Source organism: Nicotiana tomentosiformis, chromosome 8, assembly GCF_000390325.3.
Source record: "Nicotiana tomentosiformis chromosome 8, ASM39032v3, whole genome shotgun sequence".
Lineage (NCBI taxonomy): Eukaryota > Viridiplantae > Streptophyta > Magnoliopsida > Solanales > Solanaceae > Nicotiana > Nicotiana tomentosiformis.
This window is the reverse complement of record NC_090819.1, coordinates 51054761-51126849: the sequence shown is the minus strand read 5'-3', so window position 1 is coordinate 51126849 and position 72089 is coordinate 51054761. Positions and strand designations below refer to the sequence as shown.

Genomic DNA, 72089 nt, shown 5'->3' with positions numbered 1-72089 from the left:
AAATGCAAGCCTCGCATTTGCGAAAGCTTGTGTCACGCCCCGAACCTAGGAGCGAGACAAGCACCCCGTGCCTCACCTAACCTGGCGTACCAAATTGCGACTAAGGGACTCTGAACACATAATGTCATACTTTGGCCATGGGGCCACCTTGCAAGACAATTTGCGAAGCAAAATATAAAACTGAATGGAAACTAGCACTAACTAAATATCAATATAAAGCTAGGCCGACAAGGCCGTCATAGCTACTACAGCTGACAAACCACCAATTTATACAAACCCAACATACTGCACTAACCAACAGGATATGCCTACAAGCCTCTACTGATAGATGTACTGTGATCGGAACAGGGCCCCGACCTACCCATAACATATATACAGATATACATAAGATGTACACAAAACTCTAGTCCTGGCAACTCCGAAAGACGTGGAGCTTACCGATCAGGCGGAACTCGGAAAACACCTACTGAGGAGGTCTACCCGTCTGTCTGTCTGAACCTGCACGCATGAAATGCAGCGCCCCCAAAAAGGGACGTCAGTACGAAATAATGTACCGAGTATGTAAGGCAATAAAATAACTGAAATCTGAAACTGAACTGATAATATGATAACTGAAATTAACTGGGAGTCAAAGATGATCTGGAGATATACTTACCTGCTGATACTGACTCAACTCCTTCAATATAGTAAGTAAAATAATTGTACGGCCTTATAAGGCTCGGTATATATATAACTGCTCTGCCATAGTAGGCTCGCTCATAGGCGCTCGGCCATACTAGGCTATGTATCTCGGCCATGCTGGGCTCGCTCATAGGCGCTCGGCCACAGTAGGCTCGGTATATAACTTTCCATCTGATCAGAGGTTGCCCAATAGGGGCCTGCCCATCGATTATAGCTCGATGGTAATGAAAATACTATAATACTGTATATATAGGCTTGCTGCTCTCTTGACTGAAAGAAGACAATACTAAAATTGAATATAGAGTCTCGATAAGGAATAATATTGTAACTTATGAGACTAGAATAGTGTGAATAAATTCATGAATATGAACTTCTCTTTTTGTCTCATTACTAACACATGTAGCTACGAGATCATGCCAAAATGAAGGAAGGCTTAGCCTTAACATACCTTATCACAATCTTTTCAATCACCAAGTTGAACTCACCTCTTCGCACCTTAATCTACAAGAATGATAATAATACTATCGTTAAGTTACGAAAGGTACAACTATCGCACAACGAACGACAAACCTATTTTGTATTAAAACGGGCAGCATCTCCCCTATAATATGCCCTTCCTCCAACTTCAAGATAACACCAACAATACAAGGACAGAACAATAACAACATATATACATCATTTTCCAGCCCTATATACACCATCAAATACTACAAAACAGCCCAACACACCCCAATCTCTTCGTACACAAAACGACCACCGTAGTAGTGTCAAACGACCCGAAAATGTTATGACGAACGACCAGCCAACCACCCTACATTTATATGGTGTTTATAAACCCCCTTCCTCCTCCAAAACTCCACAAAATAGTAATAAAACACGCAGCCCAACAGCAACACAAAACAGTCCACAAAACAGTCCGCTACAAGTGAATAACTCGAACTCACGGCTTCCGATCACCATCCCGTGAGTTCTTACAAGTATAGAACGACTTACCATGAATTTACAGAAGAAAAAATGGATGAAAGAGAGCAGTAAACTCACCTTATTTGTTGGATAACTCAGCTCCTATCTTGGTTCTTCAAACTCTAAGTTTTACCTCCAATTGGAACTTGAAAGGGAGAGAAAATCAATTAGGGTTTGTGGGAAATTTTTGGGAGGATTCTTTGCAGAGCTTATGTCTGGTTATTATGCTCTATTTTAAGTCTAATATATGAAGAAAATAGGCCCTTAAAAGGCCTCTTTGGACGACCCGAAATGGCCCATTTTTGGGCTTTCATTTAAGCAAGTAGGTGACACACCTACTTGTCACCTAGCAGCTTGTGCAGTATCGCAAAAATGCACATATCTCTCTACTCCGATGTCGTATTGACAAATGGTTTAATGCGTTGGAAAATAGACTCATAGATCTTTAATTTGATGGGTGGAACACCCCATAACTCTAAGTATATTGGGAGAAAATTGCATTTACATTTGACCCAAAGTTTCAGTAAAACTTATGAATGTAACTTGTGATGACTTTCATCGACTTTTGTTCCACAACTCTCTTGACTTCAAAACATAACACACGGATGTCATACGACTAATATAAATCATAACATAATCTCCTTATCATGTTAAGCACCCTAGTCTCACCCCAAAGGTATATGTTATAACATTCCCAACTTGTCGACTTTCGACGAAACATTATTTTCTTCAATTGCTTTAGCTTCTGAACTATCCAACCCTCTTTGTACTTGTTGTTCATGATCTTCAATATTTGTAACCTCAGAGGTAACATGATTAACTTACTTTATATACTTTTAAATATTATCTCATTTTTTTGTCCTACATTAGTTTACTTACGACGCATTTTTACATACGAAAATATAGGGTGTAACATCACTCCCCCCTTGGGAACATTCGTCCTCGAATGTTTACTCTTGGAGACTTTGGAAACTTTTTCCAGAGTATCCTTCGTACACTAGGTTAAAACCAACCTGCACGTAGCCAGAAACATACTATGCATGCCACACATGGCCAATCTTTATAAATAGCAGCAATTTGCCTCACCGACCGTAAATCATAAATATTGAAAGTGAAAAATAAAAGCTTACCTGATGACCTGCTAGCCTACATAGAGCTATGTTGTAGCGTCCCATCTCGAACCATATCTTCATTTTGAAATAGGTGGGGGTATTTAGACTTCATTTCTTCCTCCGATTCCCACGTCATCTCTTCTACATTCTTGCTCCTCCATAAAACCTTTACGGAAGCTACCTCCTTATTTCGTAGATTGCGGATTTGTCGGTCTAGGATGGCAACTGGAATTTCCTCGTATGACAAGTCCTCTGTAATCTGTACATCATCCATGGGCACCACTCGGGTAGGATCGCCAATGCACTTCCGTAGCATAGATACGTGAAAAACCGGATGGACAGACTCCAATTCTGAGGGCAACTCTAACTCATAAGCTAGTTGGCCCACTCTCCGAATGATCCTATAAGGCCCAATATACCGTGGGCTAAGCTTTCCTTTCTTGCCAAACCTCATCACGCCCTTCATAGGTGATACCTTTAAGAATACCCAGTCATTAATCCTGAACTCTAAGTCTCGTCGCCGCACGTCAAAATATGACTTCTGACGACTCTGAGCTGTCAACAGTCGCTCCCGGATAACCTTTACTTTCTCTACGGCCTGCTGAACCAGGTCTGGCCCATGTAACCCAGATTCTCCAACATCAAACCACCCTATAGGAGATCTGCACTTACGCCCATACAAAGCCTCGTACGGAGCCATCTGGATACTGGAGTGGTAACTGTTATTATATGCAAACTCGATAAGAGGTAGATGTTCATCCCAACTTCTTTTAAAATCCAACACACATACTCGTAACATATCCTTGAGCGTCTGAATTGTGCGCTCGGCTTGTCCATCAGTCTGTGGATGAAAAGCTGTGCTGAGATTCACCTGAGTCCCTAGACCTCTCTGAAATGACCTCCAAAAATGTGCTGTAAACTGAGCCCCACGGTCAGATATAATAGAAACTGGTACTCCGTGTAGCCGCACTATCTCCTTAATATATAACTTTGCATAATCTTCTGCTGTATATGTAGATCTGACCGGTAGGAAGTGAGCTGATTTCGTGAGCCTATCGACTATCACCCATATGGAATCGAACTTACGATTAGAACGAGGTAAACCCATGATAAAGTCCATGTTTATCGCCTCCCATTTCCATGTCGGGATCTCTATAGTCTGCATTAGCCCTCCGGGCTTCTGGTGTTCTACCTTCACTTGCTGGCAACTAGTACATTGGGCGACAAACTCAGCAATGTTCTTCTTCATATCATTCCACCAGTACATATCCTTAATGTCATGATACATCTTCGTCGATCCAGGGTGGATGGAATACCATGAATAATGTGCCTCTGACATAATCCTGTCTCGTAGCCCTGCTACATCTGGAACACACAAACGACCCTTGTATCTGAGAACCCCATCTCCCTTGAGCTCTAACAATGGCTTCTTCTGCTGCGGAACTTGCTCTCTCAACTCGACCAACTCTGGGTCCTCGTACTGCCTTTCCTTGACTTCAGCTATGAGGGATGATTTTGCAGTGTTTTGGATTACAACTCCACCATCCTCAGAATCTACTAACCGAACCCCCAACGAAGCCAATTGATGAATCTCTCTAGCTAATTGTCTTTTCTCGGGCTCTACATGTGCTAAGCTACCCATAGATCGGCGACTTAAGGCATCTGCTACAACATTAGCTTTCCCTGGATGGTAGAGAATGTTAACATCGTAATCTTTCAATAACTCAAGCCATCGCCTCTGTCGCAAATTCAACTCTTTCTGCTTGAAAATATATTGTAGGCTTTTATGATCAGTAAATATATCAACATGAACACCATATAAATAATGCCGCCATATCTTAAGTGCATGGACAACCGCAGCTAACTCGAGGTCGTGGGTCGGATAATTCCTCTCGTGCTTCCTCAACTGCCTTGAAGCATATGCAATTACCTTCCCATGTTGCATCAGGACACATCCTAACCCGACACCTGATGCATCACAATACACGGCATAACCCTCTAGACCCTCTGGAAGTGTTAGAACTGGAGCTGAGGTCAACTTGTTCTTAAGCTCTTGGAAACTCCGCTCACAAGCCTCTGTCCATTGAAACTTAGTTTCTTTCTGTGTCAACTTCGTCAATGGTGCCGAAAGGGAAGAAAAACCCTCTACGAACCTCCGATAGTATCCTGCTAAGCCTAGAAAGCTACGAACCTCTGTCGGAGTGGTAGGTCTAGGCCAAGATTTCATGGCCTCAATCTTCTGAGTGTCCACCTTTATCCCTTCATCTGATACAATATGCCCCAAGAATGCTACAGACTTCAACCAGAACTCACATTTAGAAAACTTAGCATACAACTTACGATCATGGAGGGTTTGGAGTACCGCTCGCAGGTGGTCCGCATGCTCATCCTCTGAATGGGAATAAACCAGAATATCATCAATAAATACTATCACGAACAGATCTAAAAATGGCCGGAATAGGCTATTCATCAAGTCCATAAATACAGCGGGTGCATTAGTCAACCCGAAGGACATGACAAGGAACTCGAAGTGGCCATATCGGGTCCTGAAGGCTGTCTTCGGAATATCTTTTTCCCGAACTCTGACCTGGTGGTACCCCGACCTCAAATCAATCTTGGAAAAGCATCTAGCTCCCTGCAACTGATCAAACAAGTCATCGATCCTTGGAAGTGGATACTTATTCTTAATAGTTACCTTGTTCAACTGCCTATAATCGATACACATCCTCAGCGAGCCGTCTTTCTTCCGCACAAATAGTACCGGTGCACCCCAAGGTGAGGTACTGGGCCTAATGTAACCTTTCTCCAGCAAATCTTTTAACTGCTCCTTCAACTCCTTCAATTCGGCAGGTGCCATTCTATATGGAGGGACGGATATTGGTTGAGTTCCTGGAAGCAAATCGATGCTAAAATCAATCTCTCGCTCTGGAGGAATACCTGGAAGCTCATCTGGAAACACATCTGCATACTCTTTGACTATGGGAATAGACTGAAGTGTAGGTATCTCAGCATCTGCATCTCTAACTCGCACAATATGATAAATGCATCCTTTTGCGATCATTTTCCTCGCCTTCAGATAGGAAATAAACCTACCTCTGGGTGTTGGTGTATTACCTACCCATTCAAGGACTGGCTCACCCGGAAAATGAAATTTGGCTACCTTTGCTCGGCAATCAACTGTGGCATAGCAAGCTGCCAACCAGTCCATGCCCATGATAGCATCAAAGTCCATCATCTCTAGCTCAACTAGGTCAGCTGAGGTCTGACGACTACAAATTGTCACCGTACAACCTCGGTAAACCCGTCTAGCAATAATCGATTCTCCGACCGGTGTAGATACCACAAAAGGATCACTTAGTATTTCAGGCACTATACCAAACTTCCTCGCGACAAATGGGGTAATATACGATAAAGTAGATCCTGGGTCTATCAAAGCATAAGCATCGTGAGAGCAAATGGTTAATATACCTGTCACAACGTCTGGTGAAGACTCCTGGTCCTGTCGACCCGCTAAAGCATAGATACGGTTCTGATTACCACTTGAACTGGAACCTCTACCTCTGCCTCGACCTCTACCAGCCGAAGACTGAGACTCACGCCTTGAAGGATGCACGGACATAGACGATCCTGTTGCTGAACTCGCTGGTTGTGCCATTCCCCCAGAATCTCTATTTGGGCAATCTCGCATCATATGCCCCGGACGCCCACATGTATAACAAGCATCAGAACCTGCTCGGCATTGACCCAAGTGTCCTCTACCACAGATGTCACACCGTGGAGGAAATGACCATGTCTGCGCAGAACCTCATTGTCGCTGCAAACCCGACGCCCGTGAGCTCTCACCTGGTCCTGACTGAGTATAGCGGTCATACCCGTAACCCTGTAACTGAGGTGGCGGAGGCCTAGGTGGCCGTCCGAAGTACTGGGTCCTATAACTACCCTGAGATTGCTCCTGAGACCTGGGAAATCTCATCCTCTTACGTTGCCCTTGCTCAGCCCTCTCTGTACCCTGCTGCCGACGCCTACCCCTTTCTATATTCTGGGCGAATGCCTGAATCCGGGAGATATCCATACTATCCTGCAATGCAGCGGTGGCACATGCCTCGGTTAACTCTGGGGCTAACCCTGCTATAAACCTGTGAATCCTGTCCCGCATAGTAGAAACTATGGATGGTGCATATCTGGCCAATGAGTCAAAACGGAGACTATACTCTCGAACACTCATATTACCCTGCTTGAGGGCTAGAAACTGATCGACTCGAGCCTGTCGGATCTCCCGCGGTAAGTACTGGTCAAGGAAAGCATCTGAAAAATTCTCCCAAATAGCTGGAGGTGTATCACGTCCCCTGGACCTCTCCCATCCCTCATACCAAAGGATGGCTATATCTCGGAGTCGAAAAGCTGCTAGCTCAACTGCCTCTTTCTCCGTGGCATGCATAACACGAAAGATCCTGTGAAGCTGATCTATGAAATCCTGCGGGTCCTCCCTCTGATCTGTCCCCGTGAACTCTGGGGGACTCAAAGCAATAAACTCTCGGACCCTTGAACTCCCAGACCCCTCAGAAGTTCCTGCACTAGCTGATGCCCTAGCATGTTGCTGGGTAGCTACCAACTGTGTCAACAAATGCACCGCACTCCTTAAGTCCTGATCTGATGGAAGTGGAGGGGGAACTGGATGTGCGGTTTCCCTAGGAATCTCTGTAGTTGGTGGAGGAGCCGGTAATGGCTGAGTAGGGGTCTCGCCTTGAGCCTCAGACTGGGCCCCATCTACTGGGGGTACCCTGCTGGTCCCCTCACCTGCTGCTGTATCTCTCCTCTGGCTAGCCATAGTCTTCCTAGTCACCGTCATCTGTGCATGCAAACACCAACACATAAGTTTAATTCAAATTTCCTATAACTCAGTTCTATAGCACGATTTAGATTTCAAAGAAGGGTAACTAACTCCTAAATGCCCTGTAGTGCCCTGCTTATATAATGTGGTGCACAACACATCTATAAACAAGACTCTACTAGACACAGCTTGTAGACTCCCTAGGATAGAACTGCTCTGATACCAAGTTTGTCACGCCCCGAACCTAGGAGCGAGACAAGCACCCCGTGCCTCACCTAACCTGGCGTACCAAATTGCGACTAAGGGACTCTGAACACATAATGTCATACTTTGGCCATGGGGCCACCTTGCAAGACAATTTGCGAAGCAAAATATAAAACTGAATGGAAACTAGCACTAACTAAATATCAATATAAAGCTAGGCCGACAAGGCCGTCATAGCTACTACAGCTGACAAACCACCAATTTATACAAACCCAACATACTGCACTAACCAATAGGATATGCCTACAAGCCTCTACTGATAGATGTACTGTGATCGGAACAGGGCCCCGACCTACCCATAACATATATACAGATATACATAAGATGTACACAAAACTCTAGTCCTGGCAACTCCGAAAGACGTGGAGCTTACCGATCAGGCGGAACTCGGAAAACACCTACTGAGGAGGTCTACCCGTCTGTCTGTCTGAACCTGCACGCATGAAATGCAGCGCCCCCAAAAAAGGGACGTCAGTACGAAATAATGTACCGAGTATGTAAGGCAATAAAATAACTGAAATCTGAAACTGAACTGATAATATGATAACTGAAATTAACTGGGAGTCAAAGATGATCTGGAGATATACTTACCTGCTGATACTGACTCAACTCCTTCAATATAGTAAGTAAAATAATTGTACGGCCTTATAAGGCTCGGTATATATATAACTGCTCTGCCATAGTAGGCTCGCTCATAGGCGCTCGGCCATACTAGGCTATGTATCTCGGCCATGCTGGGCTCGCTCATAGGCGCTCGGCCACAGTAGGCTCGGTATATAACTTTCCATCTGATCAGAGGTTGCCCAATAGGGGCCTGCCCATCGATTATAGCTCGATGGTAATGAAAATACTGTAATACTGTATATATAGGCTTGCTGCTCTCTTGACTGAAAGAAGACAATACTAAAATTGAATATAGAGTCTCGATAAGGAATAATATTGTAACTTATGAGACTAGAATAGTGTGAATAAATTCATGAATATGAACTTCTCTTTTTGTCTCATTACTAACACATGTAGCTACGAGATCATGCCAAAATGAAGGAAGGCTTAGCCTTAACATACCTTATCACAATATTTTCAATCACCAAGTTGAACTCACCTCTTCGCACCTTAATCTACAAGAATGATAATAATACTATCGTTAAGTTACGAAAGGTACAACTATCGCACAACGAACGACAAACCTATTTTGTATTAAAACGGGCAGCATCTCCCCTATAATATGCCCTTCCTCCAACTTCAAGATAACACCAACAATACAAGGACAGAACAATAACAACATATATACATCATTTTCCAGCCCTATATACACCATCAAATACTACAAAACAGCCCAACACACCCCAATCTCTTCGTACACAAAACGACCACCGTAGTAGTGTCAAACGACCCGAAAATGTTATGACGAACGACCAGCCAACCACCCTACATTTATATGGTGTTTATAAACCCCCTTCCTCCTCCAAAACTCCACAAAATAGTAATAAAACACGCAGCCCAACAGCAACACAAAACAGTCCACAAAACAGTCCGCTACAAGTGAATAACTCGAACTCACGGCTTCCGATCACCATCCCGTGAGTTCTTACAAGTATAGAACGACTTACCATGAATTTACAGAAGAAAAAATGGATGAAAGAGAGCAGTAAACTCACCTTATTTGTTGGATAAATCAGCTCCTATCTTGGTTCTTCAAACTCTAAGTTTTACCTCCAATTGGAACTTGAAAGAGAGAGAAAATCAATTAGGGTTTGTGGGAAATTTTTGGGAGGATTCTTTGCAGAGCTTATGTCTGGTTATTATGCTCTATTTTAAGTCTAATATATGAAGAAAATAGGCCCTTAAAAGGCCTCTTTGGACGACCCGAAATGGCCCATGTTTGGGCTTTCATTTAAGCAAGTAGGTGACACACCTACTTGTCACCTAGCAGCTTGCGCAGTATCGCAAAAATGCACATATCTCTCTACTCCGATGTCGTATTGACAAATGGTTTAATGCGTTGGAAAATAGACTCATAGATCTTTAATTTGATGGGTGGAACACCCCATAACTCTAAGTATATTGGGAGAAAATTGCAGTTACATTTGACCCAAAGTTTCAGTAAAACTTATGAATGTAACTTGTGATGACTTTCATCGACTTTTGTTCCACAACTCTCTTGACTTCAAAACATAACACACGGATGTCATACGACTAATATAAATCATAACATAATCTCCTTATCATGTTAAGCACCCTAGTCTCACCCCAAAGGTATATGTTATAACATTCCCAACTTGTCGACTTTCGACGAAACATTATTTTCTTCAATTGCTTTAGCTTCTGAACTATCCAACCCTCTTTGTACTTGTTGTTCATGATCTTCAATATTTGTAACCTCAGAGGTAACATGATTAACTTACTTTATATACTTTTAAATATTATCTCATTTTTTTGTCCTACATTAGTTTGCTTACGACGCATTTTTACATACGAAAATATAGGGTGTAACAGCTTGTTCGAATTTGCGATGTTGGGTAGGGAATGGCTGTAAAGCCCCCATAAAAATTCACCTTGAACCCGGGGTTTTGTGGCACCAACATGGCATTTATACGGTCAACTATACAATAGCAGAACCTCTTCGCGGACCGCAAATCGGCCGCAAAATGTAACAGAACCTGAGCCAAATTCTGAAGGACATTTTGCGGTCAATTATGCGGCCGCATAATCATCATGCAACCGCATAACCGTTCTCCCGGCCGCAAACCAGACCAGGCCTGCCCAGTTTTGGGACCATTTTTGCGGTCCCCTTTGTGGACCGCATATTCGTTTTGTTGTCCAGTCTGCAACCGTAGACCCGATTTGGTAGGCTTAAGTTTGGGAAAATTTCACCCGATCCAATTTTTATAAAACAACTTTGCGGGTCATTTGGGCTGGTTTCAACGGCTATTTTAGAGAGAGAGGAGTATCTTAGAGAGAGAGAGAGAAGGAAGCCCCAACCCTTTTTGTTCGCAATATTCTTGCTTATGCCTTGAAATTCAACAAATTAAGCTCACAAGGTCTTCATCTAAGAGGAAAGGTTCCATACCCTAGGCTCCAATTTCGAGTTTGGGCAGAAGTTGAGTAATGAGGAGTGTGATTCTTGTGTATGGGAGTTGTTATTGATGCATGCATGTACTAATAAGGATGGTGGGGAGGTCATTGAGCTAATATGGGTAAACTCTTGGTGTTGAATTGGTTGTGGGGTGAAGAAAATCTTGTAGAAGAATCTTGTAGTTAAGATTGAACGCATAGTATTTGATGAAATACTTAAATAGGCTCAACCCATGAGCCTCTTCCTAATTATGGTTCGATTTTTGTCCTCTCTCTGATAGAATGAAGTTGCTAGGATTTCTGTAACATTGTAGTAATTTAAGAAAAGCTCAAGCGAGGTATGTTGGCTAAACTACTCTTGTAGAATTGAATTCCATGATGTCCTCGTAAGTTGAAATTATGATTGGCTTACGTTCTTATTCCTCGTGTTCCGAGTCCTTCCTAATAAATTTGATTATTCTAAATAAGAGTTATGTTGATAAAGGTATGTTCCCAAAATGTGTTCCAAATGTTCCAATCATATCATGATCTCCTCCGAGAATGTAACCAAGTATGACCAATGTATAAAAGGTGTTGTGACTTAAAATCATGTGTCAGTTGCAAGTTATTATGCCTGATTGTTGAGGAAAAACTCAATGTGCTTAAGACCCTTGTTGCTCATATATGTATTTAATATCTCGATATTAAATGCCCTTACTGTTGATAATCCATGATGATGCTTTAAAATGAGAGGAATGTGCATGAAATATGAGTTACGGTCGATGTGCCAAGACTGAAATTACACTTGTTGCCACTAGTATCAATGAAATAAAAAGACGTATGTTAGATATCCTTTGTATAGTAAATGTTTTGAGATTATCTTTTAGTCACCGAGGAAGGGTAGGTTGAAATGGCCTAACCCCGAAACTACACGTGCCGGTGTAGGAGTGGTTGAGGGGTAAAATCCCCATGTTGATGTGATGAGATTGTTTCCCCTTAAATAGTGTGAGATTTATGTGTTGAGATATTTCCCCTTAATTGGGATGAGATGATTACTAGCGGAAAGTGATGTCGACCCACACGGCATTGCGGTTAGACAGGTTAGCCGATCGGGCTGAGATCAGATGCCATGTCGCGCACATGGTGGTGTTATGATTGGATGTCTTTGGGTGAGACTGCTTAGCCAATCGGGCATTGATAGGACTCCGTGCTAATAACACGGTGGTATATCGGTACAAACGATCTCCCAACTTAAAAATATTGAAATTTACCTGAAGTTTACCTTTCTCTTAACTTGACACGGTAATATTGTTTGAGGCTCTCATTGATTACATGTTTCTTTCTCATTGTACTGTTACTCGTTCTATTGAGAGGGTGTTTAGTCTTACATACTAGTACTATTCCATATGTACTAATGTCCCTTTTGTAGGGGGACCTGCATCTTTAATGGATGCAGGTGGTTCCACAGCATGCGGCATCGATCAGTGAGAGCAGTACACCCTCTTCTCACTTACTTCGTGAGCCCCACTTCATCTCAGGTTCTTGTACCTTTTCTTCCTTATGTACAATGTTTTGAGGTATAGCCGAAGCCTTCTTTCTAGCATCTTCATATCATTCTTGTGTATTATTAGAGGGTCCGTAGACATAGTGTGGGTTGTACATTGGTGTGGGGAAAGTCAAACTAGAATTGTTATAATTGTATCACATGTTCCACTTCAAGTTATGAATGAAGTAGCTAATGGTAATGAAATTGGTGTCATCCATGAAATTCTCTCATTGTATAATGAATGGTACATATCTTTACTTTATTCTTGGGTAAGGTCGGGTAGAAGGCATCAAGTAGGCTTCCTTGACTGGGATATGTCGGTTGAGCGCCGGTCGCGCTCCTCAATGTCGGGGCGTGACAATGGCATCTTTGCTTTTGTGAAGCTTAGTTCGCAGATGTGAGGGGTCCATCCTTTGCATTTGAGAAAGGAGAGCTTCGCTTTTGCGAAGCTGAATTCTCATTTGCGGATATCCACGTTCACAGTTGCGATCATTGTATTGCATTTTGTGATATATGAAGCTCATAAACTAGTTCCCAATTACGATCAGGTGTTCGTATTTGCGGACATCGCAATTGCAAACAAGAGTTCGTAATTGCGATACCTACAGTTGAGTAAAAGATTGAGATTTCGGGACTTAGTTCATTTGACACCATTTTTGAGACCTATACATCATGAAAGAAATTTTTGGGGAGCAAATCTTCCCAACCGCATAGGTTAGAAACTTTAACTTTTTTTTGTTCAATTCCCATTAAGTTTTCATAAATTTCCACTCTCAAATCTAAAATTTCATAAAGTATAAGTAGGGGTTTTGGGTAAAAATTAGGAATTTTATAAAACTGAGATTTGGACCTCAATATGGGGTTGGATCTCGAAACAAATCATATATTTGGACTCGGGGGTGAGCGTGTAATCAATATTTGGACTTAATTTCGGATTTCAACCATGTGGGTCGGGGTTCAATATTTGTTTACTTTTCTAATTATGTTAAAGATCGAACCTTTTTTTATACTATGGTAGTTTATAAAGCTTGTTTTGACTTATTGACTAGATTCTGGTAGTTTGGAGGCTTGTTCCAAAGGAAAGGCCGTATTGGATTGTTGATCATGTTCCGAAAAGAGGTAAGTGTCTTAGTTAACCTTGATTTGAGGGAATTAGGGTATAATTGAGTCTATTTGTTGTGTGATCTATGTGTTGGGACGGCGTATATGCAAGGTGATGAGTGTATATGCGTTGGCCATGGGGTAAGCATGCGGGTAAAAGTAGCTTTATTTGTACCATATTTCTTTGTGTATAAATGTCTTCCATGCTTTATATAGATTGTGAAACTCTTTGATTTCTTGTATCAATGTAATTATTTACGATGAACTTATTGAGAGATTGGGCATTGAGATTATTGTATCATTTGATTTGGTTATTAGCAGATGTCACGACCCAAATTTCCCACCATAGGATGTCGGGATGGCACCTAGTCTCTAAGCATAGGTAAGCCTAAAATTAATTGATAGCTTAAAAGAGATTACAAAACTGAGATAATAAAATAAACTGATAAAGCTCATAATAACTAAGAAATGGAACATCAACAAAATGATCCCCAAAACTGGTGGAACTGAGTCATGAGGTCTAAAGAATGTTCTAAAATCTCTAATAAACAGTAATGAGAAGATAAAAGAAGGTGACTCCAAGGCCTGTGAAAGTCGAGCAGGTATACCTTGAAGTCTACTGAAATAGCTGAACAATTACTAGCGCTCGCACTAGCAGATGTACCTGGATCTGCACAAAAATGCGCAGAAGCATAGCATGGTATCACGTCCCGACCTTGGGAGCACGACTGACGCTCAACAAAGATACCCCGGTCAAGCAAGCCTTTACAATGCCTTCTACCCAACTCGCACATGAATAAAGAGAAGATACATTTATATCATTAATTAAACATTAAGTGGATTCCGTGAACAATGCCAATTCCATTAGCATTAGTCGCTTCATTTTATAGTCTCAAAATACATACATAGTCATAGTTAAAGTGCACAAGTAATTCAAATACAACAAGGCTAGTTTGACTTTCCCAACACCCATATACAACCCACACTGTGTCTACAGAGCCTCTACAGACACAAAATACTATGATAACGTTGGGAACAAGGCCGCAGCTATACCTCATAACATAGTACACGTGGGACAAAAGATACATGACCCCGAATGAAGTGGGGCTCACCATATCTGCTGAGAATAGGGGGTACTACTATCAATAATTAATGCCACCTACTGCGGAACTACCTACATCCATTAAAGATGCAGCGCCCTCGACAAAAAAGACGTTAGTACATATGGAATAGTGCTAGTATGAATGACTAAACACCCTCGCAATAGAACGAATGATAACACAAGTAAAGACAATCATAAAATCAATGGGAGCCTCAAACAATACCAAAACATCAAATTAGGAGCAAGACAAGTTTTCAAGTAAATTTCCATAATTTAACTTTGGGAGGTCTTAGCACTGATATACCACCATGATATTGAGCATGGAGTCTGATCACGGCCCGATCGGCTAGGCCGTCTCACCCAAAGACATCAAACACAATCACAATCATCAACTCAGTCTCAATCATTGTTTTAATCGCAATCTCAAGCACAATCACAACCATGTGTGTGACATGGTGTCCGATCACAACCCGATCGGCTAGGTCGTCTCACCACAATGCCGTGTGGATCGACATCACCCTTTTCTAGCAATCATCTCATCCCAATAAAGGGGAATATTTTCATCACATCAATCTCATCCCCATAAAGGGTTACAATCACACTTCGCTCCTACACCAGCACGTGTAGTTTTGGGGTTAGGTTATTTCAACCTGCCCTTCCTCGGTGACTAACGACACTCCCGGGGTGTTTATTTATTTAAAGGATTGACAACTCATTTCATTATCTTTTATATACCATTCATTTCATTGGCACCAATGGCCATAACACAATGTCACTCTTGGCACGTTGGCCATATTTCATACTTCATATTCATCTCTTTCACTTTCAAACGTTATCACGGATCATCAATAATAGAGCATTTCTATTCAAGACTTTAAGTCCACATATTGAGCAATAAGAAACTTAAACAGATTGATATTTCTTATACAATTTGGCATAATAGCCTCCATTTGAATCACAACTTAAAGATATAACATTTGGACATGTAACCCATGCTTCGAGAACATTTTCAAATAGAATTTAACATAACAAGAACATTGAAATACATATTGAACATATATCTTTCAACACAGGGCTTATTCGGTATAATCAATTCATAATGAACAACTCGGGACATACAAGGATATTGTGGGGTTCAACTCTAAGAGATGAGTTTAGCCAACATACCTCGCCTTGAGCTTTTTAAATTACTACAATGTTCTGGAATTCTTAGCCTCTTCGATCTATTTAGTAATATAGCGAAATTGAACACAAATTAGGAGAGAGTTTATGGTTCCAACTTATTTGAGCATTTTATCAAATATTGGGTGGGTATTATGATCTCAAGGTCCTCATATGGTGGATTCCTCCATCCCACTACCCAAAATCTACGCAATTTAACTCGACATTCTTTCCCCAATCCTTTATAGTACATGCATGCATAATGGACTACTCCCATGCCCATGAATTGCTTTTCTCATTACCTATTTTCAGTAAAATCACGAAATTGAGGGCTAGGGATTATAATCTTACCTCTAGGATGAATACCTAGTGAACTTTTCTTGTGAATTCTTCAACTTTGAGCAAGTGTTAATGATCAATAAGCTTAGGAACTTTCCCTCTCACTCTATGGTAATCCCTCCCTCTAGAAATATCAGAATTTTGCTTCAAAAGTGACCCTTTACCTCAATAAATCGAAATAGGGTCGGGTCAAAAATTAGAAAAAATGAAGTCTCGATGCAGCTCTGCGGTCACATATGCGACCGCATACCGCTTCTACGGTCCGCAAAATGGACCGCAGAATGGCCCCCGGAACTGGGCACTCCTACCTTACTCCGCGATCGGTCTTCGGTCCGCAGACCTATTATGCGGTCGCATAATGCCCTCCGAAAATTTTCTGTGCTAGGTCTGCGACGGGTTATGCGGCCCGTAAAATGATTATGCGGCCCCATAATGGACCGCATAATGGTCCAAACTTTTTTGCCCAAATTTCTGCCTCAGTTTACAATAGATATGCGGTCCGTAGAACAGTTCTGCGACCGCAGAAATGCCCTGTACTTCCAAAAAATTTCTTCAACTCCCCAACACACTGGACCGAAGAATTTATACAATCACCAACAAATAAGTCCACTTCGGCACCACGAAACCCCGAGTTTTAGGTAAAGTTTTACGGGGCCTTACACATGATTACACCACAATGCTACCCAGTAAGTATCAAGATTAACCTTGGTAGAGTAGTAACGAGACCAGGTCAAGACACCTACTAGGATAAGAAAAACTGAATAGAGCATAGTATAGTCTAATAACGGAAAGCGAGGAAAAAAATGACAAAAAAAGTACAATAAAGTAGGCTAACAATGGAATTTAATGCGGTAAAAGCAACAAAAAGTGAACACATGATGAGAACAACAAGTAATCAATATGAACATACAATTAAGACAATGAAGAAGACAACGAGAACTGTTCAACCAACAAGCCTTTTCAACATAGAATGCATAACAAGAGTCACAACCGAGGTATCATTCTTCATAACCTCATTTCACAAATCATAATCACAATCTTTCCTTATATCACTGCGTGAGCCTTGCATTTACTTTGAAAATACTTTTTCCCGAAAAAGCTACACGCGTTTTAGCCCCCTTATCTCACCGCGTGGCTTCATGTAATTCCCTTACTAGCAACACGCGTATAAATCCCACCTTATCACACCACATTCTTATCAACCAGTATCCGTATGCCACTGCATGCGTATCAATATCACGGCACAATAATCAACTCGCACGCGTGCACATATGCCATAACATTTGCTAAAATCAACAATACGAATTTTACCATAACGTATAGCCCATGTCTCAACCACAATATGTACAAGAATTTTAATAATAACAAATGAATAAGAAATACTCAACAAGAAAAGATATCTCAACAATCAACAACTTCAACCTCAATGTGATAGTAGCTTTCAGAACTTCAACGTCAATAACCCAACAATAAGATAATTCCCACGAAATAACAACTTCAATTAAGAGTAATACAACAATAAAAGAGGTAACAAGACAATACGAGGGGTAACTACTTCAACTAAAGCATATAAGAGAAAATATAAACAAGAAAAAGATAGAACAAGTGCTAATAACGTAAAATATAGCATGTGAGTGTAAATTGAACAAAGAAAGATAAAACATGTTATGACAAATTTAATTAAATGCATGGTAAAATAGTTTAAATAGGTCAAATACCTCATATTGCCCGTGTACAAACTCGCCACCTCGTGTACACATCTTCCACATAATAATAGCACATACAACCCAAATCCTAAGGGGTACTTCTCCCACACAAAGTTAGACAAGATACTTACCTCAACTAGGCCAAATCTACCTTTGAAAATAGCTTTTCCCCTAAAATTCGCTTTCACATGGCTCAAATCTAACAAAAAATGAGTTAATATCATCAAACGATGCAAGGGACACGAATTATGATAAATAAAACTATGATCTTTACACATTTTTCAAAAAGTCAACAAAATTCAACCATGGGCCCGCCCAGTTAAAACTCGGGTCCAAGGGTAGATTCCGACTACCCATAACTCCATGAGTCCATATATGTATCTTTTTTTTTTCGAGTGCGATACGACTCTCAAAATCCAAATTTTCATTTTTTAAAAACGTTGACAAATATCCCCAAATTTCCACTTTGATTCCCACTAATTTGATGTTAAATATAGTACATAATTATGAAATATTATTGGAAATTGATTAGAATCACTTACCCAATGATTGTAGATGAAAATCGCCTCTCCAAGTCGCCTCCTACCGAGTCTAGGGTTCTAAAATGAGAGAAATGGAATGAAATCCTCACTTCTCAACCTTTTGTTTAGTTGCAGCTGTCGCAATTGTGACACTAGGTTCGTAATTGTGAACCCTCGCAAATGATGCACCTGTCAAGCCTAGGAGGTATTGCCATTGCGACATAGACATCGCAAATGCAAAGTTTGCCCTCCTCACAAATGCGACAAAAAGGTTGCAATAGTGACCTACCCCAACTAAGTCCAGTCTTCGCAAATACGAACAAGGTATCGCAATTGTGACACCTGATTCCCCCCCCCCCCCCCCGGACATATTCGCAATTGCGATAACTGCAGCACCAATACACTAGCAACCTATTTTCAGTTCAAACCTTTCTTAAACACGTCCGAAACTTACCCGAGCCCTCGGGGCTCCAAACCAAACACCCATACAAGTCTAAAAATATCATATGAACTCGTTTGTGTGACCAAAACACAAAAATAACATCTAGAATTACAAATCTGATATCAAAAGGCATGAATTTCAAGGAAAAGTTCAACAACCTCTAGAATTGCAACCAAGCATCCTAATCCTATCAAATCAACTCCAAAATGACACCAAATTTGGCAGACAAGTTCTAAATAGCATAACGGACCTATTCCAAGTCCCAAAACTATGTGCCGAACCCGATAGCTAAAAGTCAACCTACGGTCAAACTTGGAAAATCTTCTAAACCTCAAATTGCCAACTTTTGGCAAAACAAGTCAATTCAATCTAGGGACCTCCGAATTTGATTCCAGTTATACGTCTAAGTCCAAAATTATGATACGAACCTATCGGAGCAATCAAAACATTGTTTCGGGGTCCTTTTCACAAAATTCAAACTTTTGTTAACATTTCTAATTTAGACACTTAAGCCAAGAACCAAATAGTCCAAATCAACCCAAAACCTTTCCGGAATGAATCTAACCAACCCTACAATTCATAAAACCAAAAATACACACGTGTGAAGCATCAAAGGGAAAATGGGGCTCAAAGGTAGGGTCGTTACATTCTCCCTCTCTTAAAACAAACATTCATGAAAAGGTGAGGATAACGACTCTGCATATCGTGCTCGATCTCCCAAGACACCTCCTTGATCAGATGACTCCTCCACTAAACCTTCATTTAAGCAACGTTCTTTGACCGCAACATTCATACATGTCTGTCCAAGATAGCCACCGGCTCCTCAACATATGTCAAACCCTTGTCCAATTTGACTGAGCTGAAGTCTAATACATGGGACGAATCTCCATAATACTTCCAGAGCATCAAAACATGGAACACCGGGTGAACTGCCGATAGGCTGGGTGGCAATGCAAGCTTGTAGGACACCTCACCAACTCTCTCAAGGATCTCAAAAGGACTAATATACCTAGGGCTCAACTTGCCCTTCTTCCCGAACCACATCACACCCTTCATGGGTGAAACCCGAAGAAAAAACCATCTCTCCCACCATAAATGCTACATCACGAGCCCTCTGATCAGCATAACTCTTCTGTCCAGACTGTGCTGTACGAAGCCGATCTTGAATCAACTTGACTTTCTCCAAGGCATCCCGAACCAAATCGGTGCCCAAACACCTAGACTCACTCGACTCAAACCAACCAACTAGAGAACGGCACCGTATATTGTATAGGGCCTCCTAAGGAGCCATCTGAATAATCGATTGGTAGTTGTTGTTGTAGGCGAACTCTGTAAGTGGTAGGAATTAGGGCAAATGGTAGGAACTATTCCCATGAACCACTAAAATCCATAACATAGGCACGTAGCATATCCTCCAAGGGTTGATCCCGACTACCCATAACTCTACGAGTCTATATATGTATTTTGTTTTCAAATCCGAGTCCAAATTGACTCTAAAAATCCAAATTTTCATTTTTCAAAACTTTGACAAAAATTCCCAAATTTCCTCTTTGATTCTCACAAATTTGATGTAAGTCTAGTATATATAATTCTAGTAGGGTTCTAAGATGAGAGAAATGGGATGAAATCCCGACCTCTCAACCTTTTGTTCAGTTGCAGCACAATTGCGAACCCTCTCAATTGCGAAGAAAATCTCGTAAAAATGCGGCAACAGTCAAGCCCAGAAGGTTTCGCAATTGCTACATAGACTTCGCAAATGCGAAGTCTGCCCTCCTCGCAAATGCGACAAAAACATCGCAATTGTAACCTATCCCAGCTAAGTCCATACTTCGCAAATGCGAACCAGGTATCTCAATTGCGACACTTGAGTCCCCCCTGTCATGTTCGCAATTCCGAAACGTGTGCTCGCAATTGCAATAACTACAGTACGAACAACCTTTCCAAAATACCTTTCCAATAACTTCAGTTCAAACCTTTCCAAAATACGTTTGAAACTCACCCCGAGCCCTCGGGGCTCCAAACTAAATACCCACACAAGTCTAAAAATTTCATACAAACTCGCTCACGCGATCAAAAAACAAAATAATATCTAGAACTACAAACCGGGCATCAAAACGCATGAATTTTAAGGAAAAGTTCAAGAACCTCTAGAATTGCAAGCAAGCGTCAGAATCCTATCAAATCAAATCCAAATGACACCATATTTTGCAGAAAAATTGAACATATCATTACAGACCTATGCCAAGTCCCAAAACTAGATTCTTTATCCAATAGCAAAAACTCAATCTATGGTCAAACTTGGGAAATCTTCTAAATCTCAAATTTCCAACTTTCGGCAAAATAAGTCAAATCAACCTAGGGACCTCCGAATTTGATTACGGGCATACATAAAAGTCCAAAATTACGATACAAATGTCATGCCCCAACCCCGGGAAGCGCGACCGGCGCTTAACCGAGTGAACCCGGCCTAGCAAGCCTGTTAGATAGTTTCTACCCAATTCACCCATGATCAAGACAAGACGTGATTTCATTAATTAACAGTAGGAAGCTCATTCATACAATCCTAAATCCTTTCATTAGACATTGCGCCTTTAAGTCTCAAAATACACATTTCTTATAGTTCGAGTGGAACAACTGATCAAACGCAACTTATTTAGCATTCCCAACACCCATATACAACCCACATAGTGTCTACGGAGCCTCTAAAGATACAAAAGAGAGTAAAGATGGTGCCGGCAATAAGGCCCCGGCTATACCTCAAAAAGTTACCATCATATAAACAAAAGGTATAATACATGACCCCGGAATGAAATGGGGTTCACCGAGTCCGTTGAGAAGAGGATGCAGCATTATCTGTGATCAACACTGTCTGCTATATAACCAACTGCATCCATTTAAAGATGCAGCGCCCCCGGCAAAAGGGACGTTAGTACAATAGAATAGCACTAGTATGTAAAGCTAAGCACCAACTCAATAGAATGAATAATAATACAAGAGGAACAGTTAAGAAATTAATAAAGGCTTCAAATAATATTATAACAACAAGTTAAGGATCATATACGTTTTCAAGACAATTTCCATATTATTAGGTTGGGTGACCTATAGTACCGATATTCCACAATTCACAATACCACCATGTTCTTACACGGAGTTCAATCCCGGACCGATCGGCTAGGACAACTCATTTGAGACATTACCACAATTTCATTATAATTTCCAGCACAGTACCACCATGTGTGCGGCATGGAGTCCGATCACGGCCCGATCGGCGAGGCCATCTCATTTGAAACATCAACCATTTTCACAATTTCTTCCATAATACCATTGTGTTCTTACACGGAGTCTGATCTCAGCCCGATCGGCTAAACCATCTCATTTGAGACATTACCTTTTTCAGTTAATCATCTCGCATTGTACTCCTTTCATATGCTTTAAGTTCATTGGCACTAGTGATCACAATTACAAAGTCATTCTTGGCACTTGGCCGTATTTCATAGTTCCGGTCCCCATTTCCACATTCAAATATTATTATCATTATCAACATCAATAGGGCTTCCCATGCCAGACATTACTTCACATATGAGCAATTTGAGAAATCTTAGGCACATATAGGCCTTTCATACAATTTGGCATAACAACCTTTATTTCGGTCTTGACATGAAGTTTTAACATTCCTAACACATATTCCACATTTTGAATAAATTCTCAAATGGAAAGCTAACATGATGAAGCTTTTAGAATAAACATTGAACTTACATAGAATGTGAATACCACAATGTAAGCTAAACACCAACTCAATAGAATGTGAATACCACAATGTCTCAAACTTACATTTGAGACGTTACCATAATTTTGTTATAATTTCTATCACGGTACCACTATGTGTGCGGCATTGCGTCTGATCACGATCCGATCGGCTAGGCCATCTCATTTGAGACATCAACCATTTTCACAATTTCATCCACAATACCACCACATTCTTACGCGGAGTTCGATCTCGGCCCGATTGGCTAGGCCATCTCATTTGAGACATTACCTTTTTTAGTCAATCATCTCACATCGTACTTCTTTCATATACTTTCAATTGATTGGCACTAGTGATTACGATTACAAAGTCATTCTTGTCACTTGGCCGTATTTCATAGTTCCAACCCACTTTCCCATATACAAATATCATTATCGATGCGTTTATCGATTATTTCTTGCCTGTCGATACTAAGGCAGCCCGTGCCGCTGAGTTCAAGAGCCTGAGGCAAGGTAGCCTGAGTGTATGGGAGTGCCATATGAAATTCGCACACCTGTCCAAGTATGATATTTACATGTTTCCCACTATGGAGGCTAGAATGTGACGTTTTGTGCAGGGACTTAGTCCCTTGGTAATTAATGATGCCGCTATAGCTGCCTTGAATTCTGATATGAACTATGGGAAGGTGATGCCATTCGCTCAAGCCACTGAGACCCGCAAATATAGGAATATAATGGAGCAAGAGGGTAGGAAGAAGGCCTAGTCTACGGGCAACTTTGGTGGTTCTTCTGGTGGCGGCAGGTCAGCATTCAAGGGAGGGCCATCAGGGCCATCTCAGTCCTCTATTCAGTCTTCGGTTAGTGCACCGTAATCAGGGCCCAGTTAGCAGCAGTGGAGCCATTTCTGGCCCAGTCAGGGTAACAGGGGCTCCTACCAGTAGGGTCGGCATGGTGGTAGATTCCAGCAGCAGTGAAGGCCCCCATGCCCTAGGTGTGGAAAGATGCACTTAGGAATATGCTACATGGACTTACCCATATTCTACGGGTGTGGATTAAGGGGTCACATTTAGAGAGATTGTCGTTCGTCCCACCAGGGTACGGGCAGGGGCATGGCACAGCCAGCCAATTCTACAGCTACTACGTCTGCAGCACCTCCTCCAGCTCGAGGCACTACAACACCCACAAGGCGTGGTGCAGCTACTGGTGGAGCACAAAGTTCAGGAGGATTCAGCCGTTTCTATGCTATGAGGGGTCGCTAGAATTCAGAGGCTTCTCCAGATGGTGTCACGTGTATATGGACTGTCCAATCTCATGATGTGTATCTCTTATTGATCCCGGTTCCACTTTGTCATATGTCTCTTCTTATGTTGATATGGGATTTGGGATAGAACCGGAACAACTTCATGAGCCATTCTCTGTATCTACGCTGGTTGGTTAGTCCATTTTGGCCACGCAAGTTTATAGGGATTGTGGTGTCACGTTGCATGGTCGGGACACCATGGTAGATCTCATTGAATTGGAAATGGTCGATTTTGATGTAATAATAGGGATGGACTGGCTTTATTCTTGTTTTGGCAAGTTTGATTGCCGAACCAAGACTGTTAGGTTCGAATTTCCAAATGAGCCAGTTATTGAGTGGAAGGGTGATGATGTGGGGCCAAATGGTAGGTTTATTTCTTACCTTACGACCATGAAGATGATCAATAAGGGGTGTATTTACCATTTGGTCCGGGTTAAGGATACCGACGCTGAGGCACCTACACTTGAGTTTGTGCCTGTTGTGAATGAAATTTCGGGAGTTTTCCCGGATGAGCTCCCTGGGATCACCAGATAGGGAGATTGATTTTGGAGTTGATGTGATGCCAGGCACGCAGCCTATTTCTATTCCACCCTACAAAATGGCATCGGCAGAATTGAAAGAGCTAAAGGAACAATTAAAGGATTTTAGAGAAGGGTTTCATCCGGCCGAGTGTGTCACCTTGGGGTGCACTGGTTCTATTTGTAAGAAAGAAGGATGGGTTGCTAAGAATGTGTATCGACTATCGGCAGCTCAACAAGGTCACAATCAAGAATAAGTACCCACTGCCAAGGATAGATGACTTGTTTGGCTAATTGCAAGGTGCTAAGTATTTCTCCAAAATTGATTTACGATCCGAGTATCACCAACTGAAGATCAGGGAGAAGGATGATTCGAAAACAGCTTTTAGAACCCGATATGGGCACTTTGAATTTTTGGTGATGTCTTTTGGGCTAACAAATGCCCCAGCAGCTTTCATGGATCTGATGAATCGAGTCTTCAAGCCTTTTCTTGACTTCTTTGTGATAGTGTTCATTGACGATATTCTTGTATATTCACGAAGTCGAGAGGACCATGCCGATCATCTCATGGTAGTTCTGCAGATAGGGTCAGCACAAGTTATATGCAAAGTTTTCAAAGTGGTATTTTTGGCTTAAAGTTGTCACATTCTTGGGTCAAGTCGTCTCTAGTGAAGGAATTAAGACTGATCCTCAAAAAATTGAAGTTGTGAAGAATTGGCTGAGGCCTACAACTCCAACAGAGATTCGCAGTTTCTTAGGCTTAGCAGGGTATTACAGAAAGTTTTCGGAGGGGTTTTCTACTCTTGCCTCTCTGTTGACTAAATTGACGCAGAAGGCAATTAAGTTCCAATGGTCAGATGCTTGTGAAAGGAGTTCATGGAGTTGAAAGCAATGTTGACTACGACACTAGTGTTGACCCTACCAGAGGGTACAAATGAATTTGTGGTATATTATGACGCTTCGAGAATCGGACTTGGGTGTGTATTAATGCAACATGGCAAGGTGATTGCTTATTCTTATAAGCAACACAAGAATCATGAAAAGAACTATCCAACACATGATTTAGAACTTGCGGCGGTGGAATTTGCATTGAAAATTTGGTGTCATTATTTATATGTGGACCATGTGGATATATTCACGGACCATAAGAGCCTCCAATATATTTTCAAGCAGAAGGAATTGAATTTGAGGTAGAGAAGGTGGCTCGAGTTACTCAAGGACTACGACATTGATATTCCATATCATCCGGGGAAGGCTAATGTTGTGGAAGAAGCTCTTAGCTGAAAATCTATGGGTAGTTTAGCACACTTGGAGGCATATCAAAGGCCATTGGACAAGGAAGTTCACCGATTGGCTTGTTTAGGAGTTCGTCTTGTGGACTCTAGTGAAGGAGGGGGGAATGTGCATAATAGGGCTGAATCATCACTTGTTGTAGAAGTCAAGGAGAAGCAATACAACTATCCATTATTGGCACAATTGAAAGAGGGGATTCATAAACATAAGACCATGGCCTTTTCTCTTGGCATGGGTGATGGTAAACTAGGGTACCAAGGGCGTCTATGTATTCCAAATGTAGATGGTCTCCGGGAGAGAATCATGACCAAGGATCACACTTCTAGGTATTCCGTGCACCCGGGCTCTACAAAAGTGTATCATGATCTTAAGGAAGTCTATTAGTGGAATGATATGAAGAGGAATGTAGCGGACTTTGTGGCAAGATGTCCAAATTGTCAGCAAGTTAAGGCCGAACACCAAAGGCCCGGTGGGTTGGCACAGAACATAGAAATTCCAATGTGGAAGTGGGAAATGATTAATATGGACTTTGTGGTAGGACTACCTCGCACTCCTCGTAAGTTTGACTTGATTTGGGTGATTGTGGATCGACTCACGAAATCAACCCACTTCTTTCCGGTTAAGGCTACCGATACAACGGAACAATATGCTCAGTTGTATATCAAAGAAATAGTCAGGTTGCATGGCACTCCAGTTTCCATCATTTTTTATCGGTGGCACAGTTCACAGATTACTTTTGGAAGAAATTTCAGCAAGGTGTGGGTACTCAGGTGAATCTAAGTACAGCCTTTCACCCGCAGACTGACGGGCAGGCAGGCAGAGCGGGCTATTCATACGCTTTAGGATATGTTGCGCGCTTGTGTTCTAGACTTCAAAGGTAGCTGGGATGATCATTTTCCACACATAGAATTTGCCTACAATAATAGTTATCATGCTAGCATTCGGTTGGCACCGTTCGAGGCTTATTATGGTAGGAGATGTAGATCTCTCATTGGGTGGTTCGAGATTGGGGAAGCAAAGTTGATAGGGCTAGGCCTCGTGCATCAGTCTATGAAAAAAGTTAAGATCATTAAGAAGCGGTTGAAGACTTCTCAGAGTCGCCAGAAGTCCTATTCGGATGTTCGTCGTAGAGATTTGGAGTTCAAAGAAGATGATTGGGTATTCTTGTAGGTTTCCCCCATAAAGGGTGTAATGTGATTTGGTAATAAAGGGAAATTGAGTACGAGGTATATCGGACTGTACAGAATGATTTGAAGTATCGGTGATGTGGCGTACAAGCTTGAGCTATCACCTGAGATGTCATTAGTGCAGCCGGTGTTTTACGTGTCTATATTGAAGAAAGTAGTTGGAGACCCAACACTCATTGTTTCGGTTGAGACTATTGAGATTAATGTGGAATTCACTTATGAAGAGATTCAAGTTTCTATTATTGATCGAAAAGTCCGAAAGTTGAGAAATAAAAAATTGCCTCCCTGAAAGTGTTATGGCGAAACCAGCAAGTTGAAGAGGCTACTTGGGAGGCCGAGGAAGAAATGAAGAAACATTATCCTTATTTGTTTGAATAATCATGTATTTATAAAGTTGTGTTCTATGAAAAAGCTAAGAGTTACCTTCTATGAATTATGTATCATTTGTATAGTTGATGTTAAAGGTATTCCTTTTCTAGCAATATATTGCTTATGAGGCCATGGTTGGTGTTGTTTTTATGTTATATTACGTTATCAGAATAAGTACATGTTGTTAGGATTGGTTTCTAGGATTCTCTAAAAGGTGGATAGGCCCAGTTACAGGGGAGACTCTGGCGAAAATTTTGGAAATTTAGGGAGTTAGCCAAATTTTAAAACTGTTGGTGTGTGTGAATTAACAGTTAATTCACATTGAATGCTAATGACAGATTTTGACTCTCATTCGAGGACGAATGATCCTAAGCTGGGGAGAATGTAAGGCCCCGTAAAATTTTCGCAAAGGAAATTAAAGTTTCGTAGTGCCAAACTAGGCTTAAGTCACCTCGCTCAAACATTTTGGGTTGAACAGTGCGTTGGGGAGTAAAGGAAAACTTTCAGCAGAAAAAGACATTTCTGCGGTCCACTATGCAGCCGCAGAATCCCTCTGCGGACCGTATAATGGTCGCAGAGTGAATCAGAGGCGGGCCAAGATTGGAGGAAGGTCTGTGGTACACTATGCGACCGCAGACTAGTTATGCAGTGCATTATGCGACCGCAGAACAGGTCTGCAGGCCGCATAATCACCGCAGACCCAACTAGACAACACTATTTTTTGAGCGTCAACTATGCGATTGATAAGTGGGCAGCATAATGGTTCTGCGGTACGGTCTGCGATCGCAGACCCGGTTTCGGCAAGTTTATGTTTTGGAAATTTTACCCAACCCCATTTTGATAAATAGCCTTTGGGGCTTATTTTGGGGCATTCATCTGATGATTTTAGAGAGAGGTAAGAATATTTTAGAGAGAGAAAGAGGAAACCTAACATTCTAATCATCCATTCTTGTCCCAACCTTCAATAATCAAGGAAGCCAACTACAAGATCTTCATCTAAGAGGTAAGATTCAAATTCTAGTCTTCATTTTCGAGTTTGGGTATGACATGGGTAATTTGGGAGTATGATTTTTGGATATAGGAATTGTTATTTATCACATGCGTGGGCTAGTAGGGATTGTGGGGAAGTTGTTCAACAATCTTGGGTGGTTTGGGTGTTGAATTAGTTGTGGAGTAAAAGAAATCTTGTGGATGAATCTTGTAGTGTAATTTGCACACCTAGTGTTTGATAAAATGCTCAAGTGAGCTGGAACTATGAACTCCTTCCTAATTTGTGTTCAATTTTTCTATATCAATAAATAGAACGAAGTGGCTAAGATTTCCGAAATGTTGTAGTAAATTAAAAGGCTCGAAGCAAGGTGCGTTGGCTAAACTCCTCTCTTAGAATTGAACCCCATGGTATTCATGTAATTTATGTAAGTCCTGAGTGGTTCATTATACTATTTCAAATAAGCTTGTGTTGAAGGATATATGTTCAATATGTATCCCAAATTCTTTTATCATGTTATGTTATCATTTGATTCAAAGTATGGGTTGTGCATTAAAAATGTTTCGATTTCAAGGCAAGTTCAAATGAAGGCTATTATGCCAAATTTTGTGAAAAACCTCTATGTGCCTAAAACTCTTAATTGCTCACATGTGTACTAAAAACCATGAATTCAAATGCCTTGTTGTTGATGATGGTGATTATATTTGAAAGTGGAAAAGGTGAGCATGAAATACTAAATACGACCGACATGCCAAGAATGATTTTATAATTGTGGCCACCAGTGCCAATGAAATGAAAAGAATATGGAAGAAGTATGAAACGAGATGATTTGTTTAAAAGGATGATGTCTCAAATGCGACGGCCTAGCCGATCAGGTCGTGATCGGATGCCATGCCGCACACCTGGTGGTAATTCTGATGGAAATTATGCTGGAAATTATGATTGTGGTTGATGTCTCAAATGAGACAGCCTAGCCGATCTTGTCGTGATCAGACTCCGTGCTAAAAGTACGGTGGTATTAGCATTGTGAATATTGGAATTGTGAACGGTGGTATATTGGTACTAAAAATCTCCCAACTTAAGATATGGAAATTAATTTGAACACTATCTTAATCCTAATTTGAGGTTTGATGTTGTTTGTGGCTTCCACTGATATTATGATTGTTCTTGCTTGTATTATCTATTATTCTATTGAGAGGATATTTTGTCATTCATACTAGTACTATTCCATATGTACTAACGTCCCTTTTTCCAGGAGCGCCGCATCTTAAATGGATACAGGTGGTTCCACAACAGGAGACATTGATTAGTGATAGCGGTACATCCTCTTCCCAGTTGACTTGGTGAGCCCCACTTCATTTCGGGGTGATGTATCTTTTGTTCCTTGTGTATTGTATTTGAGAAATAGCTGGGGCCTTGTTGCCGACACTATCATAGTACTCTTATGTATCTATTAGAGGCTCCGTAGACATAGTATGGGTTGTATATTGGTGTCGGTGAAGTCAAACAATGTTATGTTGTGTTTGAATTACTTGTTTCACTTCAGACAATTAAAAGTGTGTGTAATCTGTGACTTTAAAATGAAGTTACTAATGATAATGAATTGGTATTGTATACATGGTCTCCTTATCTTATAATTAACGAAAATATGTATTTTCTGTATTCATAAGTGAGTTTGGGTAGAATTTATCTAACAGTCTTGCTTGACAGGGTTCACTCGGTTGAGCACCGGTCGTGCTCCCCGAGTTCGGGGCGTGACACAATATTCCACCCTCAAATGGATAGATAGTCCGAGCGCGCCATTCAGATATTGGAGGATAAGATACACATTTGTGTCATGGATTTTGGGGGTTCTTGGGATCAGTTTCTACCTCTTGTAGAGTTTGCCTATAACAAGAGCTACCAATCGATTATTCAGATGGCTCTATATGTGGCCTTATATGGGAGGTGGTTTTGATCTCTAGTTGGGTCGTTTGAGCCGGAGGAGGCTAGGTTGTTGGGCACATATCTAGTTTATGATGCCTTGAAAAAGGTCAAGTTGATTCAGGATCCGCTTCGCACGGCATAGTCTAGACACAAGAGTTATGTCAATTGGAATGTCCGTGAAGTTGCTATATGGTGGGAGAGAAGGTATTACTCAGAGTTTCACATATGAAGGGTGTTATGAGGTTCGGGAAAAAGGGAAAGTTGAGCCCTCGGTTGATTGGCCCTTTTCAGGTACTTGAGAGGATTGGAGATGTGGCTTACAAGCTTGCATTGCCCCCTAGTCTATCGAGTGTTCAACTAGTGTTTCATGTTTCCATACATCGAAAGTAGTACGGTGATTCATCTCATGTTTTGGACATTATCACGGTTCAGCTAGATGGTTATTTGACTTATGATGTGGAGCCGGTGGCTATTTTGGATCGGTGAATTCGAAAGTTGAGATCAAAGAATATAACTTCAGTGAAAGTTCAGTGGAGAGGTCAGCCAGTCGAGGAGGCTACTTGGGAGACCGAGGGCGGATGCAGAGCATTTATCCACACCTATTTGAGACTCTAGGTATGATTTTAGACCCATTCGAGGACGAACGTTTGCTTAAGAGGGGGAGAATATAACGACCCATCCTGTCATTTTGAGTATTATAGCCCTGTTCTCCCATTTATTGCTTATTCTATGTTCAATTGTGGTTATGTGACTTGCGAGGGTGGTTGGTTTGGTTCAGGGGATGTTTCAGAATGAATTGGTACACTTAGTCACAGGGTTGGAAGCCTAAGTTAAAAGAGATGACCGGATATTGACTTATGAGTAAACGACTTCGCAATGCAGTTTTGATGGACCCGATAGATTCGTATGGTAATTTTGGACTTAGGAGTATGTGCAGATTTTGATTTGGAGGTCCGTATGTCGTTTTGGCTTAAATTGACGAAAGTTGGAAAGTTGAGAAGTATGATCGAGAGTTGACTTTGTTGTTACCGGGCTCGGATTTTTGTTTTGGAAGTTAGAATAGGTCTGTTGTATCATTTTATGACTTGTGTGAAAATTTTGAGGTCAATCGGAGTTGGTTTGAATTAGGCTTAAATTAGGGTGCGATTCGTGTTTTCAATGTTGGTTGATGTGATTTGAGGATTCAACTAAGTTCGTACGATGTTTTATGATGTGTTGGTATATTTGGATGGGGTTCCGCGGGCCTCGGGGGTGATTCGGATCATGTTCGGCTCATTGTTGGACTTGTGGGACTGATGTTATGCCAGGTTCTTGTTTCCTTATACGCGATCGCGAGGGAAGGTCCGCGATCGCAAATGGTTGTTTAGTGACTGATGGAAGTTGGTCTACGCGTTCACGATTATGCGCACACATTCGCAAAACTTCTTGGTCTCAGGTCACCGCGAACACGAGTGGTATTCTGCTTTTGCAAAAGAGGAGTGGTCAGTTGTAGGTATAAGGCTTCAAGCCTATGCGATCGCGCAACTGGAGATGCGTTCGTGCAGAGTTGGATCTGGTAACATCGTGTTCGCGTTTGAGACTTCCCATTGGCGAAGTGTTTTTTTGTTGGGAACATCTTTTGTTCTTCGTGATCGCGAAGAGGAACCACTGGCAGGCTATTTAATTTAAAAAACGAAGGTTAGAGCATTATTTCATATTTGGACTTGGGGAGCTTGGCTAGGGGCAATATTTGAGAGGGATTTCACTACAAATCAAGAGGTAAGCTATTTTTGATCACTTTTGTCTAATAATATTGAATATCCATTGATTTCTACACCTAGATTATGTGTTTTTAAGGTAGAATTTGGGGGATTTTCGGACTTGGGATTAAAGAGTATGATTTAGGGATTTGAGGGTCGATTTATGGTCGGAATTGGATGATTTTGGTATGATTGGACTCATTATCGAATGGGTGTTCGGATTTTGTGAATTTTGTCGGGTTCCAAGGCATGGGTCTGGGGTTGACTTTTTGAATTTGGTTAAAGAACTTAGCTTTATCGTATGAGATCGATTCCTATAGCTTATTTTGATTATATTAAGTTATTTGTGACTAGATTCGAGTCGTTCGGAGGCCGATTAGCAAGGCAAGGGTTTGTTGGAGCACTGAGTTGCACGCTTTGAGGTAAGTAATACTTCTAAACTTGATACTGAGGGAATGAATCCCTAAAATATATGTTATGTGGTTGGTGTTGACATGACGCACATGCTAGGCGATGGGCGTGTGGGCGAGCACTGCGGTAATTATGACTCAGTTGATTTTGTGGTAGTGTGTAGTTATCTAATCTTGTTTTTATCCATGAAACTCCCACGTGTTGGAGTAATTGAGTTGTGATCCAAGTTAGAATTCATATTTAGGCAATATGCTTATTCTGTTGGGACCCACTGAGATCATTTTTGTTGTTGAGTTATTTGCTTAAATTTTAATTATGTACTCAGTCATATTCATTCATTTGCATATCATATCTTAGTCTCTATTATCATTTACTATTGCATTATGTTATCATTGTTTAGGCTGAGTGGTATGAGATATATGAGCCCGTGAGACTGGAGAGATTGATGACTGAGCTCGGGCCTGAGAGCCGTGTTATGAGTGGTATTGTGGATATGGCTGCATATTACAGCATGCCATATTGGATTTATATTAGTGTTTGTGCAGGATCTGCCCCTCCGGAGTCTGACATACCATCAGTGAGCGCATGTACCATACAGTGCTGAGTGATTGTGTGTGCTGAGTGAAAGTTAAGACACTCAAATTGAGTACTCTAAGAGCGTGAATATCTGGGAGTACCATTGTGATGCATTGCATTTGACATGTATATTTGACATGCAGTCATAGAGATGTAACATTGCTCATACCAGCTATACTTGACACATTTTATCAGTGTTGAGCTTAAATTATTGAACTCCAAAGCATGTCTTCATTTCTATACTGTGTACGACATGATTCTAAAATTTCTCTGATTTATTACTTTCATTTCCCTATTATGTCTATACTGTCACTATCTGGATTCGGATTGTATCTTTCTGACCTCGTCACTGCTTTCAACACAAGGTTAGTCCTGTTACTTATTGACTACATTGGATCGGTTGTACTCATACTATACTCTGCACTTCGTGTGCAGATCCAGGTACTTCTGGACGCGGCGGTTACTGGTTTTGGTGTAGTATTTGCTCGGAGACTATTAAGGTAGCTGCTATAACGTCTGCAGACCTCGACTCTCCTTCCTTTCAGTTTATTAAGTACTGTTCTATTTTTCATATAGTTGTATTAGAGATTTAGACTGTGTTGACACTTAGTAGCTCATGTACTCGGTGACACCAGGATTTTGGGATTTGTTATCGTTGAGTTTCAGTTGTTTTTTTATCCAGTACTTATGAGATTTTTCCACTGTTGAAACTGTTAAAAATCATGTTTTTAATTGAAATGCATAGTTATTATGTGATTGTCGGCTTGCCTAATAATGTGATAGGCGCCATCACGACAGGTAGGGATTTGGGTCGTGACAATCTCTTTACTTATGTACCGCTTTCTCACATGTCGTTGTCCTATTATTTTAGTTGCTATTTATTTGCCATCTCGTTATTTCTCGTCACTAAACTGTAGAGGTTTAATTGTAGGTGTCTTGTCTTAGCCTCGTCACTACCTCGTTGGAGTTAGGCTCGAAAGTTACAGTGTACATTGAGTCACTTGTACTCATACTACACTTTCGCACTTCTTGTGCAGATTCGGACATTGATACCAGGAGTCCCGAGCGGTGGTTAGCGGATACCAGATAGACACTCGAGGTAGAGCTGCATATCGTTCGCAGGCCTTAGAGTCATCTTTCCATTTCTGTTGTACTCTTTCAATTTTTCATATAGTATTGTATTTCTTTCAAGAAAATATATTTTGGTCATGACAATTGGTCGAGAAAATCTTAAAGAATTTGTGTAGTGTTTTCAAGAATTTGCATATCTGTGAAACATTTAAAAGAAAATTTACCCACATTTTCGTCATTTCCTTTCGGAAGAAGCTACACATAATCTTAGAAAGATAAATATTGGAATGACAAAATATATGTGCATAAGATATCATTCATGTCTAATTTCAGCACATCTATTTTCTCATCCGTGTACTTTTGACATTTACACATTTACTCTAGCGATTAATATTTTATTGGATTTTTCATTTTAGCTTTACTTCTCTTTAATTAAGCTAAAAAGGTAACGTAAATAATTGCAGCAGAAAGGTTTTAATTGAAGTGCAAACAAACGCAGATGCTTCCAGAAAAAAGCTAGTTTAAAATATATTAGTGCAGTTAATTTTGCCAGGAACACACGTGCAATAATTGCTAGGTGCAGCAGTAAAATATGCTACCTTAATTTGCTTCTGCTGTCAGACTGTCTAGTAGCTCCAAGACATGATAATGAAGGCCATATGAATACAGCTTGGTATCCCTTAAGATTCCTGTTTGATATGCAAATCTTAAGCTATAAATAAACGATCAGTGTACGTTTTATATGCTTAATCTAGTCTAGAAATCATTTTAGATTCTTGATCAAGCTAGATTAAAGTATTAGTAGAAACTACTATTGCCAGCTAGCTGACAAAACTAAGTCATTAAGTAATCAAATTGTTTTGTTAGTCACAATCACATATTTTAATCTTAAAAAATACCCAACCTAGCGTTGCTATTAAGTATGTACATGTCAGATTTATGCAGCAAATAAGCAAACAAGCATTACCAATAAATAAGAAATGGAAGAAAATGAGAAGACTTTTGAACTTGTGGTATAAAATGAGGCACATATTCTTTGTGTGGCTATAAATTATTGCATAAATAAATTATTTTCAAATATAAAAATAGGTCATTTTTTTGGCACGAACTAAAAAAGAAAATAAGTAAGGGAGTAATAGTTTAAATAATTCTCCTCTTCCGTGTATATTACTCCTACTTAAATACTGTATTTTATTGGCATCAAAAGAAGAAAATAATTAACACGTTACTGACATTGTACATGCATATGAAAATACATATACTCATATAGCTCATATAGTCATATATACATATAGATCATAAGTATGTGTGTGAGTAGTGTGTGTATTTGACTAGTAAACGGTTAATAATTTAGAAGAAAAAGTCATTGTGTAACTTAATTAGGTGAAAACAAGAACTTAGGCAATGATTAAATATTCTACTTCCATGAATTATTGCTTTTATTATCCAGAGTGATCCACTAACAACAACAGTAATCACTTGATATATGTATGTTAATACGCATATATATTTGACATTAAATGAAAATAGCCTTGTTGAAAAAGTCATTAAGGTAATTTAATTATGTGAGGAGTAGAGATTAGGCAGTCACTTATTCCAGAGCGAATTTAATTTCTTGATTATCAAATTGGAATATATAGTATATGGAAATATAGCTCTCACACCCCAAATTAGGATGCGAGGCGATTGGCACGCTCAACTTGCAGTAACTCGTTGAGTGAAACTTGTACTATTTTGATGAAGTCTTAAACTAAACTCAATATTCTATGTATCAACTAATAAAATCTTACTAAATCTCATATGTTAAACTAAATAAAATCGAATGTCAAAACATCTTATAATCTAGATGACTATCACATCATGAGCCTTTAATATCTGAAAGTTGAATACAATAACTTCGGGGCATTCCCCAGAAATAACATAAATGTCTAAATAAATTAAAGTCTCGGAGAAGACTGTTATCACTAGGATGAAATCAACAAAGCGCACACTCAAAGTCTAGGAAATTTTCCTCTAACCATGTACCTCGTCTCGTACGAAATCAATGCTTGTCACATGACGTGACAGTCCCAAACAGGCTAAATACCTCCTGAGGTATGCAGCAAGTTTCGTTGGCAACTCCAAAGCGGAGGGCTAAACTCAGGGGCGGATCTATGTAGGGGCTTGGGGGTGGTACGCCATCCGGTCGCTCGAGTAAAATCGTACATATGTACTAGTATTTTCCTCACATTATTGAACATATATAAAGAGTGGCACCCTAAGTAACAAAATGAATGTAGGTGTCATGGTTAAAGCATTCAAATTCCACCTGAAATACCCGAGATCGAGACTCTGTTGAAGTCCTAGTTGTTTTGCTGTTATCTTCTTTCTTTTATGCTGCTTTTAAATTCTTTTAATTTCTTCACCTCTGTTATTTACTCTATTTTGTACAATCTCCTTTTTATTATTTATTTAAATTGTATATTTGCTTCCTTTTTCTTTTTCTAGATCTTCATTTTATTTGAATGTGATTTTAATCATTTTCTCTTTTTATCCATCTAATGTTATTTTATTAATTTTAGAAACTAGATTGATGGTAAGGTCTGCGTACACACTACCCTAGACCCCTCTAGTGGGATTATACTAGGTTGTTGTTTTTGTTGTTGTTGTAAACTAGAGTGATGCATCAAAGACATAATATTAATCGAGCTGTACGTAGATTGAAGTGATGTATTTCCTAATTTAAAATTTTATTTTTATTTATATTTTTTAATCATATTAATCAAATTTGAACCTAGAGAATTAGAGCGAATTGGATAGAACTTATTCGATTTTGTGATCACATATTCATTTATGTATAAAACAATCTTTTAAATTGAATTGAATTAATTCAAAATGGACGGAACGGAACCGAACCGAATTAATCAAAAATGGATCGAACCGACTTAATGTACACCCAAGTTCAATCTTTTCACTATCGCTGGTTTGCATTAAAAGCAGTGGCACCAGGGATATTCACCGATTTCTTATAAGCGATGTCAAAATTTATAAAAGAACGGGAATAATAACTTTAATTATCATACTTCTAGATAAGAAATAACTTTAGTCTATTGATTTTGTTGAGTCTTAAGTCAGAAAAGTCCTGAATTAAATTCTACTTTATTTATAATTTTTAACCGCATAGATCGTCTCAAATATTTGCAAAAAGAAAAAAAGAGATGCTAGTTGAGGTTTGAACCTGACCTCTTAGAGCAAAATCGAGCACATAACCAATATACCAAGAGACAAATTATGTCAAGTGATGTCATTTTTTCCTACTTATCCGCTTCCTCGCAGTATTAATACATATATTTAGCAAAAGAATTCACGAAGCGGTGTCGACTGACACTGCTTCGATAAATGTGCATTCGCCCCTGAGTGACACCCGTAATCATTAAATCTTAGATCCGCCTCTGGCTAAACTAGTATGTATTATATATAAATATAATAAAATACAATAAGTAAAGTTGACGACTCACATAACTAATATGAATAATTTAAAAGTTAAAACTGATTTTGAATATTGTATTTAGAACTGATAATATAAAGCTGAAGTGAAAAATAATTTTTTTCTAATAACTGAAACTCAAAACTATAAACTGAGTTATAGTTTAAAGAAATAACTTTTCTAAACAGAATTGCACATAGTGACCCATGCATATGTGAAGATCTAGCAGCACACTCGCGGTTGCTAAACTACTGTGCGGTCATGATTATACTCATTCAAGCTCAATTCATATGGGGGCCATCGAGTATGCTCAATCAGGCTCAACCATATGAATGCGTTATTTGGCCCGACGTACGTGAAGATCTGGAAAAAAATGCTAGTTGGGAAAAAAATGACTATCACGTCGATGTTGTTTTGTGTGATTTGAGGACTCAAGTATGTTCGTGTTATGTTTTGGGATTGGTTGGTGTGACTGGACGGGGTCTAGAGGTTCTTGGGTGAGTTTTAGATGGGTTTCAGATCTTTTTCCTTGTTTTAAACTGCTGATTTGTTGATGCCCGGTTTCCTTCATCGCGATCGCGATAAGGCAGTCGTGTTCGCGAGAGTATTTTGGTGTCATGCGAGGTTTGTTCTTCGCGTTCACGTAAGAGAGGTTGTGTTCGCTGAGCAGGAGGGGCTGTGTGTTACACCCCATATTTTCGTACGTGAGAGTACATCATAAGTCAATTGATGTAAGCTCAGAAATGAGATCGTCTTTGAAAGTACATAAAGTAAGTTAATCATGTTACCTTGGAGGTTACAAATCTTTAAGATCATGGATAACAAGTACCAAGAGGGTTGAAAGGCTTAGAAGCTAAACAAATTGAAGAAAATAAGTTTCGTGGAATGTCGACAAGTTGAGAATGTTATAACATATACTTTTGGGATGATACTAGGGTTTTTAACATGATAAGGAGCTTATGTTATGGGTTATTTTAGGCTTATGATAGTCGTGTGTTACGTTTTGAAGTCGAGCGAGTTGTGGAACAAAAGTTGGCAAAAGTCATCACAAGTTACATTCATAAATGTGCTGAATATTAGGTCAAATGTAGCGGAGCTTTTCTCCCAATATACTTTGAGTTACAGGATGATTCACATATCAAATTGAATATCTACGAGTCTAATTTCTAACTCATTAAACCGTTTGTCGATAAGAAATCAGAGTAGGGAGATATTTACAGTTTTGCCAGAATGCACAGACTGCATAGGTGACAAGTAGGTGTGTCACTGAAGCTTCTTGAGCAACACATGTCGTGTGATATATGAGGTCTTCCTAGGATATATTATATTCAAAATTTAAGGTCTTGGAATGTAGTTTCCAACACTATTAATCGTTCGTTCATACGACATACGGATAAAAAGATATAAGCATCGGAAAATGGGCCATTGCTAGGGTGCCAAGCTAGCACCTCTTTGACTTTTCAAAAGTTGATATATATGTCTTAGGTCGCCTTTATCTTCATTTTTCCATAGAACACGACCAGAGATCACCCATAAACATATACTTAAGCTCTCTTCTAGGGTTTCAAAGAAGATTAACATCCTGGGTACCAAATCAAGAAGCGATAACATTAGAACGATCCCTACGATATAAGTATCGCTATATCGCCTCTCTTTTTCTTTGTAGTTTGATTTTTGGAAGGTACTTCATAGTATGATAAGGCTATCTCTTCTTTCCTTTTGGCATGATCCATATGATACAAATAAAACGAGCAAATGCGGAACTTTCGCAAATGGCTCTATTCTTAAAAGTCCTAGGGTTGCCTATGTTCTTGATTCCCAATGTGTCCTATTATTATATCGCCTGTTCATGGGTATCAGAAGACATGTAAGTTGATAAAGTTTATTTCATGATATTAACCGAAGGCTTATTTATCTTATGACATCCCGAGAGATTTTATTGACTTACTTCTTATGCATTGTATTTATTTATATATGTACATTGACTCATGACCATATGGCGTTATATACGCGTATATTATATGTATATGGGGTATGGGGAAAGGTTATGGCCTTATATATGTACCAGCACCTGATCAGCTGGTATACGTTGATAATTTCGCCCACAGAGACCGAGATGATATAATGGGATACCCTCAGAGGCTTGATGATATTATGTATACATATACCTATGCATGATATGACATTTATATGCATATTCATGACATTATAAATGTTTCATGATTCACACAGCTATTCAGACTTACAGGTTGAGTTATTTACTCCATGTTTCTTTCATGTCTTTTATATACTACTTTTTATTCCTTACATACTCGGTACTTTATTTGTACTGACGTCCCTTTTGCCTAGGGACACTGTATTTCATGCTCGCAGGTCCCGATAGACAGGTTGACAGTCCTCCAAGTAGGCTATCAGCTCAGCGGAAGGTGTTGGTGCACTCCACTTGCTTGGGAGTTGCCTATTTGGTCAGTATGATTCTGACATGTATTGATTGGTATGGCGGGGCCCTATCCCGACCTTTGTGACATTTATGTACTCTTAGAGGCTTGTAGACATATGTCATGTATATGGATTCTTGTATGGCCTTGTCGGCCTATGTTTGCTTTAGGTTCATTAGCTCTCATGCTGGTAGATGGTCCTGATGGGACATCAATTTGGATAGGCACATTCTCTACATGGATATGCGACTTAGTTATCCTTTTCAAATCAGTAAATACGTCTAAAATTTGATTTGCTATATTCTGTAAATGGATGATCTTCTGGACCTCATGATTACATATAGGGGTACGTGGATCAAAGTGAGATAATGATGAAACTTTTCACACAATTTCTCTTTTGATTACCTTTTTCTCTCCCCCTAATTGTGGAAAATTTGTTTCATCAAATCGACAATCTGCAAATCGAGCAGTAAATAAATCTCACATCAATGGTTCAAGATAACGAAGAATAGAGGGTGATTCAAACCCAATATATATTCCTAACCTTCTTTGGGGACCCATCTTACTGCGCTGTGGTGGTGCTACTTCACATATACAGCACATCCAAAAATTCGTAGATGGGCAATATTTGGTTCATGACCAAAATTACAAATGATCATGTTGGCCTTGTTGGCCCGTATGTCACATGTATAAGTCTTTATATCATGTTAGGTCGTCATACGTCAAGTATTCCCTTATGTTTTATTCTGGTTATCTCATGACAGCCCTTCTGGCCCATTTTCCCATGATGGTATGATATGAAATATACGTTACATTGGTACTCGGTTGAGTAAGGCACTGGACGCCCGTCGCGGCCCTCCTATTTGGGTCGTGACACTATGGCCTCCACGTTCATGACCTAGGAGTCCCGTTCGCGTAGAGGATGGCCGCCTGGGGGTGATGGAATGTGTTGCTCTTCGCGTTCGCATGAATGCGACCATTTTAGTGTGGGCCCAGCAGCTTTGACCATTGGGTTTGCTAGGGTGGCCTCGCATTAGAGTTGGAAGGCCAGCAGATGGGCGTGAGTTTTGTCTTCGCGATCACGATGTACGTCCAAAGATCGCGATGTGTACGCCACGGCAGATCACTTAAGTACTCTATTTCGGGTGTTTTGGTTATTTTATCACATTTTGAAATATAGGCCTGGGATTTGGGCGATTTTGGAAGTGATTTTCAAGATTTTGATTGGGGTAAGTATTTTTGAATCGGGTTTGTTTATAAATCACGATTCTAATCTTGATTTTAGCGATTTATTGATGAATCTAAGTGAAGAAAATGGGAACTTTAGTAAAAACACCTCTAATGTAAAAATTGATTATTTGAGAGTCGATTTGAGGTCGGATTTGGATGAAACACGTATATTTGGACTTGTATTAGAATGTGTATTCGGAATTTGTGAGTTTTGTCGGGGTGCGGGCCCGTGATTTACTCTTTGGGTTGACTATGTATAATTGAATAAAGATCTTAGCTTTATTGTTTGGGCTTGTTTCCTAGGGCTTCTATTGATATTAATAAGTTATTTTGGCTAGATTCGAGCAGTCTGGAGGTTGATTCACGCGGGAACAGCTTCTTAGAGTATTAACTTAGCTTGTTTGAGGTAAGTATGTTGCCTAACTTTGTGTGGGAGAATTTTCCCTTAGCATTTGGTCTAATTTGCATTATTTTGGCTATGTGAAACTACGTGTACATGTGGTGAGGAGTGTATACATGGGCGTAAGTGTGGTTTGTGACCGGATTAGTCCTTAAGCTATTAATATTCCTTGATTAGGGGTTGTTTGCTATATGAACATGCTTTATTGTTTTTCCCCCCCACACATTTATACTATTTTCATGTCATTTTGCATCTTGTTGTTGCGCCATGGGCTATATCTTGATGTGGCTTTGGGATATTGATGCTTTTGTGATATTGTAGCATATGTTGTCTTGTTGTGCGGGTTGATTGTTATTGTGTGGAGTATAAGGGTGGCAAGATGTGCATTCAACGACATAAGGGTGGTGTTATTGATGCGCATGCGGCGAGATATGTTGGCTTACACGTTGTAGCTATATAAGGGGAAACATTTCATTGTGAAGCTCACGCGGCGATATAAGGGTGGCATGTTGATGATGTTATGTGGTGTTTCAAGGTTATTCTTGATGTTATTCATGTGTTGGAAGGGGATGATGTTTTGAACATATTTTTGTTTTCCTTAAATGACTTCACTTTGTGTTTTATGACTTGTTGGTTGATTTTCCCTTTTATCACTTTCCCCACTCTTGGTTGATATTTATTATGTTATGTTTTTCGTATCGGTTTTATACTGATATCTTGCACATGTTATTTGACTAGTGAATGTCTTGATTTGAACCTCGTCACTACTCCATCGAGGTTAGTCTTGATACTTACTAGGTACCGACTGTGTTATACTGATATTACGTTTCTGCGCATGTTTTGTGCATATACAGGTACAACATATTGTGCTAGTCGTTAGGGAGTGGTGCCGAGTTGTTGGAGACTTCAAGATATACCTATTGTTTCGCTCGCAGGCCTCGGAGTCCCCCTCCTTAGTTGCTTTATAACTGTTTATATATTCCATACAGTGATGTACACATTTGAGACTCACTATGTACATCTTGTAGAGCTTATGACTCAGTTTACTGGGTTTTAGAATTTTGACTGTTGTATTCACTTTACGGCTATGTTATGGTATTTTAAGCCTTTTTTAATTTTAAGTTGTTATATTCTGTTTGAACTCACCATGTGATAGGCTTACCTAGTTTTAGGAACTAGGTGCCATCACGACCCTTATGGTGGGACTTTGGGTCGTTAAAAGATGGTATCAGAAATCTTTGTTCATAGGTTTGACGAGCCATAAGCAAGTAGTAGAGTGTTGCGGATTGGTACGGAGACGTCTGTACCTATCTTTGGGAGGCTATAACACTATTATAAAAATTCCATTCTTTAATTCCTTATCGTGTGAATTTATTGATTTCGGAATTAGAGCCTTTGTCTCTCTCACAAATTATGAGGACACGAGCTTTAGTTACCAATGATGCAACCCTGGGTGCCGGTGTTGCTAGAGGCCCAGGCAGAGGCCGAGGTAGAGGCAGAGCACGTGCCGTATCGAGAGGCCGTGCTAGGGTCATGATTGAGAAGCCACCAGTAGCTCCAGTTGGCATCAAGTACCTGAGGTACCTGTTGCTACCCTTGGACTTAAATAGACTTTGGCGCATTTTTTGAGCATGTTTGGTACCTTGGCTCATGCGGGGTTAATCCCGGTTGCACCAGCTACTTCTCAGGTTGGGGGAGGAGCTCAGACTCTCCCCGTCCACACCAAATGAAGTGAGCTAGTGCTGATCAGGCTCCGGGTGTCATACCGGTGCAGCCCGTGATTGCTGTTTAGCCCGAGATCAGGCCAGTTGCATCAGAGGAGGAGTAGAAGAGGTTAGAGAGGTTCCAGATGTATCATCCTCCTCATTTAGTGGCGGAGCTTCTGAGAATGCACATAGTTTCATAGACTAGGAGATGTTCCAGCGTCATTGTATTCTACGCACTATGGGCATAGTGGAGTTGAGAAGGGTCGACCTACTACTTTCAAGCTGATGGGGCCGGCATATAGATGGTGACAGACTTATGAAGAGAGTATTCCACCTGGCGCAATGCCACTTGCTTCGTCCCAATTCACTAATCTCTTCTTGAGAAAGTTCATATCATAGACCCTCAAGGATGCGTTGTGCACCGAGTTCGAGTAGTTGTGCCAGGGGAGTATGACTGTGTCCGAGTATGCTGTGAGGTTTACTGAGTTATCTCGTCATGTACCTGCTTTGGATTCCACTAATAGAGATAGGGTTCGCAGATTTATTGAGGGACTCGGTTATAGCCTAAGATTTTAGAACGCATAGGAGTTGGAGACTGAGACTCCATTCCATTAAGTTGTGGAGATCGCTACAAGGTTGGAGCGTATCTGCGACCAGGAGAGAGGGAATAGGGAGGTCAAGAGGCCTCGAGATTTTTAAGGGTTTAGTGGTTCCCTTTTGGCAATTTTAGCTCATCATGGCAAAGGCTTTGTTAGTCGGCCAGTTCAGTCGGCACTTCAGGTTACTCGTAGTACTCCAGCTAGTCAAGGACCTCAGAGTACTCAAATTAGATAGCCATCTTTCAGTGCACCTTTTGCACGGGGTTCCTACAATGATTATTCTAGTCGTCCAGGCCACTCTCAGTACTAGCATCCACGCTCGTAAAAAGGTTGTTTCGAGTGTGGTGATACGAGGCACATGGTGAGGGATTGTCCGTGACTTTGTAGGGGTGTTCCTCCACAGGATATTCATGCTATGTTTTCTGCTCTTGTTGCTACTCCACCTGCATAGCTAGCTAGGGGTGGAGGACAGACAGGTAGAGGTCGTCCTAGAAGGGGAGGCCAAGCCCGTCGATTTGCTTTCCCTGGAAGGACTGAGTTAGTTGATCAGATGCCATCATTATAGGTATTGTTCTGATTTTTCATATAGATGCATCAGTCTTATTTGACTCGGGTTCCACTTATTCGTTTGTGCCATCCTATTTTGCTTAATATTTTGATATGTAATTCTTTGGATATTCCTGGTTATCAGTCCACACTAGTTAGGGATTCTATTGTAGTGGACTGTGTCTATCATTTTTGTTTGGTCACTATTGGGGGCGTTGAGACTAGGGTTGACTTTTTGTTACTCAATATGATGGATTTTGATGTGATTTTTGGAATGGATTAGTTGTCATCATATCACGCTATTCTTGATTGTCACGCGAAGACCGTGATATGGCTATGCCGGGGTTGCCGAGGTTGGAGTGAGGTTTATTGGGTCATGTTCCCAGTAAGGTGGTGTCTTTCTTGAAAGCACAACGGATAGTTGAGAAGGGGTGCTTGGCGTACTTAGCTTTTGTGAGGGATGTTAGTGCTGATACTCCTACCATTGAGTCAGTTACGGAAGTAAGTGAGTTTCCAGATATATCTACAGCAGACCTATCGGGCATGACACCCGATACGAATATTGATTTTGGTATTGACTTGGTGCCGGACACTCAGCCCATATCAATTCCACCATATCGTGTGGCGCTAGTGGGGTTGAATGGATTAAAGGAACATCTTCAGGAGTTGCTTGATAAGGGTTTCATCAGACCGAGTATTTCACCTTGGGGTGCTCTAGCTCTATTTGTGAAGAAAAAAGATGGTTCTATGAGGATGTGTATTGACTACAAGCAGCCGAGCAAGGTTACTATTAAGAACAAGTATCCACTACCGTGTATTGTTGATTTATTTGATCAACTTCAGGGTGCTAGAGTATTTTCGAAGATTGACTGGAGATCGGTTTACCATCAGTTGAAGATTCGGGCTTCAGATATTCTAAAGATGGCTTTTAGGACCCGATATGGTCACTATGAGTTCTTGGTAATGTCTTTTGGGTTGACCAATGCCCCAACATCTTTCATGCACTTGATGAACAACGTGTTTCGGCCTTATCTTGATTCCTTCGTCATTGTGTTCATCGATGATATATTGGTGCATTCTTGCAGTCGAGATGAGCAAGATCAGCACTTGAGGATCGTGCTCTATACATTGAGGGAGAAAAAGCTATATGCTAAATTCTCAAAGTGTGAGATTTGGTTAGACTAGATCCGAAGAAGATTGGGGCAGTTCAGAGATATCTTAGACCTTCTACCGCTACTGAGATCCTGAGTTTTTTAGGTTTGGCTGGGTATTATCACCATTTCGTGGAGGGTTTCTCATCCATCGCAGCTCTTTTGACTAGATTGACTTAGAAGTGTGCCCCTTTTAGGTGGTCCGACGAGTGTGAAGAGAGCATTCAGAAGCTTAAGAATGCCTTGACCACAGCTCAAGTTTTGGTTTTGCCTTCAGCCTCGAGTTCTTATACATTCTATTGTGATGCTTCACGGGTTGGAATTGGGTGTGTGCTGATACGTGATGGTAGAATGATTTCTTATGCTTCGCGTCAGTTGAAACCCCATGAGAAGAACTGCCTAGTGCATGATTTGGAGTTGGCAGCGATTGTTCACGAGCTTATGATTTGGAGGCACTATCGTTATGGTGTGTCTTGTGAGGTATTCACAGATCACAGGATTCTTCAACACTTATTCAAACAATAGGATCTAAACATGAGGCGACAGAGGTGGTTAGAGCTACTAAAGGACTATGATATCACCATTCTTTATCATCCCGGGAAGGCCAATGTGGTGGACGACTCTTTGAGTAGGAAGGCTGAGAGCATGGGGAGTCTTGCTTTTATCCCAACTGGGGAGAGACCATTACGTTTGGATGTTCAGGCTTTGCCCAACAAGTTCGTGAAGTTGGATGTTTCGGAGCCTGGCCGAGTTCTTACTTGCATTGTATCACGGTTGTCTTTATTTGAGCGTATCAAGGCGCGTCATTATGATAATCCACACTTGCTTGTCCTTAAGGACACAGAGCAGCACAGTGATGCAAAGGAGGTGACGATTGGTGATGATGGGGTATTGAGGCTTTAGGGCCATATTTGTGTGCCCAATATGGATGAATTGCGGGAGATGATTCTTGTGGAGGCCCATAGTTTGCGGTATTCCATTCATCTCGGCGTCGCGAAGATGTGTCATGATCCGAAGCAGCACTAGTGGTGGAGAAGAATGAAGAAAGATATTGTTGAGTATGTGGCTCGGCTTTTGAACTGTCAGCAGGTTAAGTACGAGCATTAGAGACCAGGTGGTTTACTTTAGACGCTTGATATTCCAGAGTGGAAGTGGGTGTATCACCATGGATTTGTAGTTTGGCTTCCATGGACTTCAAGGAGATTTTATGTACTGTGGGTCATTGTGGACAGACTGACTATGTTTGCAAACTTTATTCCAGTCATGACTACCTAGTCTTCAGAGCAGCTGGCTTGGATTTATCTTCGTGAGATTGTTCGCTTTCATGGTGTGCCGGTGTCTAGTATCTCCGATCGGGAAACGCAGTTCGCATCTAATTTTGAGAAAGCTGTGCATCATGAGATGGGCACATAGGTCGGGCTTAGTACGACATTTCATCCACACACGGACGGACAATCCGAGCGCACTGTTCAGATTTTGGAGGACATATTACGAGCCTGTGCCATTGATTTCGGGGGTCAGTGGGAATTAGTTTCTTCCGTTATCAGAGTTCGCCTACAACAACAACTACCAGTCAAGCATCCAGATGGCTACGTACGAGGCCTTATATGGGAGGCGATATCGCTCTCCGATTGGGTGGCCTGAGCATGGGGAGGCTAGGTTTTTGGGCACTGATCTGGTACGTGATTCTTTGGAGAAAGTGAAATTGATTCAGGATCGGCTTCGTACAACGGAGTCCAGGTAGAAGAGTTATGCTGATAGGAGGGCTCGTGATGTGGCATTCATTGTGGGTAAGACGGTTCAACTTAGAGTTTCATCCATGAAGGGTGTGATGAGGTTTGGGAAGAGGGCAAGTCGAGCCTTCGGTATATTGGCCCTTTTAAGATTCTTGATAGAGTTGGTGAGGTATTCTACAGACTTGCATTTCCACCCCGCTTGTCGGGAGTTCACCCGATTTTCAAGTTTCCATGCTCCGAAAGTAATATGATGATCTATCTCATGTGTTAGATTTCAACTCAGTGCAATTAGACAAGTATTTGACCTATGTTGAGGAGCCGGTGGCTATTATGGGAAGGCAGGTCCGGAAGATAAGGTCAATGAAGATTCAGTGGAGAGGTCAACCGGTCGAGGAGGTGACTTGGGAGACCGAGCATGATATGTCCGAGCCGATTTCCTCATCTTTTCGGCACTGCAGGTATGTCTATATATGCGTTTGAGGACAAACGTTTGTTTAAGCAGGGGAGAATATAATGACTGGCACATCCTGTTTTTTCGCGAAAGCGGGCTTCGACGTGTGACAACTCTTTTAAATGGGTATTAAAAGAGAAGACTCACAACCTAATGCTTTTTAAGGTGTGTTAGGGTATGTATTTGCAAATGACTGTGATTTAACTAGTCTACATCACCAAAGATCAGATAAGGGCTCAAATTACATCAAAGAGAAACTGTTAGGCACTCTTTGAGGTCCACAATTGTGGGTCCCGGTCGAAGTTCACACTATGTGGATTATTAGATTATAACTGTCCTATGTGGTCATATAAGCGAGGGAATACAAAGAATTTAAAGGTTCTATTATGAACAAGTGTAAAGAAAATCGGACTAAATTTAAGCTATATAGATAATCAGTACAAGTCTTTAGAGGTTACACGGACAACGTAATGGTTCTAAATTCAACGACTAAGTGTGAACAATAATCATATAAAGGAGGGGGGTCTTATGTTTTTTAGCCTAAAGGATCACCCCGTGCAACATAAATAATACTTCGCAATTCCCTTATGGTAGGGGTTGCTCATATTATTCAGCGGGCATAGACTATCATGTCCTGCTACCCAATTACTATGTTAAAGTTATTTACCTGAAGCGTTCTAATTCAATTCTAAACTATGTCCTATGCGTGCACTACCCGTCCCATGCCTATGGTCCAGGAGGCTTTGGACCTACTATTTGGGTGGTTTTAGACTTTGTTTACGGTGCTCAAAATGATAAAACTAGGCGCACATTCAAAACATATAGGACTTCACATAAAGAAAATTAAGGTCCCAAGTTAGCCTCCACACATAAACAATAAATGTACGCGGGCAGATTAGGCAGTATACAACATTAGAGTTAAGACGCATTAGAGTTGTTAAATCCTATAGAACATGGTTTCTACGTGATTCTGATTTCCAGTATCATGTAAGCAGTACTGCAGCTTTAGACTAATGAACTTGCTGATTGAAGGCGTTAAAATCCCTATAGGCATGATCTCTAAATTGTTCGCGCAATGAGGCAAACAACTTCGAGCCACCAGAATTAACAGTTTCTTATGCGAGTGAAAATATCCTATAGGCAGAATTTCTAACAGTTGATAGACGTAACTGATTTTATAAGATTTTATCCTTATAGGCATCATCTAGGTGGGGCAGTATAATGCAAACAACAAAAGTAGTTGATTAATAGATTAAAATCCTATAATCATGATATCTAGATAAGTATTAGCATATCCAATAGGCATGCTGTTTAATAATTAAGCAAGGCGTTTGATTCCTATTGAAATCAAGTATAGACATTACTTAAACTAACATGATTTGGATAGTGCACGAGTATTAGACAAGTTAGGTGAAGTGTGTGATTTCCTATAAGCATGAGTTCTATCAGTGTACAGAAAAAAAAGCAAGTTAAACAAAATAGCAAAAAAAGCACATAGACCCTATAGGCATGTTTTCTACCTTTTTATGTAAGAACAAAGTACACTCGTTTTCCCCAATTTCACTAACTCCCCAATTGCTTGTTTGCAAACCGTTAAAGGCCAAGAATGAAATAATACATACTTAAAGATGAACAAATACATGTTGAAACAAATACAGACCCACTAAAGCAATTACAGGCCCAATTCAATGTAACCCAGGGGTATCCCCAGGACTTCAATAGCATTATTTCCCAGACAAACAGCAGGCCCAAACCACAGGCTCACCAGGACAGTACAATATTTCTGAATCCAATGCCCAAGTCCAACAATACATATGGACCAACACCAGGCCCAACGAATGATTTACTTACCCAAATGGATGCAAAACTTAGCCATACAGGTGACAGACTACACATAGAATTAATTAAGCAGCTTTGAAGCTTAAACACTTAGCTCATAAAGTTGTGACTAACAACAACTCTAGCTAAGACATATAGACAGGATCATACTAAATTGGAAGGCACACAAAGCACATATGAGGCAAGTTTATGGTTGTAATTCCAGAAACAAAGTTTAAGAGTGACAGGATTGACCATCATAGGATAGTAAACTATTCCAAAGAATTTCAAAACGAAGCATAAATCAGGATCAACCTCACGAACTTTAGATGAGGGTCTAGAATAATCATAGAAAAGAAGCAAGTAGAGCACAACCTTCACATGAAAGTGTCTATCATGAAAAACCTAATGAAAATAGCATAACCAAATAGGTTGATGGGCATGGTCTATAAAAAAATATTAATTGAGCATGAAAAGTCTTGAACAAGCTAAATAGCAGTCATAGCACAAAGACTTAAACAATACCAGAATTCATAGTAGGCAAGGATACGCCAAGATCTAGATTACATATAGAAGAAAAGCTAGATATTGCATTTTTACCTTGTAAGCTTTAGGAAGTCTAATCAGACATGGAGCACACTTTAAAATTTACAAATAGCATGGAAGCATATTAGGCTAAACATTAAGACAATATTGTCATATGGGATGATCATGGGTCAATTTGTAGAGAAATAGTAGGTTATGCATAATGGATTTATCAGAAAGAGACTCATTAAGGCAACTTCTGGGCAGGAACGATTTTCCTAGGAGTTCCAATACAAAATTTCAAGGTAAGGCGTGAGAAAAGACTCATAACAAATAGCTAATATAGGAATTCGAGCACACATAAACATGATATTCTCAAACAAGCATAACAGTTAGAAATTTTCAAAATTAAATACACTAAATGAACATATATAGACTTATACAGATTATGATGAAGAATTATAGAAGAATTTCAAAGCAAGGTCGACACGGTGTCATATTGGTTTGTAAGAGTTCAAATAAAATAGATATTTAGAAGCATGACCACAAGAAGGGAGAAAACATAATTGTGAGGGGCTGAACACTTACCAATTTGAAGATTTAATAACAAACAGAGGAGAATCACTAAGTTCCAATAGCAAAGTAAGAACAGCACCAAGAACTCCAAACCATAGTGCGTCAGAGTTCACGGGAGCTTCGAACAAGCTCCAAGCAGTGCTCACACTAGGGAGGTAGATAGAAGCGATTGTAGTGGCCTTCGCTTTCAGTTGGCCAAGAGCTCATGTTTCAAAATAATATAGAACGAGTGAGAATGAGAGAATAACACTCTTTAAGGTCTGTTTTAGGGGAATTGGGGATGTATTTATATAGTAGTAGAAACTGAAAGAACAAACATGGAAAGCAATCAATTAAGCACAAATAAGGAAAGAAAATATCACATGCAAATCAAAATCAGTAAAGGCGATGGAGAGTCTTAAACCCTAATTAGGGTTCAATCGTCTGAAAATCAAACCAAGAGTGCAAATCGCACTTTGTTGAGCGAATATAGATGAAATAATGCCTAAATCAAAGATTCGAATCATTCCAGTCCAATATCGGAAGTGATACTTGCAATTAGGCAACTACCTAAGTAACACCATAAACGGACGACAAATAATGATAGAAGATTAATAAGGTAAGTATATCATAGGTAGATTTTATCTCTGGGTTGGAATCGGAGAAAAACCAAGCAACGACAGCTAGGGTTTCTCAGAAAAGAAGAGAGATGAAAGGATTTGGTGGCGGCTGGTTGAGAGAAGTGGTCTCTAGGGTTAGGGTGAGGGGTTATAAGGAGATAGAGCTGGTTTATTATGGGTCGTTGATCATTTGAGATCAACGACAAAGATTAAATAGGAAACTGGGCGGGTCAAAGGTAATGAGTCACTTGGTTGGGCTGCTGAGGGATCAGAGAAGTGGGCTGAGTATTTGGCGCGGTAATTTTGGTCCGAAATTAGCCATGTATTTGGGCTATAAAATTAAATATGCGAAATTTGTTTAAAGTAATTTATAAAAATAATTAATAAATAATAAAAATATTACTTATGCAGTAAAATGATTGTAAATATTAACTTAGCATTATAAAAATATAAAAGTGCTATTTTAGTGTAAACAATGTAAATAATATAGTTATGTATAGAATATAGGCTATTATTGCAAAATTATATAAATAGCTCGAAAATACAAATGTATTTATATAAAATGAAGTAAAAACGTTATAAAATATATATGTGAATGCAAATAATAAATTTGGATGATAAAGTCATCACAAAGTAATTTAAAAAGGGTAATTAATAAGCATTTGAATAATTTAAATGCAAGAAAATCAATTTTAAAATCTTAAAAATTATGGGCAAATTATAGAAAATACTTATATGACTCTTGTAAATTGGTGATGATGCAAAAATGATATTTTGAAAGTATATATGTTATTTATAAAAATATGAGGGCAAAATTAGGTATCAACAGCTGCCCCTCTTTACTCGGAAATAATGAAAGAGTTGTCTGGTAAAGAAATTGATGACCAATTTTGTCCGAAATGAGTGAGGATGATGTGTTTTTGAAAAAAATAGGGGCCGAACCCTGGTTCTTGAGTTGCCTACATATCCCTTGTGTTAAGGTAATCAGGCCGTGTGTAGTTCTGGATCCAACGGCGAATGAAACCGATGGAGTTATTATGAAAAATGGTTATGTGTTTCAAGAAAAGCTATTTTGTATAGGATGGTGTCATGAGTAACGGATAATTTCGAGAAGAGTTATGAATGCAAATTTGAACGTTACAGACACTTGAGGTAAGTGTTTGAGCGGTTATGGGACAAAGAGTGAACAATTGCTGATTGCCAGCTACGTTTGAGATGATAGAAGGATGTGAACGTTGTGAATGGAAACCGGAGTGAGAATTGCTCCTGTTTGTATGACGGTTACCTCCCGAGTTACTGGCAAAACTTAAGACACGATGCACGCGAATATACATGGGGTTATTGTGAAAATTTAAACATGATACAAATTTCCTTTGGACCATGAGAGTTGTCTTTGAACGATGAGGATGATGTCCTTAGACCATGACGTCTTGGGCCATGAAGTGTATGATGAGGGACTCGTGGGCGATGAAATGAGGTCCTTGGGCCATGAAGATGGTGCCTCTGGACTATGATGCCTTTGAATAATGATGAGCAATTTTGAGAGATCCTCAAGCAATGGCATGATGTCTTCGGGCTATGAGGATGATGCCTTCAGACTATGATGCCTTCAGACAATGTGGCGAGTTTAGCCCATAAAAAGCAAAGATGTGGTGATATCGATCGTTTGATAGAGGGAACATGGGATGCTGAATGATATGCGAAAATGAAATAAGGGAGCGCTTAGCCTTGTATGTGATGAGGGCAATGCTTAGCCCTATGCAGAGAAAGGCAGCGTTTAGCCTTATGCGATAATGGAGGCAGATCTTAGCCTCGAATAGTGTAATGGAGACAGTGCTTAGTCTCATGCGAAGAAAGGCAGCATTTTGCCTTATGCAGTAATGGAGGCAATGCTTAGCCTCATGAAATGTAATAGAGAAAGTGCTTAGTCTCATGCAAGGAAACGCAGTGCTTAGCCTTATGCAATAATGGAGGCAATGCTTAGCCTCATGCATAGCATGGAAACAATGCTTAGTCTTATGAAATAATGGAGGCGATAATTAGCCTCAATCAAAGAATGAAGACTATGCTTAGTCTCATGCAAGGAAAGGCGGTACTTAGCCTTATGCAATAATGGAGGCAATGCCTAGCCTCGTGCAAAGAATGGAGACAATGCTTAGTCTCATGCAAGAAAAGGCAGTGATTAGCCTTATGCAATAATGGAGGTGGTGCTTAGCCTCATGCAAAGAATGGAGACAGTGTTTAGTCTCATGCAAATGAAGGCAATGCTTAGCCTTATGCAATAATGGAGGAAGTGCTTAGCCTCATGCCAACAATGGAGACAATGCTTAGTCTCATGCAAAGGAAGGCAATGCATAGCCTTATGCAATAATGGAGGAAATGCTTAGCCTCATGCAAAGAATGAAGACAATGCTTAGTCTCATGCAAAGGAAGGCAATGATTAGCCTTATGCAATAATGGAGGAAATGCTTAGCCTCATGCAAAGAATGGAGACAATGCTCAGTCTCATGCAGGGAAAGGAAGTTCTTAGCCTTACGCAATAATGGAGGCGGTGCTTAACCTTATGCAAAGAATAGAGACAATGCTTAGTCTCATGCAAAGGAAGGCAGTGCTTAGCCTTATGCAATAATGGAGGCAGTGCTTAGCCTTATGCAATAATGGAGACAGTGCTTAGCCTCATGCAAAGAACGAGGGCAGTGCTTAGCCCTATGTAGAGAATGACAAAGATTAAATATGAGAAATAAAGCAATTCTTAGCTTGGCGCGTTTGCGCTTGGTGACTTCTGTCAGTAAAGATAACATTCTTGCATGCTTCTCATGTTTGTTATGCCTGCATCCAAAGTAAAGATGACATGCTTAGCCTCATGCAAAGAATGGAGACAATGCATAGTCTCATGTAAATGAAGTCAGTGCTTAGCCTTATTCAATAATGGAGGAAGTGATTAGCCTCTTGCAAAGAATGGAGACAATGCTTAGTCTCATGCAAGGAAAGGAAGATCTTAGCCTTATGCAATAATGGAGGAAGTGCTTAGCCTCATGCAAAGAATGGAGACAGTGCTTAGTCTCATGCAAGGAAAGGCAATGCTTAGCCTTATGCAATGATTGAGGCAGTGCTTAGCCTCATGCAAAGAATGAGGCAGTGCTTATCCCTATGTAGAGAAATATGAAGATTAAATATGAGAAATAAAGTTATTCTTAGCTTGGCGCATTTGCGTTTGGTGACTTCTGTCAGTAAAGATAGCATTCTTGTATGCTTCTCATGTTTGTTATGCCTGCATCCAAACAAAAATCATGAGTTTTTGGGGGGAAAGGCTGGTTCGTGCCTTTGATTATTCATTTCTCCTTTGCTCCTTGTCTTGCTGCCTTGTTTGAGTCACCTTGGGTAACATCTGGCTATTACAAAATGAAATTTTTGAAAATATGCATTTGTGACAAATCATTTATATAAAAATGCAGTTCTTCAAAATATTTGTTAATGCATAAAAGCAAATAATTTTGTCGAATCGGCGACTGTGACACTCTTTTGAAACATTGCAACCTCCTCAACTCTGAATTTTGAGGATCCTCCTCAAAATTCTACCCAAGTTTAAATGCATACTTCTGGCGATACACTTCTTGGTAGTCCTTGACATTAATGCGATTTTGACAAACTTGAAATCTTGCCCCAGTTTCTGACCATAGGGGTGAATGAAGATTTTATTATGATGTGACCGAACCCACAGGGCTGCCTACGTATCCCCTCTTAAATAGGAATCAGGTCAAGCGTAGTTCAGGTTACATCAAATAGAAAGTGCAAACATAATCATAAATATAATATCTCTTGACTCCATCTGAATTGATAGGTCTTGGCCATATTTCTCCATCCATCTCTGCAAGTATAAGTGCTCATCCTGTTAGTATTCGGTGAACCATCTAAGGGCCTTGCCAGTTAGGTGAAAATTTTCCTTTTACTTCGTCCTGATGCAGGAAGATCCGCTTCAACACTAACTGCCCCGGTGTGAATTGCCTCGATCTAACCTTTTCTTTGAAAGCCCTTGCCATTCTATTCTGGTAGAGTTGATCGTGACACATTGCGTTCATCCTCTTACAATCAATGAGAGCGAGTTGTCCATACTGACTCCGTATCCATTCTGCGTCGCTGAGCTCGGCCTCTTGTATGAGTCTTAAGGAAGGAATCTCCACTTCGGCAGAAATAGCAGCTTCAATACCATAGACCAGTAGATATGGGGATGCCCCAGATGATGTACGAATTATGGTGTGGTACCCGAGCAAAGTAAATGGTAGCTTCTCATGCCATTTCTTTTAGTTGTCCACTATCTTCCTCAATATCATTTTTTATCTTCTTGTTGGCGGCTTCTACGGCTCTATTCATTTGCGGCCTGTGTACCATAGAATTTTGATGCTTGATCTTGAATGTTTCACATATAGCTTTCATCAGATCACTATTGAGATTGGCGGCATTGTCAGTAATGATTGACTAAGGTACTCCAAATCGACAAACAATTCGATCCCGGACAAAATCCGCTATGACCTTCTTAGTCACAGCCTTATAAGAAGCAGCTTCAACCCATTTTGTGAAGTAACCTATAGCCACCAAAATGAACCTATGTCCGTTTGAAGCAGCGGGTTCATATGGTCCGATGAAATACATGCCCCAAGCAGAGAAAGGCTAGGGTAAACTCGTTGCATTGAGTTCGTTGGGCGGCCCCTGTATCATGTCAGTATGTATATGGCATTAGTGGCACTTTTGAACATATTTGATGTAGTTTGTCTCCGTTATCATCCAGAAATACCCTACCTTTATTATCTTTTTGGCCAGAACAAACCCAGGCATTTGAGGTCCGTAGGTTCCGGCGCGTATTTCTTCGAGCAATCTAGATGCCTCTTTGGCATTGACACATCGTAACAATCCCAAATCAGGAGTCCTTCTATATAGAATCCCTCCGCTCTGAAAGAAGTGGTTGGCCAATCTTCGAAGCTTGCATTTCTGAGTGTATGTAGCATTCTCTGGGTATTCCCCTTTCTCCAAGTATTCCTTGATATCATGGAACCACGGATTTCTGTCAAACTCTTCTTCAACATGAGCACAATAAGCTGGCTGCTTATAAATCTCTATCAGGATAGAATCGATGAAATTCTTGTCTGGATGTTGTATCATGGAATACAATGTGGCCAATGCATCTGCGAACTCATTATGAACCCTTGAACCATGTTTGAATTCTATCTTTGTGAACCTCATGATCGACTCGTGTATGCAATGCAAGTATGGCAATATTTTAGTGTTCTTGGTAGCCCATTCTCCTAGTACCTGTTGTACTAATAGATCACAATCCCCGATTACCAGCAACTCTTGAACATTAAAGTTGATGGCCAACCTGAGTCCTAGGATGCAGGCCTCATATCCCGCTATATTGTTGGGGCACGGGAACCTGAGCTTTGCGGATATCAGATGATGTTGACCGGTTTCAGATACTAAAACAGCCCTGATGCCCACTCCCTTTAAGTTTGCTGCTCTATCGAAAAACATCCTCCAACCATCATATTTTTCGGCAATATCCTCACATGCAAACAATACTTCTTCGTCGGAAAAATACGTCTTCAATGGTTTGTATTCTCCGTATGCGGGGTTCTCTGCCAAATGATTGGCCAATGCTTGCCCCTTGACCGCCTTCTAAGTTACATAGATGATGTCGAACTCACTTAGCAATATCTGCCACTTTGCTAACTTACCTGCAGGCATGGGTTTCTGAAAAATGTATTTTAGTGGATCAATCCTTGATATGAGATATGTAGTGTACGCACAGAGATAATATCTTAATTTCAGGGCTATCCATGTCAAAGCACAACAGGTGCGCTCTAGCAAAGAGTACTGGGCCTCGGGAGTACTGCGCTCCTTCCTCCCGGTTTTATCATGTTGCCCAAGAATGCAACCGAATGCTCCATCCAGCATGGACAGATACAGTATCAGAGGTCATTCTAGCTCAGGTGGGACCAACACGGGCGGTTTAGAAAATTACTCCTTGATTTTGTCGAAAGCTTTCTAATATTCTTCGGTCCAACTTGCTGCCACATCTTTCATCAGCATCTTGAAGATCGGCTCACATATCACCGGCGATTGTGCTATAAACAGCTGATATAATTGAAACGTCCTAGAAAATTCATCACATCCTTCTTGTTCTTTGGCAATGGCAGTTCCTAAATACCTTTAATTTTTGACGGGTCTAGCTCAACACCACGGCGGCTGACGATGAAACCCAGCAACTTCCCAACTGGGACTCCGAAGGCGTATTTTGCAGGATTCAACTTCAAATTGTATTTTCGAAGTCGGTGGAAGAACTTTCTTATGTCTGCTATGTGATATGAACATCTCTTAGATTTGATGATAACATCATCCACGTACACCTCTATCTCTTTGTGTATCATATCGTGTAAAAGAGTCGTCGTCGCCCTCATGTAGGTGGCCTCAGCATTCTTTAAACCAAATGACATCATTTTGTAACAATATATCCCCCACGGCGTGACAAAGGCTGTCTTTTCGGTGTCCTCTTCGTCCTTCCAAATATGGTGGTATCTTGCGAAGCAATACACAAAGTATTGGAGTTCATGCATGGCGTAATTGTTGATTAGTACGTGTATGTTGGGCAACGAGAAATCATCCTTAGGACATGTTCTATTCATATCTCGATAGTCAACACACACTTTGACTTTCCCATTTTTCTTCAGATCCGGCACAATGCTGGCTAACCAGGTCGGGTATTCGACCACTCGAAGGACCTGGGCTTTAATTTGCTTGGTAACCTCCTTCTTTATCTTCAGACTCATATCTGGCTTAAATTTTCTGAGCTTATACTTTACCGGCGGATACATGGGGTTGGTAGGTAGTTTGCGAGCTACTATGGATGTGCTTAAACCAGTCATGTCATCGTAGGACCATGCGAATATATCCTCATATTCGTTTAGAAACCTGATATACTCTTCCTTCTCTGACGGTGATAGATGAATGCTTATGCGAGTTTCTTTGTCTGTTTCAGAATCTCCTAAGTTAACTGCCTCAGTTTCCTCCAAGTTGGACTTTGGTTTGTTTTCAAAATTCTCTACTTCTTTGACAATTTTCTCAGGTATTATGTCATCACCCAAATCTTCCGAATCACTTTGCTTATGTTGGATTGTCTCATTACATGTCACAGCTGTAGGTTCATTAGTATATGTAATAATTACGCTGAAAAGAATGTAGAAAGATATTAATAAATAAACGAAAAGCAATAATGCATTAATAAAACATAAAATTGTCAACAAGTACGACTCGATTAATTATTTCAAAATAAAATACTGAAAATGTCTTAAATGCTCAAAAACAATTTAAAAATAAATCATGCTAATTCTGTCAAGGCTACCCAGGTACTCGACGAGCCCGGGACGGTGCAGCGGTCCAGTTCTTGAGAATAACTCCTTCTCCCACTGTCTAAATAGTAAAGTCTTCCTCCTCCTCCTCCTCTAAAATTACACTGCAGTCCATATCTTCCTTCTCTTGAAACAACTTCCTAATGCCGGCCAAAATCTTGTCATCCTCGGATCCCCAAATCATGTCAGTCTGGCGGAATGTCTGGTGCAACATTGGTATGGGTTGTTCAAATGGATAGTAATCGGTGCGCCATAGCGGTGTCCAATCCTAGTACTATTGCACGGTAGATTCATACCCGAGCCCAAAGGTCGTGCCATGATACTGTGGTTGTATGGGTTCTATGATCCCCTGAAGCTTTCGGCCAAGACCCTTGCATGGTTCATATCCTAACCACATAAATATGCTTTCTATTCTATTGCGCCATCATCGATCCTTCTCAATTGCGTTTACCCGCTCAATGCTCCTATTTGTCTCTCATGCAGGCCTTTACCTAATCTTTTCAGAGTGGTCAGCGGGCAAATATCCAGGCTCGAACCTTTGTCTATCAGCACCCTTGCAATGAACTTGTGTTCAAATTGCACAGTAATGTGTAACGCTTTGTTGTGACTCAACCCTTCTGGTGGTAACTCATCTTCGTGGAAAATAATTTTGTGACTCTCTAGTTCCTGTCCGACCATGTTAGCCATCTCCCCGCTAGTGATACCGGTGGGCACATTAGCTTCGCTTAATACTTTTATCAACGCATTCTTGTACGCGTCTAAATTTTGCAATAGTGACAAAATGGATATCTGGGCGGGAGTCTTGTTCAGGTGATCAACAACAGAGTATTCCCTCGCCTGTACCTTACTCCAAATATCGACAGTGCCCATCTAAGTGACAGTTGGTTTAGATACAGTTTCTTTGCATGTTCCTCCAAGATTCTCAGGTGTGTAAACTCTATCAGTTCTAGTCATTCCTTGCGCAACACCTGTCTCTTCCATTTTGGCTTTTACTTTTCTTATTTCCTCTGCAACATAATCCCATGGGATGTCATCGAACTTATAAGACTGCGTGGGAGCTACCATCACGGTGAAGGTTGTAGCTACCTCGACCTCAAACGGTGCCTGGGTTTGTACCACAATCGGCTGGAGGGTGACACGAGATGTTTTGGGAGTATCCACCTCTCAAATAAGTTGAATGGATCCCTCCTGATCCCATTTCCCATCAGTTTCTATCACATCCACTCCCTTGTGCTTCAACATGCGGCATTCTTCAATGCTATGACCCTTCATGCCTGAGTGATAGGCACATGTTTTGTTGGGGTTAATCCACTGGAAAGGGATCTCAACAGCAATAGCAGGAACATGGGTGACGTAACCAGCGGCCTTTAGTCTTTCATACAGTTGGGCTATGGGTTCAGCGATTGTGGTGTATTATCTAGGAGCTCTGCGGTCAAAGTTTTGTCATGGCTTTGGGTAGTTTTGGCGGGCGGGTGGAGGTGAATGGTAATATGCAGGTTGGGTGTTATAGGCATGGTAGGTGGTGGCAGGGTATTGGTATTTTGGAGGTGATGGTTGATATGTGGGTGGAGGTATTTGGTATCTAAGGGGAGACTTAGTGTCACGACCCAAACTGATGGGCTGTGACGGGTGCCCGAATCCTACATGTCGAACATCCTTAAGCATGCGTTTAATATATAAACATGAATAACATACGTGAGGGAAACCTATCCAAAAAATATATGTACATATACATACGGAATACAGTGGGATGAGCCGGCAAAGCTGCTATAGAGAACTATATACCCAAAACTGGAAGCTGACAAGGCCGCATACTGTCCGATTATACATAACTGTCTACAGACCTCTAATAGAAATACAATTGTACAAAGACGGGATTGAGCCACATCATACCCATATATGTATACAAGCATATCGTACCAAAATCAAAAGCAGCTACGGATCAAGTGGAGCACGCCAACTCTCGCTGATCAAGGATCCTAAGAAGGGGGACCGTCAGCTTGCCTACCTGCACCTGCGGGCATGAAACGCAGGCCCCGGGAAATAAAGCGTCAGTACGAATAATGTAATGAGTATGTAAGACATGAAAATCAGTACATAAAAGATGTAGATTAAACATGGAATAAAGAAATCCACTTGTAAGTTTAGATAACTTTGTAAATTTTGAACATTTATAGTATCATGCACGCGCATATAAATGTCGTGTCATGCATAGGTATAGGTGTATATATATCATCATCAAGCATCTGAGGGCATCCCATCATATCGTCTCGGCCACTGTGGGCAACATCATCAACATATACCAACTGATCAGGTGGTGGTACGTATATAACGCCATAACCTTTTCCTATATCCCATATACATATAATATACGCATAATAAACGACATCTGGTCATGGGTCAATGTACATGTATAAATGCATGAAATGCATAAGAATTACGTTAATAAGATTTCTCGGAATGTCATAAAAATCAATATGCCTTTCGGATACTTTATCAAATACATATTTTTCTGAGACCCATGAACTGATGATATAATAATAATTCACACCGGGAATCAAGAATATAGACACCCCTAGTATTTCTATGAATAGAGTCATTTATGAAAGTTGCATATTTTGCTCGTTTCATTTGTATTATTTGGATCACGCCAAAAGGAAAGAAGGGATAGCCTTAACATACTTGGAGTAAGGAAAAGTTGCATATTCTTGAAAAGGTTGCACCGTACTCCCTTAGAATCACAAAATCTCATGTTGCTACTTTGCTAAGAAATCTCGTTGGTTGAAGAAATCACGTTGTAGTGTTAGGAATGAAGAAATCACGTCTGATTGTTAGAAATGAAAAGGTTAGAAATGAAATATCTTGTATTCTTAACTATGAAAAAAGTTAGGAAAGTCTTGGCGAAGTTTGAAGAGATTTTGACTATGCTTAACAGAAACGTTAAGAGAAGTGAGTTACTGAAGTTATTGAAAGTTGTTGTTAAAAGTCTTAGAATTAAAGTGTTGTTGGAAAATGAAAATATTAGGCATGAGATGTCTTGTAACTAACATACTAGGTTGCCACATAATCCAAAGTGACTAAGAGTCATTTATTTGGAAAGTGGCTTGCTGCCACGTTACCCGGTAATTAACCAATTACCCGCATAATTAAGAATTATCTCAAATTACTTAAAATTCTACTTATTTTAATACACTTTATATATCGTATTATCATGGTCATATGGTACCTTGTATGGTACTAGACAATAAATATCGGGTATTATAGCTCGGACCGTATTTTATCCCAAATCGACAACCTTCAACGAAACTCATTTTTTTTAATTCGTGTACCCTTTACCCTTCATGGCACTTACTTATCATTTGTTATAAATATCATAAATACGTTAACCTCAAAATAATCTCATCTCCGCGTCTACGTCGATTAACTGAAGACGAAACTTTTACGTACGAAATGCGAGATGTAACATCCTTCCCCCCTAGAAACATTCGTCATCAAATGTTTAACTCCCCGAGATCTATATAACTTTGGCAGAGTCGTCTTTGTAACAATACTATTACCAACTCTTCCTGTAGATCTTCATAATTCAACGCCACATAGGACCACAATCATCAATAATGACAATGGCCTCACACGACCAATGGCAATAAGTAATACAAGAATCCATACACGTACCTTAAGGTTGTGATGTCTCAGTCGGACCCTTCTCTAGAGGAGGAAATAAGTAGGGATATCTAGACTTCATGCCTTCCTCGGCCTCCGAAGTCATTTCTTCCACATTGTTGTTTCTCCAGAGTACTTTTACCAAAGCTACGTCTTTAGTTCTCAATCTCCGAACCTGTCTGTCTAATATAACAATGGGATTTTCTTCATATGATACCTGCTCTGTGAATTGAACGTCGCCAACTGACACGATTCTGGAAGGATCCCCGATACATCTACGGATGTACAGACTCCAAGTCCGAAGGCAAGTCTAACTCATATGCTACCTGGCCTACCTTGTGTATGATCCTATATAGTCCAATGTACCGAGGGCTAAGTTTTACTTTCTTACCGAACCTCATAACACCTTTCATCGGTGATACCTTTAGGAATACCCAGTCGTCAACCTGAAACTCCAAGTCTCGCCGTCGATTATCCGCATAAGACTTCTGACGAATTTGAACTGCTAATAGCCTTTTCTGTATAAGCTTAATTTTCTCGATTGCCTGTTGTACCAATTCTAGTCCTACTAACGTAGTTTCCCCAACATCGAACCACCCTATAGGCTACCTACACTTACGTTCATAAAGAGCTTCATATGGAGTCATCTGAATACTGGAATGGTAGCTATTATTATATGCGAACTCAATAAGCGGCAGATGATCATCTCAGCTACCTTTGAAGTCTATCACACAAGCTCGTAACATATCCTCAAGTATCTGTATAGTACGCTCAGCCTGTCCGTCTGTCTGGGGATGAAGTACTATACTAAGACTTATCTAAGTCCCCAATCCTTTTTCGAAGGACCTCCAGAAGTTAGCTGTAAATTAAGCTCCCATATCCGAGATAATAGATATAGGGATATCATGCAGTCGTACTATCTCCTTAATATAAAGCCTTGCATAATCCACTGCGAAATATGTAGTCCTAACGGGAAGAAAATGGGCTGACTTTGTAAGCCTATCAACAATCACCCATATCGAATTGAACTTATGCTGTGTACGAGGTAAGCCTACGATGAAATCCATATTGATAACTTCCCACTTCCAAGTTGAAATCTCTATAGCCTGCAATAATCCACCGGGTTTTTGATACTCAATCTTGACCTACTGACAGTTAGGCCACTGAGCAACAAACTCCACTATATCCTTTTTCATTCCGTCCCACCAATATACTTCCCTAATATCATGATACATCTTTGTTGCTCCTGGATGGATAGAATAACGAGAATAGCGAGTTTCTCCCAAAACCTGTCGACGCAGCCCTGCGACATAAGGGACACATAATCTTCCTTCATATCTGAGGACCCCATCTTTTGAAATTTCAAATGGTTTCTTCTCCTTATGAGGGGTGGTATCCCTATAATGAACTAACACAGGATCCTCGTACTGGCGTTCCTTTACTTCGGTTACTAAAGAGGATGTTGCTATATCCTGAATAGTAATTCCAATATCACCTGAGTCCAGTAACCGAACTCCAAGACTAGCTAGCTGATGAACCTCATGGGTTGTTCCCCTTTTTTCTGGCTGTAAATATGACAGGCTACCCATAGATCTACGGCTGAGGGCGTCAGCTACTATGTTCGCCTTCCCCGGATGCTATAAAATATCAACGTCATAGTCTTTAAGTAGCTCTAACCATCTCCTTTGACGTAAATTCAATTCCTTTTTCTTGAAGATATACCGGAGGCTCTTATGATCCGTATAGATATCAACATGAATGCCATACAAGTAGTGCCTCCACATCTTTAGTGCATGAATTACTGCGGCTAACTCTAAATCATGGGTCGGGTAATTCTTCTCGTGCTTTCTTAGTTGTCTAGAAGCATAAGCTACAACCTTACCATGCTGCATCAGCACACAACCCAATCCAACGCCTGAAGCATCACAATAGATAACATAACCATCGGTCCCTTCTGGGAATGTATATGCGTACATAATATCCTCAAGCCTCTAGGGGCATCCCATCATATCAACTCGGCCTCTATGGGCGAAATCATCAACGTATACTAGCTGATCAATTGGTGGTGCGTATATAACGCCATAACCTTTCCCCATACCCTATATACATATAACGCCATCTGGTCATGGATCAATGTACATGTATAAATGAATGCAATGCATAAGAAGTAAGTTAATAAGATCTCTCAGGATTTCATAAGATCAATATGCCTTCGGTTAATATCACGAAATAAACTTTATCAACTTACGTATTTTCTGATACCCATGAACAGACGATATAATAGTAGAACGTATGGGGAATCAAGAACAAAGGCAACCCTAGTACTTCTAAGAATAGAGCCATTTGTGAAAGTTACGTGTTTGCGCATTTCGTTGTATCATATGGATCATGCCAAAAGGAAAGAAGAAATATCCTTAACATACCTTATATAAATCTATCAAATAACCATGCTAAACTCAGCTCACTGCACTTTAATCTACAACAATGACAATGAAGTTATTGTCAAGTTACAAATGACTCTCTCATTTATATAACGAAAGTAACTTAATATGTAACAAACAAACGGGCAGCATTTCCCCTGATTTTACTGCTCCCTCAAGCCTACTATAGGTGAGATGATAACACAATACAATCAGCAACTTGAAAATAACCTACCTACAATTCGGGACTTTTAATACACAAAAATCCCAAATATACCATAACACACCCAATCAACAAGTTATCAAGTAGCCTGAAACTGCAACGACGAGAGACCAGCCCACTACCCTACCACATGTGCCATTTTTCCTTCCCTTTATCCTTCAAAACTCCATAAATCAGAATCACATGAGGCCAACAAGAGTGGACTACAAAACAATCTGCTAAAAGTGAAACTAATAAAAATCACGGCTTCCGATCATCGTCCCGTGAGTTCTAACTATAAAGAAACGAATTTATCAACCTTATTTGATATGTAAAAGCTTAAATACAGAAAATAGGAATTTTCTTAACTATGAAGTACCTTCCAAAACTCAAACTACAAAGAAAAAAAGAGAGGCGGTGTAATGGTACTGACGTCGTCGGGATCGTTCTAATGTTATCGCTTCTTGATTTCGTGCCCGGGATGTTAATATTCTTTGAAACCCTTGGAGAGAGTTTAAGGATAGGTTTTTGGGGGTTCTCTATTAGGCATATATATCAACTTTTGAAAAGTCAAAGAGGTGCTAGCTTGGCACCTTAGCATTGGCCCTTCTTCAGACGCTCATATCATTTTATCAGGATGTCGTATGAATGAACGGTGAAAGGTGTTCGAAACTACATTCCAAGACCTTCAATTTGATATATAATATGTCCCAAAAATACCTCATATAACACACGAGATATTTTTATATCCAAACTTTATATTTTGGATTTATATCCAAACTACATTCCCAAACTTAATATTTTATATCCAAACATCATATATAGTCATATTATGACTTTGCACTCATTTAAATCATAATTAACAAGTCTCATATTCATTATACGTCACCTGGGGATGCACATGGTATAACAAATTCCAAGTATATTGGGAAACAATCATAGCTACATTTGACCTAATTTTCAGCACATTTCAGCACACGACTATCATACGACTAAAATAACTCATAACTTAACCTCCTTATCATGTTAAGAACCCTATTCTTATTCCAAAAGTATATATTATAACTTTCCCCGCTTGTCGACTTTCGATGAAACTTATTTTCTTCAATTCATTTAGCTTCTAAGCCTTCCAACACTCTTGGTACTTGTTATTTATGATCTTAAATATTTGTAACGTCCATGGTAACATGATTGACTTACTTTATATTCTTCCAAATATAATCTCATTTATGAGTTTACATCAATTAACTTACTACGTACTCTCGCGTATGAAAACATGGGGTGTAATACCCGGGGCCCCTACTAGAGTCGTGAGAGGCCGAGGACGAGGCCGCGGTTGATGCCAAGGAGGGGCACGTGCCACATCTAGGGCACCTGCCAGAGTAGTGGCGAAGGAGCCACCAGTAACTTTGATTGGGGGACAGGCACCTGAGGCACCTGTTGCTGCCCCTGGACTCCAGGAAACCGTAACACATTTTCTTAGCATGTTTAGTACTTTAGCTTAGACGGGATTGATCTTAGTTGCACCAGCTATATCTAAAGTTGGGGTAGGAGCTTAGACTCCCTCAACCCGTACTCTAAAGTAGCAGGTCCATGTTGGTCAGGTTCCGGGTGTTATGCCAGTATAGCCCGTTATCTCGGTTCAGCCTGAGGTCCGGCCAGAGGCATCAGAGGAGGAGCAAAGGAGACATGAGATGTTCAAAAAGTATGATCCTTTTACTTTCAGTGGCGCAGTTACTGAGGATGCAAAGGGTTTTCTAGACCAGTGCCACCGTATTCTCCGTACCATGGGCACTGTGGAGGTAAGCAGAGTCCCATTTTATATATTTCAGCTGACGAGGGCAGCATATAGGTGGTGGCAGGATTATGAGGAGGGTAGGCCAATTGATGCAGCACCACTCACTTGGGCTTAGTTTTCAGATATATTTATGAGGGAGTTTGTTCCCCAGGCCCTCCGGGATACGTGGCGTACAGAGTTCGAGCAGCTGCATCAGGAGACTATGACAGTGTCAGAGTATGCCATGAGATTCATTGAGTTATCCCGTCATGCACCTGCATTTGTTTCTACAGTCAGAGAGCGAGCCTAGTCATTTATCGAGGGGCTCAGTTATGGTCTTAGATTCAGTATGGCACGGGAGTTGGAGACTAATACTTCATTTTAGCTAGTCGTGTAGATCACTTGGAGGATGGAGATATGCGTGTCCAGGAGAGAGAGGATAGGGAGGCCAAACGGCCTCGAGATTCTGAAGGATTTAGTGGCTCCCGCGTTGTAGTTTCAGCTCGTCATGGCAGAGGTTATGTTAGCCAAATGATTCATTCTCCGCTTCTAGCTACTCATGGTACCCCATCTATTACGAGGTCTCAGATCACCCATTAAGCATATCAACATTCCAGTGTACATCCTACACAGGGTGTCCACATAGGTCATTCTAGCCGACCGAGTCCGACTCAATTCTAGTAGCCACACCCACAGAGAGGTTGCTTCAAGTGTGGTGATACTAGGCATATGGTGAAGGATTGTCCCAGACTTAAGGGGGTATACCTCCACAACCTCAATAGGCTCCACTGGTTCCACAAGGTCCATAGGGTTCACAGTCTATGGTTGCTACTCATGTTGCCACTCCACCTGTACCGCCAGCTAGGGGTGGAGGTCAAGAGGATAGAGGTCTTCCTAGAGGAAGAGGCTAGGCCCGTTGCTATTCTTTTCCTAGTAGGACCGATGCAATCGCATTAGATGTTGTCATCACAAGTATTGTTCTGGTGTGTCATAGGGATGTATCAGTTTTATTTGATCCGAGTTCCACGTATTTGTATGTTTCATCTTACTTTGCTTCATATTTTGGTATATCTCGTGATTCTTTAAGTGACCTTGTATAAGTGTCTATTCATGTGGGAGATTCTATTATGGTAGATCATATTTATCGGTCGTGTTTGGTCACTATCGAGGGTTATGAGACTAGGGTTGACCTTCTATTACTAAGTATGGTGGAATTTGATATGATATTGGGCATGGATTGGTTGTCTCCCTATCACGCTAAGACCATGACATTGGTTATGCCAGGGTTGTCGCGGTTTGAGTGGAGAGACACATTGGATTATGTTCCCAATAGGTGGTGTCTTTCTTGAAGGCACAACGGATGGTTGAGAAGAGGTTCTTAGCATATCTCGCCTTTTTTAGGGGTATCAGTAATGATACTCCTGCCGTTGTGTCAGTTCCGATAGTGAGATATTTCCCAAACATGTTTCCAGCAGACCTACCAGGCATGCTACCTGATAGGAATATATATTTTGGTATTGACCTGGTGCCGGGCACTCAACCCATTTCTATTCCACCATATCGTATGGCACCAGTGGAGTTGAAGGAATTAAAGGAACACCTTCAAGAGTTACTTGATAAGGGTTTTATTCGACCGAGTGTCTCGTATTGGGGTGCTCCAGTTCTATTTGTGAAGAAGAAAGATGGCTCTATGAGGATGTGTACTGATTACATGCAGCTGAACAAGGTTACAGATAAGAACAAGAAACCACTACCGTGTATTGATGATCTGTTCAATCATCTTCAGGGTGCTAGAGTATTCTCGAAAATTGACTTGAGGTCAGGGTACCATCAGCTGAAGATCCGGGTTTCAGACATTCCGAAGATGGCTTTTAGGACTGGCTATGGTCACTATGAGTTTTTGGTAAGGTCATTTGGGCTGACCAATGCCCCAGCTGCCTTATGAACTTGATGAATAATGTGTTCCAGCCATATCTTGATTCTTTCCTCATCATGTTCATTAATGACATATTGGTGTATTCTCACAGCTGGGAGGACCATGAGCAGCACTTGAGTATCCGTGCTCCAGACCTTGTGGGAGAAGAAGCTATATGCTAAATTCTCCAAGTATGAGTTTTGGCTTAATTTGTTGGCATTTTTGGGCCATATGGTTTCTAGTGAGCGGATTAAAGTAGATTCGAAGAATGTGGAGGTAGTTCAGAGTTGGCCTAGATGGTCTGCAACTACCGACATCTAGTGTTTTCTAGGTTTGGCTGGTTATTATCGTCGTTTTGTGGAGGTATTTTCATCCATCGCATCTCCTTTGACCAGATTGACTTAGAAGGGTGCCCTATTCAGGTGGTCTGATGAGTGTGAGGAGATCTTTCAAAAGCTCAAGACTGCCTTGACCACAATTTTAGTTATGGTTTTGCCTTCAGCATCGGGTTCTTATACAGGTTATTGTGATGCTTTGCGGATTGGCATTGGGTGCGTGTTGATGCAAAATAGTAGAATGAATTCTTATGCTTCACGTCAGTTGAATCACCATGAGAATAACTACCCAGTACATGATTTTGAGTTGGCAACTATCGTTCACGCATTGATGATTTGGAGGCACTATCTCTACAGTGTGTCTTGTTAGGTATTCACAGATCACAGGAGTCTACAACACTTGTTTAAGCAAAAGGATCTGAACTTGAGGCAACGGAGGTGGTTAGACCTACTAAAGGACTATGATATCACCATTCTTCATCATCCCGGGAAGTCCAATGTGGTGGCCGATGCTTTGAGTGGGAAGGCCGAGAGCATGGGTAGTCTTGCTTATATTCCACTTGGGAAGAGGTTGTTAGTATTGGATGTTTAGGCTTTGGCCAATCAGTTCATGAAATTTGATATTTCAGAGCCTAGTTGAGTTCTTGCTTGCGTGGTTACTCGGTCTTCTTTGTTTGAGCGCATCAAAGAGCGTCAATATGATGATCTCCACTTGCTTGTCCTTAAGGACACAGTGCAGCACAGTGATGCCAAGGAGCTCTCTATTGGAAATGATGGGGTGTTGCAGATGCAGGGACGAATTTGTGTGCCCAATGTTGATGGGTTGCGTGAGTTGGTTCTTAAGGGTGCCCATAGTTCGCGATATTCCATACATCCGAGTGCCACGATGATGTACCAAGATTTGAGGAAACACTACTGGTGGAAAAGAATGAAGAAAGATATAGTGGAGTATGTGGCTCAGTGTTTGAGCTATCAACATGTGAAGTATGTGCATTAGAGACCAGGTGGTTTGCTTTAGAGTCTTGATATTCCAGAGTGGAAGTGGGAGCATATAACCATGGAATTTGTAGTTGGACTCCCATATACCTTGAAGAAATTCGATGCATCGTGGGTCATTGTGGATAGGCTGACCAAGTCTGCACGTTTCATTCCAGTCATGACTACCTACTCTTTAGAGCAGCTAGCTCAGATTTATATTCGTGAGATCTTTCATCATCATGCTGTGCTGGTGTCTATTATCTCTGATCGAGGCATGTAATTCACATTGAATTTGTGTAAAGCTGTGCAGCGTGAGTTAGGCATACAGGTCGAGCTGAGAATGACATTTCATCCCCAGACGGACTCATAGTTCGAGCACACTAAGGGGAAGACATGTTACGTGCATGTGTTATTGATTTCGAGGGATCGTGGGATCAGTTCCTACCACTCGCATAGTTCTCTTACAACAACATCTAACAATCGAGTATCTAAATGGCTCCTTATGAGGCCTTATATGGGATGTAGTGTCGTTCTCCAATTGGTTGGTTTGAGACGGGGGAGGCTAGGTTGCTGGGCACTGATTTGGTTCGGGATGCCTTAGAGAAGGTGAAGTTGATTCAGGATCAGTTTTGTACAGCACAGTCAAGGAAGAAGAGTTATGCTGATCGGAGGGCTCGTGATATAGCATTGATGGTGGGAGAGGTTCGGGAAGAAGAGCAAGTTGAGCCCTAGATATATTGGTCCTTTTGAGATCTTTTAGAGTTGGTAAGGAGGCTTACATACTTGCATTGCCAGCCAGCTTATTAGGAGTTCACCCGGTGTTCCATGTTTCCATGCTTCGAATTAATTATGGTGATCCATCACATGTATTAGATTTCAGCTCAGTCCAATTGGACAAGGATTTGACTTATGTTGAGGAGCCGGTGGCTATCTTGGACAGACAGGTCTAGTTGAGGTCTAAGAACATTGCTTTAGTGAAGGTTCAATGGAAGGGTCAACCGGTCGAGGAGGCGACCAGGGAGACGGAGCACGATATGCGGAGTCGTTATCCTCTCCTTTTTGGCACTTCAGGTATGTCTCTATGCACGATCGAGGATGAATATTTATTTTAAGAGGGGGAGAATGTAATGACCCAACTAGATGTTATGTGCATTTGAGCCTCGTCTCCCCTTTTGAAGCTTCCCGTATGCGTAATTGTGATTTTATGACTTGCAGTGATGGTTAGTTTCGATTTAGGAAAGTTGTGGAATTATTTGGATCCCTTAGTTCATGGTTAAGAAGATCAAGTTAGAAATGTTGACCAAGATTTGACTTTTGTGAAAACGACTTCGGAATGGTGTTTTGATAGTTCCAATAGGTTCATATTGTGATTTTGGACTTAGAAGTATGCCCGAAAGTGAATTCGGAGGTTCCTAGGTTAATTTGACTTATTTTGCCAAAAGTTGGCAATTTGAAGCGTTAGAAATTTCTTAGGTTTGACCATAGGTTGACTTTATGGCTATCAGGTTCGGATTTCGGTTTCAGAACTTGTAATGGGTCTGTTTTGTCAGTTGAAAGTTGTCTGCAAAATTTTGTGTAATTTTGAGTTGGTTTGATAGGAATTAGAGGCTTGGTTGTGTTTCTAGCAATTCTTGAGTTTCATTTTGAATTTCATGTGTTTTGATGTCTGATTCATGGTTTCGGATGCTATTTTTGTGTTTTGATCATATGAGCGAGTTTGTATGATATTTTTAGAGTTGTGTGAATATTTGGTGTGGAGCCGCGAGGGCTCGGATGAGTTTCAGACGTGTTTCAGAATGATTTGAACTTGTTTCAGGTTGTTGGTGTGCTCGTGATGCATTCATCATAATTACGAGCACCAGCATCGCAAGTGAGAAGTAGGTAGGGAGGTCTCGGGTATTGCAAATGCGAAGACTTGCTCGCAATTACGAACAATAGGCTTGGACTGGGTAAGTCGCAATTACGACCATTTGGCCGCATTTGTGGAAGGGACCGAATTTGCATTTACTAAGTCAGTGTCGCATTTGCGACTTTCCCTGGGCTTTTCAGGTGCCGCATTTGCGATAGTCAGAATAATTCCCACCAAAAAAGAATATTTCTACCAACTTTCCGGTGACACAAAGTTATGCCACCGGAAGCAGGAGGACTATTTGTATAGGGTAAAATATGCTATGCTAGGTGGTTGCATAAGAGAGTGGCACGTGGAGCCGAAGGCG

The 72089-nt window shown here is 40.6% G+C and overlaps 2 protein-coding genes and 1 long non-coding RNA gene across 3 annotated transcripts; 1 reads left to right on the top strand and 2 right to left on the bottom strand.

Annotated features, from left to right (window-relative positions):
- Positions 1-181: 181 nt before the first annotated feature.
- LOC138896648 (uncharacterized) lies at positions 182-1861 on the bottom strand. Its single transcript, XR_011410028.1, has 3 exons — positions 1723-1861; positions 1130-1182; positions 182-498 (listed from the first exon to the last, which is right to left on the bottom strand). It is a non-coding gene; the product is annotated as an uncharacterized lncRNA (long non-coding RNA).
- A 23814-nt stretch (positions 1862-25675) lies between these two features.
- LOC138897462 (uncharacterized) lies at positions 25676-46384 on the top strand. Its single transcript, XM_070183431.1, has 5 exons — positions 25676-25919; positions 44740-45130; positions 45416-45505; positions 45679-45961; positions 46007-46384. The coding sequence occupies exons 1-5, from the start codon at positions 25676-25678 to the stop codon at positions 46382-46384; spliced, it is 1386 nt and encodes a 461-aa protein (XP_070039532.1).
- Positions 46385-59456: 13072 nt separating this feature from the next.
- On the bottom strand, positions 59457-63835 carry LOC138897461 (uncharacterized). The gene is made up of 3 exons (XM_070183430.1): positions 63400-63835; positions 62638-62844; positions 59457-59593 (listed from the first exon to the last, which is right to left on the bottom strand). The coding sequence occupies exons 1-3, from the start codon at positions 63833-63835 to the stop codon at positions 59457-59459; spliced, it is 780 nt and encodes a 259-aa protein (XP_070039531.1).
- Between the last annotated feature and the right edge of the window lie 8254 nt (positions 63836-72089).

Coding starts and splice junctions, on each gene's coding strand:
- LOC138897462 (XM_070183431.1), top strand. CDS start 25,676: ATGGGTAGTTTAGCACACTTGGAGGCATATCAAAGGCCATTGGACAAG. Junction 45,506..45,678: donor TTCTCAAAGTGTGAGATTTG/GTTAGACTAGAT, acceptor TGCCCCTTTTAG/GTGGTCCGACGAGTGTGAAG. Junction 45,962..46,006: donor GTTATGGTGTGTCTTGTGAG/GTATTCACAGAT, acceptor TTCAAACAATAG/GATCTAAACATGAGGCGACA.
- LOC138897461 (XM_070183430.1), bottom strand. CDS start 63,835: ATGGGTAGCCTGTCATATTTACAGCCAGAAAAAAGGGGAACAACCCAT. Junction 62,845..63,399: donor TGTTGCTCAGTGGCCTAACT/GTCAGTAGGTCA, acceptor GGTAGCCTATAG/GGTGGTTCGATGTTGGGGAA. Junction 59,594..62,637: donor GAAAGGTGTTATGAGGTTCG/GTAAGAAAGTAA, acceptor ATTATGTTGCAG/AGGAAATAAGAAAAGTAAAA.